This window comes from Triticum dicoccoides, chromosome 1B, assembly GCF_002162155.2.
Source record: "Triticum dicoccoides isolate Atlit2015 ecotype Zavitan chromosome 1B, WEW_v2.0, whole genome shotgun sequence".
In the NCBI taxonomy this organism is placed as follows: domain Eukaryota; kingdom Viridiplantae; phylum Streptophyta; class Magnoliopsida; order Poales; family Poaceae; genus Triticum; species Triticum dicoccoides.
Genome location: NC_041381.1, coordinates 535,556,381 through 535,628,469, shown reverse-complemented (window position 1 = coordinate 535,628,469; position 72,089 = coordinate 535,556,381).

Sequence of the window (72,089 nt, the reverse complement as noted above, 5' to 3'; positions counted from 1 at the left end):
TAGTAGCGCTGGTTTTGTGCTCACTAGTAGCGCGGGTAGGCGCACTACTAATAAGGCGCTACAGCTATTGCTTAGCAGTAGCGCGTGCCTGCCCGCGCTACTGCTAGGACAAATAGCTGTAGCTTTTGTTCAGTACCACGCTACTCCTAAGGTAACTACTTGCAGCGTGTTTTCTGTCCATCGCTACTAGTACTTTTTTTATTTTTTTTATTTTTAGTGTATTTATGCGCCATCGTACAAATATTGGTACAATACCAGTTATGAGGTTTACATCATTATGTCCATAACAGTGTGTCAAATGAAGGTGGATTAGGTTCAAGTGGATGCAATATGTGGTGCATGTCAAAAGTATACTACTAATCAAACTTGATCTAGTTTGGACTAGTAGTACTTTCGATGTGCACCACATGTTGCCTCCACTTGAATCTAATCCGCCAGCACAAGCTATTTAATCATCATCATAGTCATTACCACCAACAGTATTTATTTAATCACCACTAACACAAGCTAATAATAATCATCATAATCATTACCACCAACACTTGCTATTTTATCATCATAGTAATGTAGTGTAGCACATCATCATCCTCAAACTCATTTCTAGCTAGCTAATCACTCCTGCTGCTCTCTCTTAGGTAAAATAACATAAAACATGTATAGCTCTCCTCCTTGATCAAGCTGGAGCATGCAGATGAACCTGTCTCCTAATCGTGGGTAGCACATCTGTTTGCTGCCCCCTAGTACTTCTCTACGCTCCCCCATCACATATTTGGTCCAGTCTTGCACTATTAAGCATCCGTCGCTAATCTTGAATGCACTAAAGTAATCTGTAGGATATCTTGGCTGTAAGCTGATAATACTCATGGTACCTTTAGTCTCGATCCCATAAGGCACAACATTCATCGGGAGTCCCTGTTGAAGAACATCGTATGTTAACATACTTAGCAATGAAGTTTAGTTTCAAAAATAATGTATGGAAAAGATGCACTGATGACAAATAGTAAAAATCTTACCATCCTTCCTAAATAGATGTGACCGTAGTTCATTACGAACACTATTGGTCGCACATTTTCAGTACTAACATTTCTGAATGCAGGAAGAAAATTTGTCTTGATAGTATCAAGATCCTCAAGCCATGAAACATAATGACTGAGCTCCTCGCAGTTGACTTCAGCCCCAGGACAGTATACGGTCCTGTCTACCAAGCGTTGGACATGTTTGCTTGCACCGAAATAAGCTGACAATACAAATTAGTTGTCAACTATTTTTGAATAAACAATATCAAAGACATAAATATGGTTGAGAAACTTACATAATGGTATAACTGGAGGCGTCTGCACATCGACCCAGATGTCGGTATTACCTTCAATATCATCTTCCGGACGAATATCAAAGGTGATAACCATATAAGGCTCAAATGCATAAGTCTTGCATAGTGCTCGCCATGTTTTGCATCCAAAATAGGTGTAGTCGTCTAAATTGTACAATGCATGGAAAATATAACCATGCTCGGTCTTCAAGTAAACTTTCTTTTCCTCCATACTATGACTGAAACCTATCTTATCCAATACAAAAACTCTTGCATGGAAGGGGATACACTAGTAGAATAGTAAAAAAATATAAGTTGAAGCAAATGAAGCAGATGTCATGCTTAATTACGAAAAAAGACTTTTCGTTGTGACTTACTGTATCCACTTCGAAGTTCTCGTCCAGTTTGATGCTGAAGCGCCTATCATCATCTAGGAAGATTCCGTCGCACAGGCCGCGCTCGTCTTCGCAGTATTTGCAAATACCGAAATCCTTTTCGTCGTCAGACATTTCCTATGTTCATAGTTAAAACATTAATTGAAAATCGATCGAAGACAACTACCAAGATACTCAACACATAAATCCGGGGCACTCGATATTTCCTACATATTCTGGCACAAGTCATGCCAAAATTCACGGAAAAATCCGGCATGACCTTTGCTAAAATAGGACATATCGAGCGCCTGAAATTTGCCGGAACGGAAATGAATCAACACTCCGGCAAAACATAGGCCACTCGGAGGTGTAACCTGCAAACATGACGGGCCACTTGGATATTGAGAAACACAAGATATACATTTCAAAATATCTTATAGGACTCAAATTATCATGCATTCAATAAGCAAAAGTAAATCATCTCATACATCCGTACATCATCGAATATTATCACTAATACATCACAAATAATGTCATACATATAACATCACTAATAAAACTAAAACCCTAGCACACGACGGGTATCGGCGCGGGCGGTGGACACCCATAGAGAAGGAACCATCACGGGATCATAGCTCCAGTGAGATCCCCGAAGAACCTACCAGGTATTGGAGAACGGCCTGTGCTCCAACGCAAACAAGTAGCGACGGATGTGCGCGTCCTCCTCACTGACACGGTGACGCACCACCTCCGCGGAGTCCTCGAGCCTCTGGATCATCACTGGCCCATGCGACCGCCACCAAAGAAGGTTCGGGTCAACGATAGGCTGGCTCCTCACCAACCTACGCCCTTCGGTAGGTAGCGCCTCCCAGTATCACCCCGGCGGAGCCCAGTCTCGGACATGGCCGATCTGGTCAAGCAGGTGTCGTCCTCCACCGACTCGACAACGAGGATGCGGGATAGGCATCATCCACGTCGAGGCGGGAAAAATTGCTTTAACTAAAAAATAGAAACAAGTTCTTACTAACTAGTTCTATTAATTCAACTAGTTCTTACTAAAAATAAACTTGCTATAAATAAAAATTTTCTAGTACCTAATTAGTACCTAGTTCTTAATATGCAACTAAAATAAACTTACTATAAATAAAAATAAACTTAATATGCAACTAAGATATAAAGAAACCCTAGGCAGAGGTAGGGAAGAGGGAGGAGCGGGCGTGCTCACCTCGGGTGCCTACGACAAGGGAGGGGCAGGGCGGCGTCGAGGTCGGGGTCGGGGCGGCGTCCGAGGCGGCGTTGAATCTAGAGTCGGGGCGGCGTCCGGGGCGGCGTTGAGGTCGGGGGCGAGGGCAGCGTTGAATCTAGGGTCGGGGCGGCGTAGAGGGTGCAGAGAGCGCGCGGCGGCCGACGGGCGACGGAGGCGGCGAGAGTGGAGAGAGTTGGATTTGGGGGAAGTGGCGTGGGGAAGGACGAACCCCGTGGTTAAGTCAGAAGTAGTAGTAGCGCGTTCCAGGAAAAGCGCCGCTGCTATCTTAGCTACAGCGCGTTCTCTGATATACGCTACTGCTACTCCTTTCTCTTTTTTCCCCTTTTTCATTTAGTTTTCTTCACATTTTATTTGTTTCCTTTCACCTTATTCTATTTCTTTCATTTTCAATTACCTTTCCATTTTCTTTCCATTTAATTTTATAACCTTTAGCACCAGCGAGTTTATATTAAAATGCGCTGCTACAAACAACGTAGCGGTAGCGCGGTTCGTCATAGATCGCTACTACTATGTGTAGCCTATGGGATAAGCCGTGGGAATTTTAGTAGTAACGTGTGTACAGCAAGACGCGCTACTGCTAGATCTTTATCTGCAACACGGTTTCCTCAGGCGCCCTACTGCTAATTAGCACCAGTGTGCTTTTTTGACCCACGCTACTGCTAAAGTTCTGTGTATAAGGTTTTCCCTAGTAGTGTCATGGTGGATTATATCCTACTCATGTTTGTACTCGGTGTGAATTAGCTTTAATGCATGTTTATGACTGTTGTCGCTCTCTCAGTTGGTCGCTTCCCAGTCTTTTGCTAGCCTTCACCTGTACTAAGCGGGAATACTGCTTGTGCATCCAAACTCCTTAAATCCCAAAGTACTTCCATATGAGTCCACTATACCTTCCTATATGCGGTATTTACCTGCCGTTCCAAGTAAATTTGTATGTGCCAAACTCTAAACCTTCAAATGAAATTCTGTTTTGTATGCTCGAGCAACTCATGTTACAACTAGGGCTGCCTATATCTTCCATGCTAGGTGGGTTATTCTCAGAGGAGTGGACTCTGCTCCTCATTCACGAGAAAGGGCCGGTAACCGGGATGCCCAGTCCCATGATCCAAAAAGATCAAAGAAAATCAAAATTATTAAACAAAACTCCCCCAGGGCTGTTATTTGTTGGAGGCACTCGTTGTTTCGAGCAAGCCATGGATTGATGCTTGTTGGTGGTTGGGGAGTATAAACTTTTACCATTCTGCATGGGAACTGCCTATAATGCATTTAGTATGGAAGATACAGCCATCTCAAAGTTGTTGCATTGACAGTGAAAGTATGCCACTCAAAATGTTATTCAATCTCTATTTTAAAATCGAGCTCTGACACCTCTACAAATCCCTGCTTCCCTCTGCGAAGGGCCTATCTATTTATTTTTATGTTGAGTCATCACCTTCTTATTAAAAAGCACCGCTGGAGAGCACACTATCATTTGCGTGTATTACTATTGGTTTATATTGGGTATGACTTGATTGGATCTCTTTTACCATGAATTACAATGTTTAGTCAGTCCTTGATCTTTAAAGGTGCTCTGCATTTATGTTTTGCGGTCTTAGAAAGGGCTGCAAGATACCATTTTGTTATATCATGTTATGATTGTTTTGAGAAATTGTTGTCATCCGAGTTTTATTATTATGGCTCGCTAGCTGATTATGTTATTGATATGAGTAATTGTGAGACCTAAGCGTTATTGTGAGTATGGTTAGTTTATAATATTGTTGAAACCTGAATGATGGCTTTGCATGTTTACATCAACAAGAGCAAACAGAGTTTGTAAAAGTTTTTCTTTATCACTTTCAGTTTATCAACTGAATTGCTTGAGGACAAACAAAGGTTTAAGCTTGGGGGAGTTGATACGTCTCCAACGTATCTACTTTTCCAAACACTTTTGCCCTTGTTTTGGACTCTAACTTGCATGATTTGAATGAAACTAACCCGGACTTACGATGTTTTCAGCAGAACTGCCATGATGTTGTTTTATGTGTAGAAAAGAAAAGTTCTTGGAATTTCCTGAAAATCCACGGAGGCACTTTTTGGAATTAATAAGAATTTCTGGGCGAAAGAAATACACCAGGGGGGCCCAGGGCCTGTCCACGAGACAGGGGGGCGCCCCCCATGTAGGGCGCGCCCCCTATCTCGTGGGCCCCCTGGACCTCCACCGACCTCAACTCAAACTCTATATCTTCCATCTCGCGGAGAAAAAATCAGAAAAAAAAAGTTTCATCGCGTTTTACGACACGGAGCCGCCGCCAAGCCCTAATCTCTCGGGAGGGCTGGTCTGGAGTCCATTCGGGGCTCCAAAGAGGGGGATTCGTCGTCTTCATCATCATCAACCATCCTCCATCACCAATTTCATGATGCTCACCGCCGTGCATGAGTAATTGCATCGTAGGCTTGCTGGACGGTGATGGGTTGGATGAGATTTATCATGTAATCAAGTTAGTTTTGTTAGGGTTTGATCCCTAGTATCCACTATGTTCTGAGATTGATGTTGCTATGACTTTGCTATGCTTAATGCTTGTCACTAGGGCTCGAGTGCCATGATTTCAGATCTGAACCTATTATGTTTTCATGAATATATGTGCGTTCTTGATCCTATCTTGCAAGTCTATAGTCACCTATTATGTGTTATGATCCAACAACCCCGAAGTGACAATAATCGGGATACTCCTCGGTGATGACCGTAGTTTGAGGAGTTCATGTATTCATTATGTGTTAATGCTTTGGTCCGGTTCTCTATTCAAAGGAGGCCTTAATATTTTTTAGTTTCCGCCAGGACCTCGCTGCCACGGAAGGGTAAGACAAAAGATGTCATGCAAGTTCTTTTCCATAAGCACGTATGACTATTTACGGAATACATGCCTACATTACATTGATGAATTGGAGCTAGTTCTGTGTCACCCTATGTTATAGCTATTACATGAGGAATTGCATCCGGCATAATTATTCATCACTGATCCATTGCCTACGAGCTTTTCACATCTTGTGCTTCACTTATTTACTTTCCCGCTGCTACTGTTACAATCACTACAAAACACCAAAATATTGCTATTACTATCTTTACCTTTTACCACTATTACCATTACTATCATACTGCTTTGCTACTAAATACCTTGTTGTAGACACTAAGTTATCCAGGTGTGGTTGAATTGACAACTCAACTATTAATACTCAAGAATATTCTTTGGCTCCCCTTGTGTCGAATCAATAAATTTGGGTTGAATACTTTACCCTCGAAAGCCATTGCGATCCCCTACACTTGTGGGTTATCAGCTGCCTGGCCCCCATCACTACAAAAAAAGACACATCCGTGACACTTTGGGCCAAACGAAATTTTTTTCTGTCATACATATGACACTTCAACTCCGCCTATGTTGTCTCAACATAGCCGGTCCCAAGCCCGGGTAAAGGAGGAGGGTTGTGATAGGCTTGGCGAGCCAACGTAAAACTCAGCCACTCTTATGGAGATGAAACCCAAAAGATTTTCGTTGGGGCGTAACCCTCTTAGCGACGCGCCACATCGGAACCCGGGTGTGGTGGAAAATGGGCAAGGGCCGGGCCGTCACCCCCCAAGTGGCGTGCCGTATCTTGATCCGGATACGGTGGCAAGTGAGCGAGGATCGGGTCATCGCATCCTTAGTGGCGCGCTACATCGGCGCCCGGATGTAGTGGAAAATGAGCAAGGGTCTTCGCATTTGACTCGACGAGTGCGAAGGGTAAGGAAGCTAGCCGAGCCTAGGAGGATTCGCTTAGGTAGCTGGAACGTAGGGTCTCTGACAGGGAAGCTTCGGGAGCTAGTTGATGCAGCAGTGAGGAGAGGTGTTGATATCCTTTGCGTCCAAGAAACCAAATGGAGAGGACAGAAGGCGAAGGAGGTGGAGGATACCGGCTTCAAGCTGTGGTACACGGGGACGGCTGCAAACAGAAATGGCGTAGGCATCTTGATCAACAAGAGCCTCAAGTATGGAGTGGTAGACGTCAGGAGACGTGGGGACCGGATTATCCTGGTCAAGCTGGTAGCTGAGGACTTGGTTCTCAATGTTATCAGCGCATATGCCCCACAAGTAGGCCACAATGAGAACACCAAGAGGGAGTTCTGGGAAGGCTTGGAAGACATGGTTAGGAGTGTACCGATTGGTGAGAAGCTCTTCATAGGAGGAGACCTCAATGGCCACGTGGGTACATCTAACACAGGTTTTGTAGGGGCGCATGGAGGCTTTGGCTATGGCATCAGGAATCAAGAAGGAGAAGATGTCTTAAGCTTTGCTCTAGCCTACAACATGATTGTAGCTAACACCCTCTTTAGAAAGAGAGAATCACATCTGGTGACTTTTAGTAGTGGCCAACACTCTGGCCAGATTGATTTCATCCTCTTGAGAAGAGAAGATAGGCATGCGTGCCTAGACTGTAAGGTGATACCTGGGGAGAGTGTTGTACCCCAACATAAGCTGGTGGTTGCTGACTTCCGCTTTCGGATTCGTGTCCAGCGGGATAAGCGTGCCAAGGTCGCTAGAACGAAGTGGTGGAAGCTCAAGGGGGAGGTAGCTCAGGTGTTCAAGGAGAGGGTATTTAAGGAGGGCCCTTGGGAGGAAGGAGGGGATGCGGACAATGTGTGGATGAAGATGGCGACCTGCATTCGTAAGGTGGCCTCGGAGGAGTTTGGAGTGTCCAGGGGAAGGAGAAGCGAAGATAAGGATACCTAGTGGTGGAATGATGATGTACAGAAGGCGCTTAAAGAGAAGAAAGATTGCTTCAGACGCCTATACCTGGATAGGAGTGCAGACAACATAGAGAAGTACAAGATGGTGAAGAAGGCCACAAAGCGAGCTGTTGGTGAAGCAAGGGGTCGGGCATATGAGGACCTCTACCAACGGTTAGGCACGAAGGAAGGTGAAAGGGACATCTATAAGATGGCTAAGATCCGGGAGAGGAAGACGAGGGATATTGGCCAAGTCAAATGCATCAAGGACAGAGCAGGCCAACTCTTGGTGAAGGACGAAGAGATTAAGCATAGATGGCGGGAGTACTTCGACAAGCTGTTCAATGGGGAGAATGAGAGTTCTACCATTGAACTGAATGACTCCTTTGATGAGACCAGCATGCGTTTTGTGCGGCGCATCCAGGAGTCTGAGGTGAAGGAGGCTTTAAAAAGGATGAAAGGAGGCAAGGCGATGGGCCCTGATTGTATCCCCATTGAGGTGTGGAAAGGTCTCGGGGACATAGCGATAGTATGGCTAACCAAGCTTTTCAACCTCATTTTTCGGGCAAACAAGATGCCTGAAGAATGGAGACGGAGTATATTAGTACCAATCTTCAAGAACAAGGGGGATGTTCAGAGTTGTACTAATTACCGTGGAATTAAGCTGATGAGCCATACAATGAAGCTATGGGAGAGAGTCATTGAGCACCGCTTAAGAAGAATGACAAGCGTGACCAAAAATCAGTTTGGTTTCATGCCTGGGAGGTCGACCATGGAAGCCATTTTCTTGGTACGACAACTTATGGAGAGATATAGGGAGCATAAGAAGGACTTGCATATGGTGTTCATTGACTTGGAGAAGGCCTATGATAAGATACCGCGGAATGTCATGTGGTGGGCCTTGGAGAAACACAAAGTCCCAGCAAAGTACATTACCCTCATCAAGGACATGTACAATAATGTTGTGACAAGTGTTCAAACAAGTGATGTCGACACCGATGACTTCCCGATTAAGATATGACTGCATCAGGGGTCAGCTTTGAGCCCTTATCTTTTTGCATTGGTGATGGATGAGGTCACAAGGGGTATACAAGGAGATATCCCATGGTGTATGCTCTTTGCGGATGATGTGGTGCTAGTTGACGATAGTCGGACGGGGGTAAATAGGAAGTTAGAGTTATGGAGACAAACCTTGGAATTGAAAGGGTTTAGGCTTAGTAGAACTAAAACCGAGTACATGATGTGCAGTTTCAGTACTACTAGCTGTGACGAGGAGGAGGTTAGCCTTGATGGCCAGGTGGTACCTCGGAAGGACGCCTTTCGGTATTTGGGGTCAATGTTGCAGGAGGATGGGGGTATTGATGAAGATGTGAACCATCGAATCAAAGCCGGATGGATGAAGTGGCGCCAAGCTTCTGGCATTCTCTGTGACAAGAGAGTGCCACAAAAGCTAAAAGGCAAGTTCTACAGGACGGCGGTTCGACCCGCAATGTTGTATGGCGCAGAGTGTTGGCTGACTAAAAGGCGACATGTTCAACAGTTAGGTGTGGCGGAGATGCGTATGTTGAGATGGATGTGTGGCCACACGAGGAAGGATCGAGTCCGGAATGATGATATACGAGATAGAGTTGGGGTAGCACCAATTGAGGAGAAGCTTGTCCAACATCGTTTGAGATGGTTTGGGCATATTCAGTGCAGGCCTCCAGAAGCTCCAGTGCATAGCGGACGGCTAAAGCGTGTGGAGAATGTCAAGAGAGGGCGGGGTCGATCGATTTTGACATGGGAGGAGTCTGTTAAGAGAGACCTGAAGGATTGGAGTATCGACAAAGAGCTAGCTATGGACAGGGGTGCGTGGAAGCTTGCTATCCATGTGCCAGAGCCATGAGTTGGTTGCGAGATCTTATGGGTTTCACCTCTAGCCTACCCCAACTTGTTTGGGACTAAAGGCTTTGTTGTTGTTGTTTTTTGTATACATATGACACTTCTATGACGGTAATGTGACAAAACTCGGTATCATCATAGATGTGGTAGGCTCCTACTTCTATGACAAAAAATCATGACAGAAAATGGGCTTTTTGTCCTGGGCGGGCCGGAGACGCAGCTGCATGACATTCTTTGGGCCGTCCATGATGAAAAAAACTATGGTAGAAGCGAGGGCGAGTAAAATTTCAGGGAGTTCCCGGTTACGGTGGGTGGTCGGGGGTCGAGCGATGCGCATTTCTCTCATACACGTACGTGCGTGTGTGCGAGGCGTTGGCTCTAACTGAACCCGAGCGATTGCACTGCAGGCTACGCGTTACTGAAGCCGAGCGATCGATCGATGGCTGTTAACTGAACCCCATCGAGCGATTCCTTCGCTACTGCTGCTAACTGAAACCGATCGATTGGATGAACAGTGAGCATTGTGGGGGGGTTTGGATGAACAGTGAACGGTGGGGGTGGATGAACAGGACCCCGTGGTGTTGCCTCTAGATGAACAGGATCCCGATCGATTGAGCCGGTTGGGGCCGGATGAACAAGACCCCGTGCAGGGCTGGATGAATAGGACGACCCCGTGGAGGGCTGGATGAACAGTAGACGGTGGAGGGGTGCCCGTGGAGGGGTGGTTGAACAGTAGCCGGTGAAGTAGCGCGCGGTGGAGGCTGGATGAACAGGAGCCTGTGGAGGCTGGAGGAGGTCAACGGTAGCCCGTGGAGGCTGGAGGAGGTCGACGATGGAGATGAACAATATCTCGTGGAGTCCCATTTTTGCGGTACACCACACCCCTCTCGATGAACAGGACCCCCGTTTCGACCGTAGCGCTCCAACACAAGTCTGTTTCGTCCGTTTTGCGGTACGCCACACCCCTCCCGATCAACAGGACCCCCGTTTCTACCGTAGCGCTCCAACACAAGTCCGTTTTGTCCGTTTTGCGGTACGCCACACCCCTCCTGATCAACAGGACACCCGCTTCGACCGTAGGAGGTCCGTTTCCTCTGTTTTGTGGTACGCCAGACCCCTCTCGATGAACAGGATCCCATTTCGAACATGGCCTATCGAACACAAGGTCGATTCCTCCGTTCTGCGGTACGCCAGGCCTCGTTTCCATCACATGTTCCGTCCAAGCCCTCCCGATGAACACGATGACACATTCCGTTCCGACCTAGCCGGTTGGCTCCCCATGAACACGACGACAACGCTGTTTCTCTGTTCCGACCCAGCCATGTACACGAGCCCTGGCCGTACGTATGCGCGAGTAGGCGTTCAAGACCTCGCCCGTATGTACACATATGTGGCCGTATTTTCTTTCTTGCACACTGGCCGCTGTACGTACCTGTACATGCTACGTGCGCTCCTCTACTACGACACCTACGCGCCTCTACTACGACACATGCGCGCCTCTACATCGACCAGTATATATGTACATACACGTTCGCGACCAGAATGACAATGCTACGTACGCTTCGGCCAGGTGGGTCCCGACTGTCAGGCACTTCCTTGCATGCAAAGATGTAACTGGTGGGTCCCAGCAGTCAGGAGGGCGAATCATTTTTTTCGGACGCACTTCCTTGTGTGCGAAGATGTAGCTGGTGGGTCCCAGCAGTCAGGGGGGTGAATCATTTTTTTCGGATGCACTTCCTTGCGTGCGAAGATGTAGCTGGTGGGTCCTAGTAGTCAGCGGGCGAATCATTTTTTCGTGAAATACGGTGGCCCATCCGGTGAGTCCCCGCTCTCAGGTGGAGGAATAATTATTTTGCGCGTAATAAGGAGGCACTTCCTTGCAGCTGTCGTGGACCCAGTTGTCAGCCTCTCCACGTACAGTACTCTTCCGATGGAAGTCGGTCGTTGACCACATTGACCACGTCGCACCGATAGCACCACAGCGATGGACGACGGTGAGGCCTAGGAAGGGGACGACGCGGAGCCGGGGAAGACACAGCAGTGGATGCCCACGCGAAGAAGAGTACGAGGGTTCACTGGTTCGGCTGCGGTGTGAGGCTGCCATCGCCGCATAATAACAGGGGGTGTGGGTGAGTAGAGGGATGGCCTGGCCAGCGGTGGGAGTAGTAGGGGGCGGTGAGGCCTCCGCGGCATCACAGCCGGCCACGGGAGGCAGGAGCATGCGGCACGACCGGCGCTGCTTTGGGCGTCTGGAGCACGAAGACCAGAGGTTGAAGAAGCACTACGGCCATTGGATGGACATCATACGGTCACTGGAGCTAGAATCGCTCATATTGACTAAGTTGACAAAGCCCTCCGTCCCCGTCAACTTAGTAGGCCCACAAGTCAGCCTCCCACCAAGGTGGGTCCCAGCTAGCCGGGGGAGTATTCATTTTTTGGTGCGTAATAAGGAGGCACTTCAGGTGGGTCCGAGCTGACAGCGGGGGGAACGTTTTTTCCGTGAAATACGGTGGCCCATCCGGTGGGTCCCAGCAGTCAGGGGGAAACGTTTTTTTCGCAAAATACTGGTGGCCCGTCCGGTGGGTCCCTACTGTCAGGTGGAGGAATAATTATTTTGCGCGTAATAAGGAGGCACTTCCTTGCGGCTGCCGTGGACCCAGCTGTCAGCCTCTCCACGTACAGTACTCTTCCGATGGAAGTCGTTCCTTGACCACGTTGACCATGCTGCACTGAGAGCACCATGGCGGTGGATGACGGCGAGGCCTAGGAAGGAAGGGGATGACGCGGAGCCGGGGAAGACGCGGCAGTGGATGCCCATGCGTAGAGTAGGAGGGTTCACTGGTTCGGCTATGGTGTGAGGCTGTCGTCGCCGCAGGGCCTGGCTAGCGGTGGGAGTAGTAGGGGGCGGTGAGGCCTCAACGGCAGCACAGCCGGCCACTGGAGGCAGGAGCAGGCGGTCTCGTCGACGCTGGTTTGGGCGGCTGGTGCAAGAAGAGCAACATTTGAAGAAGCAGCAGGACCGTTCATTTCAAATCCAACGGTTACTGCTACTACAATCGTTTGTTGACTAAGTTGACAAGCCCTGCGTACGCGTCAACTTAGTAGGCCCATAGGTCAGCCTCCCAACCGGTGCGCCCTAGATGTCAGTGGGAGGAATCATTTTTTCCGCGTAATAAGGAGGCAGTTGATTGCGTGCAGCCACGCAGCGGAGGGAGTAGGGTGGGCCGGGGAAACCTGCGCTGCATCACAGCGAGCCATAAGAGGAGGGAGCAGGCAGTCCCACCGGCGCTAGTTTAGGCGGCTAGAGCAGGAAGATCAGAGATTGAAGAAGAACGTCGGTCGTTGGATGGACATCCAACAGTCACTGCTGCTAGAATCGTGTGTTCACTCACAAAGCCTTGCGTAAACAAGTCAGCCTCGAAATCTGTGTCATGTATAGCCCATTTGCTATTATTTTTATAATTTTTACTCATTTTATAATTCATATGGAAATTATTGCAGCCCGTTTACCATTTTTAGAATTGCTGCCCATTTTGTGGTCAGTACCAGGGTTAAAAAAATAAACTAAATATGTGCGAAATTTTGAAAATTTGCAAATTTTGGCTGGGGAACAAAATATTCTTAATCCAAAAATTAGTAGCCATACTAAAACAAATTTAAAAATAAATTAGTACTATGTCATGTTAAATCCAATGAAATACTATAAAATATCAGTGAAGAACAAAAACAAAAAAAGAAACTAATATGACATTTGCTATAATTTTTTTGGAATTTTCAACCCCTTTGATATTACTTTTAACAGACACTGACCATACTCTTTGGCTAGGCCGGAATGCATCCCTCCTCGTCTTGAAAGATTTGCAGCCCAGTAAGTCGAAGAAAACAAATAGGCCTAGCTTGGGTATTCTTCAAAAACAAATATTGGGCTACCTATTTTCCCAAAGAAAAACCTGCTGGGCTGGTCATGTCGTTATACGGGCCACAGAGACCGCACAACCCAGTTTATAGCCTGCTCCTCCGAATTACTACTCAAAAAAAAGTTGTGCAATTCTTTCGTTAATTGACTATACGTTAAAAATGATGTGGGTCCCAGATATTAGCAGGGTGGATTAGAGTAAAAAAACAAGGGGTGCATCTGAGTAGTAAAAGAGGCGCTTGCTTGTGTTCGGGAGTGGAGTTGGTGGGTTTGTACTATCATACTCAAAACTACAGTTCTCTCCTGATTCACTATGTTGACAGGGACCGTTTCGGAAAAAAACTATGTTGACAGGGCCGGACGACGGCGCCGCGGCGAGCGCACCAAGGCGGAGGATAAAGTGTTGTCGCCAATGTGCTGGGCTGGGTTGGACATTCTTATTGAAAAATAAAAATGGACCGAAACTAGTTACGACATTGACTATGATTTGCATGGGTCCGCTGGTTGCAGGAAGAAAATGATGGGAGAAAGAAGACTGGTCGCTATCTTTGCCTAAGAATAATATCGACTGAATGTAACAACACTATTATAGGAAATAATATCCTCCTGTTAAATCATGAATTTAAAGAACTGGTGCATGAGCATTTAGCTTTATTTATTTATTTACTTATTCATGTTTGGGGGACCATGAGCATGTACCTGGGTCGGATTCATGTGAGAGCCTCCTTTCCAGTTAATTATGGGCTCCTCTATTGGGCCTTCATCAGTGGGCTGCATGTTATCAACAATTAGAAAATGTGTTCCATACGAAAAATAGTATGCGTTACGTACGGTACGGGGCACTAAGGATCAAACCGTGCAAGGACTTCCAAAACATTGTGTTTGTCGTTCTAACAACACATTTATTCAACCAATAGACGAAATATACTACTGATTGTACATTGAAAACAGCAGCAGCAGCAACCAGGGCTGGGGGTGCAACAGAAGCAGTAAGCAGGCCAGAAGAGTGAAGACGCAGCTCTCTCTTCCAAACCAAACATCAGCCATTATTACAAAAGGGCTACCTAGAAAGAACAAGTGTATGCATAAACTAAATAAAGATCCTACTACACCAAGTGTACGCATCTAACTAACTGGCTCAGTTAGATGTTACTATTTATTAAGCTGTGGAGATTGGCTGGCGGCTTGAACCAGATGGGTGCCTGATGGGGGAAACTCCAGCCAGCAGGTCAAAGTCTAATACTTGCGACCCTCTCTCCTACTTTGGGCTGCAGAGCGTGATGGCACATATCAGGGTATGGTGCATGCAGAGACGAATGGTACGCTGTGTACACACAGTTTTGCCTGATGAACGAAACCGCGCTGGCATCATGATCCTTGCTATCGGTTATCTCCTGGTTAATCAGATAATTCAGTCCGACAAACAAAGAGCATGTACCAAGGCTACTTACCAGCCTCCAGTCAAAAATTCCTGAAGGCCCGGAGAAGCTGGGATCCTACTCAAAGACCTTGCAGTGAGTGTGATTGTATTCCACGAAACAACACGTCCGGTACGTGCGAACGATCATCAATCGTTCGCCGTTGTCTGATCGAGCCAGGAACCACCTGCAACTGCCATGCCGCTTTTCTTTGAAAGGTTCTGGGATTAGGAAGGGTAGGGACACCAGGCGGCCTACAACATCATATCAAGTTGGAGTCAAATAGAAAAGGGCTCTTGATTTAGTCAATCTTAAGAACATCATGTTATGAGCATGAATATTTTTTTTAGTAAATGTTGACAGTAATATAAGCAAGCCATCATGATATCATATGAAAGTAACATACTGCTATAACAGCCGATTGTAGCGATGACTGGAGTAGGCCAACAATACGTCCAGCCATAGAAGGAGTCGACAACGTAAGTGAAGCCCTTGTGTTCAATGGCATCACAGAACCATGGAGTATGTATGATCCTGCGATGGACGTGCAGATCTATCCACTTACCGCAGTGACATGTCAGATAGGCGAGACCGCGGTTGAAGAACGCAATTAGCCTGAAGTCTTCATAATTCGCAGATCTTGTGGGCACTTGGCAGATTACAACCTTGAGCAAATCAAACTTGGTATCATGTTGGCTACTGTAAGATTCCGAGTATTCTGGGCCGCGGTGCCAAAGCAGTGCAGTGTTAATCAAAGGAAGGGGGATCAATCGCCGGGTGTAGACCTCCACCAGCATCCAGCTGCCGCGACCGTCGACGAGCACCATCCAAGACGTGTTCATGCCGACCCAATACATATCGTTAATGTAGTTGAGGGTGATGGGGATCAGATCGCAGTCAAGGGGGTTGATGCTCGCCACCCTACGATCGTTATGCTGCATGACACGTTGTTTCTGAAGATCAGGCGGCATCAGCAAGCAAGGAGCTGGCTTAAAAATCTCTGATCCGAGGGCTTTGATTAAACGGTACAGCCCCGACGAGCACACGGCGAGCGGCATGGTACTGAGATTGTCCACACGCGAAACAATGAGCTTGATTACCTCTGTGGGGAGCGAATTCCAACCACTCTTTCGGCGGACGCTGCTCGATTCTACCATTGTTAGTGCTTGGGTTTCGGACGAGGGGGGAGGCGCCTTAGCGGGGATGGAAGATTGGACGAGATTATGTGCGGACAAAGATGGGGAAGTGAATATGTGCTGCGGGAAGTGGACAGGTGATGGTAACTACAGCACGCCGCTTGACTTACGAGACACATACCAGCAGCGTAGGGTCATATCGATGCCAGACAACTTGCTTGAGTGATCACAGTACTGGTACTCCCTATAGTACCTACTACAATACTATGCCCTAACTTGCTTGAGTATAGTAGTAGAGTAGGACTCTGCTCTACTACTAGGACCAGAGGAGTAGTATATTCTAATCTAAAATAGTTACAAACTTCAATGCCCAAGCATGGAATGACTACGAACCGTGCTCAAAGACCGTGTCTACGTGGTGTTTGGAATTATATGCAAAAAAAATAGCAAGATACTCGTGCATTGAACGGCACACCATCATCACCAACTCGGTTTTTTCTCTACTCCTACTCCTATAAAAGACTCAGTTGGTGATGATGGAGGCGAGGAGGCGTGTTCAGCCGGGCGTGCAGCGAGCGGCACAGTACTATTCGATTTGTTATAAAAAAGAAAGAAGAGTAGTAGAGATAGAGACTTAGGGAGGAGCACGTGGTTGTGGGAGATAAGGATGAACGAGGCAAGGCCTTATCTGTAAATGTGGAGAGAGGTGCGGGTATCTTTTGTAAAATTGTCATAGTTGGCTTTCTATCCGTCAGATATAGATCGGACGGTCTATATTACAAGATGGCTGGCATACCATCATCACCAACTCGGTTTTCTATAAGATAGATAGAGAGTAGGGAGTACTAGTAAGGACACCATCTACTGCTTCGTGTGCTACTCCTGCGCTCCATTCGGCGGTCACAACGTCCCCTACAGCCACTCCCTCCTGCGCTCCATTCGGCAGGCGCTGTTGAAATTAGGGGAGCGCACTCTCGCAACCGCTGGCAGCCACGACTTCACCGACGATGACTTCTTCCCCGACCTCTGCAACCTCTTCCTCAATGACATGGGCGACAACCTCAACGCCAACGGTGCTGCTCCCGTTGCATCGTATGTGTTTCTATCCTTCCTGTTCGAAATCGTGGTAGAATTCATGTTTCTACTCGGTATCCTACTACTATGCTAGTCCACATGATTACTTTCATCTGTGTTATAGCCGTCATGATTCATTTTGTGCTTATTCGGATTAAATCTCGTAGTAACTTGCTCATATATTCAACTAGCGTAACATCCCCTATAGCCACTCCCGTTTCATGGACGGCCTGGTCAATGCCTCCAAGGAGCCCTTCGTCTACTGCTATGAGTGCCCGATGTCGTTTTGGGACTCGCCGGTGGACATGGTGCATCACCTCACGGATGTGTGCAGCGGTCACTATTTGCCCTTGGTGGAGAACATCAAGTACGAGACGTGCTACCCGTTCACCATGCCGGAGTCGCTGGAGGATCACCGCCGCTTGCTAGTCTCGGAGGAGGACGACACCGTCTTCCTCTTGATCGTGGGCACCGGCAAGGCCCGCGCAAGCCGCCACCCCGTCTCTATAGTGTGTGTCAGGGGCGACGCCGCTGACACTGACACTGATACGAGGCCGATGTACGGGTCTGTGGTCAGTGTTACTACCCCTCCGGGTCACGTGGGCGGCGACACCGGCCTCATCGAACGGACTTGGACTCTGCGGAGCTGGGACTTTCCCGCTGATGTAGACTTGGAAAATCTATGGCATCCTTTACCCGCCGACGCGGTGCATGGGGACTCCAAGGAGGTTCACCTGGACATACGCATTATCAAGTTAAATGTTGATCATTAGTCTTCGCTCAATGTAATCTGCTGTTTAAGCATGTGGAGACTTCCATGCATGATCTTGCTCTATTGGAGTATCACACATGAATAAAAGTGTATCCGTTTATGGTTTAGTCTAGAATCTTCCATGTATGAACTTTTACTACAGTACTGGTGAAAGACTTACTATGAACCATTTCTTACATCTCCTCTGCCCCCTTCCAAGTCATCCTGATTTAATCCCTCCGTCTAGGTGTATAAGGGCATGGTTAATATTACTTATAGTATAGCCAACTGTTGACTATAAGAAAGTGCCATGTATCTGTAGCCAACATGTATAACAATCGATACTCAAAAAATAATTCTTAAAGATCATTTCTTGCAAAGTACAATAAGTGTTATTTCTTCACAAGTTTTGGATGCACGTTGAACAGTTGAATGCTTTTGTTTGCAAAAGATACCTTTTTATCTATTTCACCTGGATGTTTGTGAGCTCTAGAGATGAAATAATATCCAAAGAAACCTATCGATACCCGTTACACATGAGATGACCCCCACATCCTTTGTCAAAATAAACAACTACCAGATCAATGCATTTCACTCTTCGGTGCAACGCACGGGCACCTTACTACTATAGATTAGTACGACCAAAAATTGAACCAACATTATATATAGTACGATAAATGCTGATGCGTGTTAGCTAAAATTATGTCATTCAAAACTATGTTCAAATACAAATCCAATGATATAGTTTTTGTTGACATGCACTAACATTTTGTCAGTTAAATCTTCAGTCAAATTCAATGGGGACTAATAAACCACGGCCGATGTAGTACGGCAGTCTCATCCCGCTTGTGGCGCGGCAGTAAAGCCGTCATATCACAAAACCCAATCACTGCCAGTAATAAGTGGCCTGGTAAAATAAACGGACAAGCAACCATCACATCCATCCGTCTTTTTTGCATTTCATCTCTCTGTATTTACTTTCTCCAGTTCATCTCGCACATTCGATCCCTGGCTACTACTCCTAGTATCCCTAGCTACTACTCCTAGGGCCAGTTCTTTTTGCGGCTTAAAAAATAAGCCGTCTCTTCCCCAGCTTTCCCATAAGACTAGTCACAGTGCAGAGTAACATTAAGACGCCTCACTTATTTATTTGGGCTTCTAAACCGTGGAGTGGCCGTGAGAGAGGAAGTACTAGATGAGTTTGTCATTATCATCCACTACATGCATGCTAGTAATTAAGCCATGGGTTACTAGTACGAGGAAACATCATTAATATTTGTCTCGATTACTGTTGGTGGCCTTGTAAAGATGCTAAATGTATTTTTTATAGTGGCCTTGTATACAAAAATGGAGGGAGTACATCCATCCTAGTTTATTTGTCACCATTGTAATTTGTGGTAAATTTTGACAAAAGATTTAACTGATGAAATGTTAGTGCATGTGAGCAAGTCATCTTAGGTTGTGCACCGTGACCAAGGAGGAGGGGAAAACAAGAGACCTTAATGTTTATTTGCTAATTAATAGCATTGCCTGCAATGAACTAACCACTGCATGTCATGTTTGGTACTCTCAAGTCATTAGAAGCATGCACACCCTTCATCTCTTTATTGGTTTATATGTCAAGAAACAAGAAATGAGGTAGAAGTTAATGCATCACACCTAAATATTTTGGGATTATTTGGTTTTCGTAAGATGACTTACACACCTAGAGAGAGGGAGTACTACTAAAGCCTAAATGAACTGGCCCCTGGTACTCCTACTAGCAGTACTAGTACTCAAGTTGGAATTCCAATTGCACCGCACAACTTGTTAGGCAAAAAATTCGATACAGGGTGTAGGAAGCGGTTTGGGAATTTGCATGCCTTTCCGACCTGTGAGATACTCCGTATAAAGTACGACGGAGAAATAACCACGGAGAAGGAAGCCAAAAGTAAACAATCAAACGAGCATTATTCTATTTGTTTTGCATTGAATCATTTGACAAGCTTGACTAGTGTTGTTTTCTACTTTTACAAAAACTGCATCGTAATGTTAAAACGTGCATTTGCCCGTACATAAGTAATAGTAGTACTCCCTCCGTCTAGGTGTATAAAGTCTTCCCTCCTACTTGGTCACGGTGCACAACCAAAGATGACTTATTCACCTGGACGGAGGGAGTAGCACAGTCTGCAAGCATATATAGAGAGAGACATGCAGTGCGATAGTATATAGTACTAAAGTTTGTGCTGTATTAACCTACTTACAAAATGTGTACGGATACACAAGGTTTCCAAACTTTCCCTCTTACATACTTAATTAAGGATGCTAATAATTCCTGAATGTTCAGGATTTATCATTTGCGTCCCAAAACTAATGAGATCACCTTACGAAACTAAATTATACTCCCTACTAAAAGCCACGGTGCTCGCAGGAGCATTTGCAGCGCGCCACGAGTGCCCTGGTGCGTGGCCGTTTCCCAGCGCACCGACACAACGCCTCTTCCTCAGCCACGCAACTCACAAGGTGTTGATTGTCGGCTTGCCGGCGGGCGAGCGCGATCTCACCGGTGTGGTGATCCGGCGCCAGCAGGTACTCCTCCTCGCTGGAAGCGTGCACCCGGTCCATGTACCGCCAAGCGTAGATGAGGCGCTTGGGCCCGACTACACACAGGGCTTTGGCATGGGCGTCCTCCGCCACCCTCACGGCCCTTGCACGAGGCTTTTGCCAAAGAGCCAATTGCCTGACACTCTCGGACGTGACATAGAGCTGCCAGGCAGCTTGCCCCGCGGCGCGCTTCTGTTCCTCGGCCTTCTTCTCCGCCTCTATTTTAGCCTGCTCTGCCGGCGGCAAAGCCTCCTGAGGGAGTCCTGGATAAGGGGGTATCCGGACAGCCGGACTGTATACATCATCCGGACTATAGAATCGTCAAGATATAAGACTCAAGACTTCGGCTCGTGTCCGGATGGGACTCTCCTTTGCGTGGAAGACAAGCTTGGCGATCCGGATATTATGTTTCCTTCCTTGTAACTGACTCCATGTAAACCCTAGCTCTCCGGTGTCTATATAAACCGGAGAGGATGGTCCTTAGAAGGCCGATCACAATTACAATCATACCATCATAGGCTAGCTCTTAGGGTTTATCCTCTACGATCTCGTGGTAGATCTACTCTTGTACTACACATATCTTCAATATTAATCAAGCAGGAAGTAGCGTTTTACCTCCATCGAGAGGGCCCGAACCTGGGTAAACATTGTGCCCTTGCTTCCTGTTACCATCAGCCTAAGACGCACAGATCGGGACCCCCTACCCGAGATCCGCCGGTTTTGACACCGACATTGGTTCTTTCATTGAGACTTCCTCTGTGTCGTTGCTTCGAGGCTTGATGGCGTCTTCAATCGTCAACAACACAGTCCAGGGTGAGACTTTTCTCCCCGGACAGATCTTTGTGTTCGGCGGCTTCGCACTGCGGGCCAATTCGCTTGGCCAGTTGGAGCAGATCGATAGCTTCGCCCCTGGCCACCAGATCAGGTTCGGGAACTTGAACTACACGACAGATATTCGTGGAGACTTAATCTTCGACGGATTCGAGCCTACGCCAGGAACACCGGACAGTCACAACGGGCACGGCCTAGACCTGCTGTCAGAAATGCTCGGGACATCATCCCCACAGCAGCCCCGGATCTAAATCCAAGGCAAGTTGTGTTGCCTATGGACAGACGGCTGGACCCAGCCCCGCAGGCCGCACATTCATCAGCGGTGGAGCCGAACACAGGTCTCACCTCTGTGGAGGCCTGTAACCCTGGGCCCCCGGACTCATATCCGGCTGTTGGTCCTGGTCCGCACACTCTCGAGCCAGCCGAGCCAGGTTGGACTCCGATAATGGAGTTTACCGCTGCGGACATCTTTCAGCACTCACCTTTTGGCGACATGCTGAATTCATTAAAGTCTCTCTCTCTGTCAGGAGGCTCTGAGCCGAACTATGTCCGGCTTGAGTGGGAAGCAGCCGACGAAGGAATTCGCTGCCCACCCACCACCCACGTTGTCCCCACGATCGATGATTTAAACGACGTGCTCGACTTCGACTTCGAAAACATCGACGGTATGGACGACAATGTCGGAGACGTACTGGAGCCACCGCACACAGGGCGGTGGATAGCCACCTCTTCAAATGATATATACATGGTGGACAATCCGAAAGAAACCAATGGCGACGAGGCAGTGGAGGACAACCCCTCGGGAGGAAAAGCAAAACATGGGCGTCTTCGGCGCCACTCCAAACCCCGCCACATCAATACCGGCCCCGGAGATGATCCGGATAGTGCCGAAGAGGAATACAGTCCTGATCAGCCTAACTTCAAGCAGGCCGGACAGGCCACAGTGGGATACTTGGAGAGGGACAACTATACACCCCCCCTCCAAAGATGAGGTAAGCCTCGACAACGACGAATTCGGCGTGCCTGAAGACCCAGTGGAACAAGTTTGCTTTAAGCGACGACTCATAGCCACGGCAAAGAGTTTGCAAAGGAAGCAATAGCAGCTTAAAGCCGACCAGGATTTGCTAATGGATAGGTGGACCAAGATCCTGGCCACCGAAAAGTACGAACTTGACTGCCCTAACAAAGGGCACACGCGGCACACCTGGCGACCTCAACCTAAGCAGGATAACCAAGCATACAACCCGACGTCCGCACACCACCACGGTCCAAGAAGGCAAGAAAGATACACGAAGAAGCAGCCTCAAGCCCTGGCACAACGGTCATAAATGGCAAATCACGGAAGTTGGTATCAAGTACAGCAAATCCCAGTCCGATCAACGGACAAAGAACAGCTCAAGCCTATTCGACCCAAGCCACAAACTCGATCAGCCGTGTGAAATTCGCGGTACTCCCAAAAGAACGGCAAAACATACTAATAGAGAATGTCGGATCTCCAAAGCAAAGCGACCGGGCGTGTGCCGAAAACAATGAGGGGAGGCGTCTAGTCAAAAGCCCCCCCCCCCCAAGAGCACAACAGTACGGCTGATCGCCCCCTACCATACAAACCACGACAATTCAATTGGTTACCCCCAGACCTAACAGTCCAGGGGCTCCTTAACACATAAAGCCCCCATGGGTATGAACGTACAAATAGCACCTTCTACAAGGTGTCAGGCACAAAGGCCAGGTTCATTGGCCCGCCGCTCTAAACGGTTGTTTTCAGATAACCAAATAAGGCCGCGACATCGGCGCATTCCCCCATACGGTATCACACCGTACGCTAACAGGATGAACCATGTTGGCTAGATTCTACGTGGTAAATCATCGTGCCAGCACCGGTGATATACTCATGCCTGCGTGCAGAGCCAAACCCCGCCCTTAGAAGCGGAAATCATATAGCTGCCAGAGCAGCAAGTTGTGCATGCCTATCAATATTTTGATATGACAGCCAACTCCCCGGACACCAGCTAAGGAGTCCACGCTGCTTCCTGGTATAGTGGATGAGGTCACCAGAGTCCGATAAGGAACCTTTAGACCAACCACAGGAGGGCGTTCGGCGGCCTCCGCGCAGTTATCTTCACAAACTAACCTTTATGCAGAACAGGTTTGGCGGCGTAGAGTCGGCCCGGACACACAAGGACAGGACCATGCAGGTAGAAGGCAGTTTGCATTCACTTTCAATCCATTCACAGCCCCCTCCAAGTCCGGCCATCGCAGGTTTCGCCAAGAAACCATCTCCTTTTCATCCTCATAAATCGCATTCATATGCATAGACATATCATATTACTGCAATGCGTAGACTTAAATAAACATGCACCGGCCGTCGTTTATCATCGATGCCTCTTTGCCATAAAGACGGCAGCCATGCTTTGTGTTACGCCCGGTTATGCCAGGGGCTCCACAGTACGGCAATAAAGTCCGACCACCTTCTCGGTCGCTCGGCACCCCGAACTTATAGCACTATATGCATCAGCTCTGAATCATGTCTTGGGTCATTGGTTGGGTTTGCCCGGCTCCCATGTTTTGGTACCTTACATTCCGTTCCATCGGCTAAGGTAGCGCTGGGAGAACTACTGCGATTGTGTCCCGGTTCTGTCGGACGAGTACCTCAGTAGAGAAAGCCGAAAACCGACTGTCATGATGCAGCGAGAGTTGGTCAGCTGTTCGAGAGGTTGCAAAATCCTTAAATATTTATTCCGCATAACGCACTATAAAATGCAGATTGCGATGGATCGGTCTACCGATCAGGCGCCTATAGAGCCCCTAGTCCGGCCTTCCGGACACTAGGGGTTGCGCCGACCATACTCGAATTCCTATGGCTAAGTGAGAGTAGTAAAGCCCTATAGTCCGATTGCCTGGTTCGTGGTGAGAAACACCTCCTTATAAGGACCCAACCATGGGATAAAGAGTGTTCAGAAATACCCCGAACACCCTCGTACTTCTCACGTGGGGGCTGAAGCCGACGACTGGCCAACTCTCAGAATTTACATACAATAAACAGCCGCAAAGGAAGAACATATGTTCAAACAAAACAGGCAACATATAATAAAAGTGCCATTATCCCATATTACAAACGTTGGCAAAATTGCCCTCAGGGAAATATAATGTCTTTGGTGCACTTATCCGCTGCCAGGCGGGCACCCTTCATTACACCTTCATAATATGGTTCGGGCTTGTGATGCTCCTTACCCTCTGGTGGCCCCTCAGTTATCAACTTCTCCGCATCAAGCTTACCCCAATGCACTTTTGCATGGGCAAGCGCCATTCACGCACCTTCTATACAGACTGATCGCTAGATAGTATCAAGCTGAGGACAGGCACCCACAATCCGTTTCACGAGACCGAAGTAACTTCTAGGAATTGGCTCTGCAGGCCGCAGCCGAATAATCAAGTCCCTCATGGCTAGTTCGGCCGCCTGGTGCACTTCGACCAGCTGCTTCAGCTGATCGGTAAAAGGCACCGGATAGTTCAGCGCCAGATACTGCGACCACAAGTCCCTCCCCGCAGACTCCCTCTCCTTGGTCCGGTAAAATTGGGCAGCATCTGATATGCTGTGAGGCATACCCGCAAACGCCCCTATAAAAACAAGAATTCAGCTTGCCGCTTAGAGTTCTCCGTGCTATAACGCAATAATGGCCATAGATACAACAGGCCTTACCAGCCGCAACTTTCCGGGCCTCCTGAATGTCCCGTACAGCACCTCGGGCTTCTTCCCGAGCATCTTCCGTGGCCTGGAGAGCTTGGGCGAGTTCAGATTCTTTCCCTACTAGACTCTGCTCCAAGCTCTCTCTTTTCGTCACAACATCCTGGAGCTCCCGCTCAGCCGTGACGACCCGGGCCTCGTGTTTTTCACGTAGCGCCTGTTTGGCGGTAGCCCTCTCTTGGGCCTCAGCCACTACCTTCCTCAGTGCCTCATATTCAGCACTCGCTCCTAGGGCGCATAATACAAATACTTTTTGATAAGAACACTTTTCACTTGTGCCCAATGCAAAACAATGTTTAACATACCTTGTTTCTCTTCTAATTGCTTCTTCACACGGCCAAGTTCTTCTTCGGCCCGTTCCAGGCTCTGCTTTAGTTCGGACACTTCCGCATCATGAGCGGCAGTCCTCTCTGCAGCCTCCTGTTTTCAAAGCAAATGGGTATGCATCATTAAACAAAGGTTCCCATTGCAATAGAGGGTTTGATCTCCTGCCCGGCTCTCTTTTGCCAGACAGTGTATCAGGGGCTACTCCTCATATCATACTAATTCTTCAAAGGTTCCTTAGAAACCATACCTCAACGGCCTTTATAAGACCAAGACAGGACTCATTCAGCCCGCTTTCGGCAGCCTGAATCTTTCCAACCACCGTACCCATAAGGGTCCGATGTTCATCGATGACGGATGCGTTCTTCAACGCTGTCAATAGGCCACCCGGCAGCTCTGCATAGACAGAGGTTGCCGGCGGGGTGGTCAAACCTCCCTTCATGGAAGGTGGCCGCTCGCTCGATCCTGGAGCCTTAGAGGCCTCCAGAACCTTATCCGGCTCTAAGTCTCTTTGAGACGACACCTCGGTGTCGCGCCCAGACTTCGGAAAAGGAGTCCCCGGAGGCGTCTCGCTCGCCACAGCATTCGAGCTCAACGAATCCTCCGATGAGGACTGTCCGGCAGGAGACCCCACCGGGTTGTATGAAATGTGGTGACAGTTAAAACTATTATGCCCAGACGACCCTGGATACATAGGTGTATTCGGATTTCGGTTACTTACGATTTTCCCAGGGGCTGGGCCTCGGGATCCCACTCCGGGCTGTTATCGGCGGCTGGGGTGGATGCCTCTGGAGGGGAACCTCGCCCTCTCTTGGGCGATTCGGCCTCTAGGGACGGGGAAGCCGCACGCTTCTTCCAGCCTGCAGAGCGAGGCTCGTCCTCCTCTGCCTCCTCCTCTTCGTCTTCGAAAGAAGGAGCGTCCCTGGAGCCTTCAGATTTAGCATCCGAAGCCCGGCGGCAACGGAGGCCACTCCGGGTCTTCTTGACCTTCTTGGAGGCCTCCTTCTTTGGCGCCTTGTAAGGCGCAGGGACCAACATCTTCGTCAGAAGAGGTCCGGCCGGCTCCTCCGGCAGCGGGGCCGGACATTGTATCCGCTCCACCCTTTTTATCCATCCCTAAAGCCACAATGAAGCACGATTAAAACGTCCCCCTCATGATATGCCAGCTGAAGCCTGGAGGGATAGGGCGTGGCTATAACTTACCGCGCTTGCGGAATGGGATAATTGATACCCCCGGTCCTCGGAAGAGTCCGGCCATGATTTGCTGGACCTAAAGAGAACCTTCCAGATATCCTCGTGGGAGGAATCATGGAGCTCCCGGAGGGTTTGGTGCTCGGTTGGATCGAATTCCCATAAAGTATAGCTCGACGCTGACAAGGGAGAGCCAGGCGAACTAGCATCACCTCGACCACGTCAACAAGCTTGACGTCCTTGTCGACCATATTCCGAACATGCGTCTGGAGCAGTGATAGCTCATCAGACGAGCACCAGTTCGGGCCCTTCTTGGGCCAGGACGTAAGCCGCAGTGGAGCTTCGGATCTGAACTCAGGAGCTGCTGCCCATTTTTCGCCGCGTGGTTTGGCGATATTAAACCACTGCTGCTGCCACTCCTTGACGGAGTCGTTAAAAGTGCCCTTCGGCCAAACAACCTTGGGCATCTTCGTCACCATGGCGCTGCCACACTCGGCGTGTTCGCCACTCACCACCTTGGGCTTCACATTGAAAATCTTCAGCCATAGGCCAAAGTGAGGCGGAATCCGGAGGAAGGCCTCGTACACGATGATGAACGTCGAGATATTGAGAAAAGAGTTGGGGGAAAGATCGTGAAAGTCAATCTCGTAGTAATACATGACTCCTCGAACAAATGGGTGGAGGGGAAACCCGAGCCCGCGGACAAAATGGGGAAGGAACACGATTCTCTCGTGGGGCTCCGGAGTAGGGACAACCTGTCCCGCCGGTGGGAGACGGTGGCCAGTCTTCTTGGCCAGATACCCGGCTTCTCGGAGCCTCTTGATATCCTTCTCCCGGATGGTAGAGGCCATCCATTTGCCTCCTGCTCCAGATCCGGACATCTTATAAAAACCTCTCTTCGATGGAGAAGAAGAGCGCTTGGGCGTTGGGGCTCGAGCAGAGGGGAATGAGCTAGCGGAAGGAGAAGGCGTTGGTAAAAGAGGAAGATGCCGTATCTCTTTATAAGAGAAGGTAAGAGCTTTTTGCGCCTCCCCACTTGCCTAGTGGAAACCGCTCGTCTCCCACTCACCGTGATTAGCGGTACGGTTGGATTACCCGTACCTATATTGATGAGAATCCTGTGATAAGGTGTCACATCCCTAGCTTCTGGTGCTGCCTAGTGTTTGCATCATGTTTAAATTTCTGAAACTTGAACTGGGGAAATTTGGAAGCCTCAAAACCCTAAATAAAAGAAGGGCAAAAACCCTAAAATCTCATTCATTGTTCCAAAATGCTCTTCTTAAATGTTTGATAATTTTTGGAAAGGGTTCTGGTCCCAACCAAAATATTGAACATTTTTAAGGACTTAATCTTGGGACTTTGAATTTAAATCATTAGCTATTTGAATTTGAATTATATTCATATAATTAGAATATAATTTCAAATACCCCTGAAATATTTTATGAGCTTTTGGAAAAGTCCATCTAGCAAAATAAAAATATTCAGAGGAGTTTTTGGCATTGTTTGGATTATTTTAAATTCAAAACAGTGGCAAAAGATTAAATAAAAGAAAACAGAACAGAAATATAAAAAAAGAGCAGAAGCCTACCTGGGCCACCTACCTGCAGCCCACCTAGCGCCCCACCTGGCGCCAGCAACCGGCCCAGCTCCTGTGCTGGCAGCCCACCGGTGCGGCCCAGCCCACCAGGCGCCTCCCCCTGTCGCCTTCCTCCTCGTGCCAGTAGGCAGAGGAGGGACACCGCGACGCCGCCGCGCGCGCCACCTCCACCCTGCTCTGGCCACCTCCTGCTTCACGCTGGAGGCTCGTCCTCCTCCCTGACCCCGTGCCTGGATGACGCCACGCTGCCCCGACTCCCTCTCGCACTCTCCCTCGCCTCATCCCCTCCTCTATCTCTCTCTCACACGCACGGCCGTCGCCACCGACGCCGTTCGCCGCGGCCACAGCCACCGTCTCGCCTCTCCGACACGCCCACGGGCTCCGCCTCGTCTCTCTCTTCCTCCTCACCGAGCCGTCCAACGCCGGAAGCCCCTGGACGTCGCAAGCACCGCCGTTCCCCTCGTCGGCCACCGGAGATCGCCGCCGTCAATTCTCCGTCGCAGAAGCTTCCCCGAGCCCATTGAACTGCTCTGCGAGTCCGCCGTGAGCCCCTCTTCCTTTCCCTCACCTCTCTCTCTCGCGCGTGCCCTGTAGCCACCGCCCCACGAGCACCCGAGGCCGCCGTCCGCCATGGCCGGTGAGCTTCGTGCTCCCGAGCTCCTCCACCTGCGCTCGTTGCCTCCGAGTGCTCCTGATGACCCCAGTGACCCGTAGAGCCCCTCCAGCGCCTCAGCTCCCTCGTTTGCGAGCAGCAGCACCGAACCCGACCACACCCGAACTCCGGCCGCCGCTCACGAGCTCGCCGTCGTCGGTACCGGCCACCACAGGCACGGCCACCACCACCGTTCGATGCGCACCAGCAAGGGCTCTCCAACGAGCCCAAGCATGGCCTCGCCCGTGCCCTGTAGCGCGTTTTCGGTCCGCACCACCGTCTCGGGCCTCGCCGGCGTCATGTCGCCGGTGGGTTTGACCCACTTTGACCACGGCGGGACCCCCCCCCCCTGTGTCCATGACATGTGGGGCCGGCCTTTGACTGAATTAGTGTAGGATTTTAATTAGTGCTAATTGCTCTGTTAGTTAATTAGGATTAGTACTAATTGAATTAGTTAAACTAATTACCCCTGCTGACACTGACAGTGGGCCCCGTGGCTATTAATTTGATTAGTTAGAATTAATTAACTTTGTTAGTCACCTGAGTCATTGACCAGTGGGCCCCACTGGTCAGGTTTGACCGGACCAGCCCCTGTTGACCTGCTGACGCCATGCTGACGCCATAAATCATTTTCTGGATTAATTATTATTCAGGAAATTTCAGAAAATACCCCAAACTTCTAAAAATCATAGAAAATTAACCGTAACTCCAAATTAAATAATTTATATATGAAAAATGATCAGAAAAATCCAATCTATCCATCTATACCATTTTCATGCATGTTAGAACAACTTATCGCTGCTTTTTACCACAAATCATATTAATGGCATTTAAATATCCACATATGGAGTTTGAGTTTGAATCTTGGATTCAAACCAACTTCATTTAATCTGGTTTTAGTTGCATTAGCACAAACCACGGCATATTGCCATGTCACATTCATGCATCATATTGTGCATTGCATTGATTGTGTTTTTCCTCAGTTGCCGGTGATCGCCCCCTTTCGATAGATGTGATACTGACGATGTGATCGATGACACCGATGAAGAGCTATATTATCTTCAGAAGTGCCAGGCAAGCAAAACCCCCTTGTTCATTCCGATACAATCCTACTCTCTCGCCCTGCTCTCTTTTACTGCATTAGGACAACAACAAGTAATTTGTTACTTGCTGCGGTAGCTGAACCCCTTTATCCTCTGCATGACCTGTCATTGCCACAGTAAATAGATGAAACCCACTAGTATGAGTAGGAGTTGCTTGAGCCCTGTTGTGCCTACTCATTCATGTTTGTTTGTCATGCCTGCTACTGCTTAGAGTTGAGTCTGGTCTGATTCATCGGGAATGAATCAGAGGTGTGTGAACATGTCCTACTATGTGTAAGCTAAGTGCGTGAACACGATTTGGTAAAAGGTATCGGTGAGTGGCCATGTAGGAGTACATGGTGGGTTGTCTCATTGCAGCCGTCCTCAGGAACTGAGTTCTGTGTTTGTGATCCATGATTCAGCTACTACCACGCATTGGGCCCGAAACCAATGGACCCTCTCAGCTTCTTGACCACCCTTGTCCTCTGTCCAGGAGTTGCAAGTAGTTTCTGGTGTTTGTAGTATGCTGGAGGCCGTGGGCAGCGCTGACCGGAGGGGTGGGCTGTGATGCGGTAGGCACGTGGCCCGGTGTACCGAGCGCCCGTTTGGTGTCTCGGGAACCCTGCACACATCGTTTGGGGCTGTGAGCGAAACTCCGGCCGGATCTCCTCATGGATGGAACCCGAATAGGCGATAAACCTGGACTAGAGACTTGAGTGTTTAGGTAGGCCGTGGCCGACACCCACGTTGGGCTTCCGCTTGAAGGTTGCCGAGTACATGTCGTGTAAACGGCGGTAAGTGGTGAGAGTGTGTGTGAAGAAGTACACCCCTGCAGGGTTAACATCATCTATTCGAATAGCCGTGTCCGCGGAAAAGGACTTCTGGGTTGCCTGTACAGTTCATAGACAAGTGAAAGTGGATACTCTAAAATACGCAAGATAAGCGTGAGTGCTATGGATGGCGCTCTCGTAGGGAGACAGGAGTGGATCCCTAGTGGTGTATTGATATGGTGAGTATGTGGACTCGTGTGCGCCACCTCAAAAGAGTTACTTGCAGTCGTATTTTAGGATAGCCACCGAGTCAAAGCTGGCTTGCTGCAGTTAAACCCCACCATTCCCCTTTGTTGAAAATGATGCATATGTAGTTAGTTCTGATGTAAGTCTTGCTGGGTACATTTGTACTCACGTTTGCCTATTTTATGTTTTTGCAGAGAGACCTCAGTCTCACTAATAGTTCCGCATGGTCTTCGATGTTTAGCTTGTTACCTCAGCTACGATCTTGTGCCCTCGGCAGGATCTGGTAGTTAGTCAGGCTTCTCAGCCTTTTTCATTTGTAGATGTCTGTACTCAGACATGATAGTTTCCGCCTGTGCTTTGATCTGTATGCTCTGAATGTTGGGTCATGAGACCCATGTTTGTAATATCTCGCTCCTCGGAGCCTATTGAATAAATACTTGAGTTGTAGAGTCATGTTGTGATGCCATGTTGTATTTGCACATATCGAGCATATTGTGTGTATGTTATTGAAATGCTTGGTATGTGTGGGATCTGACTATCTAGTTGTTTATCTTTAGTAGCCTCTCTTACCGGGAAATGTCTCCTAGTGTTTCCACCGAGCCATGGTAGCTTGCTACTGCTCTGGAACACTTATGCTGGCCGGCATGTGTCCTTCTTTGTTCCTGTGTCTGTCCCTTCGGGGAAATGTCACGCGATGAATACCGGAGTCCTGTTAGCCCGCTATAGCCCGGTTCACCGGAGTCCTGCTAGCCCAGTGCTACAGCCTGGATTCACTCGCTGATGACCGACACGTTCGATGCTGGGTCATGGATGCCTGTCCCTGTAAGTTTGTGCCACTTTGGGTTTACGACTAGCCATGTCAGCCCGGGCTCCTTATCATATGGATGCTAGTGACACTATCATATACATGTGCCAAAAGGCGCAAACGGTCCCGGGCAAAGGTAAGGCGACACCCGTGGGAATACCGTGCGTGAGGCCGCAAAGTGATATGAGGTGTTACATGCTAGATCGATGTGGCATTGAGTCGGGGTCCTGACAGCGTTGGTATCAGAGCTTGACTGCCTGTAGGATTACCAAGCCAAACTAGTCGAAGTTGAGTCTAGAAATTCTTTAGTTATATAAGGGAATTGATTGTGGGATGGAACGTAAGGCTCTTTTTATTCCTTATACCTTATGCCCTTCTGATCTGAGTCATCTTATCTTTCCTACAGGGATTAAGAACTAGGCCTTCTCTTCTTTCTATCAGGATCACGTGTTACTAATCCATAGACTTATAGAATTGTTGGATTTAAGCCTCGGTCAGTTCCTACTACTTCCGTATGTTAATTGTTGATCTCCAAACCTTGATATTGTGCTTCTGAGTGGTTATGCCACCATTTTTGTGAATGTCTCAAATCTTTCTGAGCATTTACAGCCGTTATGTTGTCCGAGTCATCCCAGGTTTCTAAATAGTCTGAAGCATTTGCAAAATCCTTTCCCTCTGTTTTGGTGTCTGTTTGGTCAGAATAAGCACCCTAATCGCCGGTTGAGGTACTCTGTTGCCTCGACATATATGTTGGAGTTAATAATTATGACCCTAGGTGTTTTAGGGAGTCACCTAGTAATCTAGCAATGTTTTGTGTTCCCAATGTGAAGATTCTGGCCATCATTCTCGAAAGCATCTCGTGGTGCTACTTAGGAGTAGGTATTTTATTCCTGGGTTCTTGAACCCGAGATTCACTCTACTTACTTCATGTTGATAGTGTTTGCTAGTTCCTTTAGGTTATTAGTAACCTTTGCGATAGTCCTCGAGGTTCATGGTACATCCTTCTTCCAATTACCATGAACCATTCTTGGCAGGAGTTCTTCTGAACCAAAAGATGACAACAAGAGTGCTCTCAATGAGTTCTCCATGCTATATTGTGACTCTGCCAGCTCAACCTTTCTGCATGGGTTATCCGGAAGAATTATGTTGAACCTGGTTCGACATACTAATCTATGCATCCACAACTCAGAAAGTTATATGTTCCTTTGAGTTGTCCCTCTTTAGTTGTCTACTGACCTTCGTCTATCAATTGATAGTCAAGAGTATGCATGCATTCGTTTATCGATGCCTATTACTCTTGTGGTCCGTCAAGCCATTCTATCGCGGAATGACTAGGAGAAACAAACTCCAGTACCTCTTCCATATCCAGGATTGGGTCAAAGAAGTTGTGCTCCGCAGAACAAATTGCTAATCCAGCTTTTGCTCTGTTCTACCTTGGAGTATTACCATCTTTTATATCGGGATTGTTATAGGAATTGCACACCATCCTATGAACTCTTGGTACAGTGATACTTCTTGCCATCATTGTTCATTCCTCGGTTCCTGTGTTATTGTAACCGGAATGCCGACAAATGAATCATGGCGTGTGAAATCAATACTGCTAGCAACTCTGTTGCTTGGTAGTTAAATGGACGATAACCTCATTCTTAGCGTGTTGATTATTGAATCGTCACCCTAAGACTGATTGTGCTACCTAGTCCCTATTCTGGTGCACTCCTCGCCCAATGAGTTAGGAATTATTTCAAGTCCTCACTCATTTGATCATGTCGTATTGCCCTCAAAAGCAAGATTATTCTCGAGCTTAGTAACATACCGGTGGTTCGTGACTTTCCAAATATCTTCTTGGAAGTGTTACCAGGTTGTTTCCTGACTGTTATGTTGAGCTCGTGATCAAGTTGGTTTCTTGTGAACCACCCTTTCTCCAAGAATCTGTGTTGGATATCCCTGAGCTAGTTGGTTAAGCTAGACAACAACTTGGAGAATTGGAAGATAAAAGCTTGCCTAACTTAGTTCGTTCCAAAGGGATATCCTTTTGTATGTGTGTGTTGAAGAAAGTTGATATTTCATCGACTGACCCTCGTGATCAGTTGCTGGACCTATTGTCTTATCAATCCTTTGATTTGAGTGTGGACTATCGTCAAATCAAATCAGTACCAACGATGCTCGTAATGTTGTCTTACTCGTGGTTGATCCCTCGAGCATACACCATTACATCTTTGGTCTGACCAATGCTATCACCGTGTTCACATGATGGTGGAAGTCCAGTGATATGGAAATTCCGATGAGTTGTTGTTGAGCCCATCAGTAGCATTTTGTCTCCCCCCATGAATCATGTTGAACATCAACCTAGTGTTGGAAACTTGTGTAAGCATTTCTTCGTGTTTCGTTCATGAAGCATATGTTTGGATGAAGGTAGTGACTTCCTTTAATTCATGTGCATCTGGTGCAAGTTGCCGCCATGAATTCGAGGAAGATTGTTTTGTTTCCTTTGGAATCATCCCAAATCAGTCATGCACACGTGCGAAGTATTCTGTAGTCTGGAGGCTTGCAACCTTCATTCTATATGTGTCCCTAGCACACTAAGCCACTGATTGACTTGTTCAAGGAAAAGAAGTCTATGCTTGGGATCTAATCCATGGACTTGCGTAAAGACTTCGATATCCTCGATGATGGTTCTCCACCTGAACTCGATAGTGTTTAATTATAAGACTACTACGTGGCCATGCTTGTCTGGGACAACGTGTTCACATGTTTGTAGCAGAACCAGCTCATGTTTTGGAGCTTACTATCGTAGTTCATTCCCCGAGAATCTCGCAACTTCATCTCGTCGATTTGTGTTGCAAACTTTCGTTTTTCTTCCTAGACTCAATGAGTCTGGAATATCCTGACACCAACCAGATCTGAATCTCAGGCAGATATGATGGTTGGAACATTTCCCAAGAACTATAATACTGGTCCCTCGATAACCGGTAAAGTGGATGTCATGGCCAACACACCCAACCGGAAGACCTATTATTGTAGTATCTTGATTGAAGAAGTTGGCCACCTCCCCATAGGGATTTCATAGGATTTACTCCCTAGTTGCCCCTATGGATTTTTGACATCCCAAAGTCCGACCTTTTACTTGATGTTCTAGATATCAAACCATATCTATGGGTGGATTACGCTAGCACATCAAGGAGAACATTAGAAGCGGAGTGCTAAATGTCTCTCGGTCGATCATCCAGATTTCGTCCCCTTGGCCTCGTTAAGGTGAAATCTGAGAAAGTGTTATCTTCCTTTGCATCTACATCTTCCACCGGTATTCATCATGGTAGTATGATGTGTTGCCAGGATCCTTGACACGGATATTGGTAAAATCTTGATGATTACGAAAATGCTCAAGTTCTTGAGAGCACGCGCAAGTGCTAGGTTTGATCGTCGGCATTATCTGTATAGTGCTCTCAGTTTCCTCGGCAATGCTACGACCTTTTCAAACAGTGAATTCACTCTCTTTTGTTGGGTTCTTCCCCAGTTACCAGAATCATTCCCATCATTTGCATTATGTTCCCAGCTTGCACCGCCATTGTGCCATTCTACCATGGGTCTCTTCCATTTCCGGTGGTAAGCAAAATCATCCATTACGTTGTCTTCAACAAGGTAATCCACATCATCCAAGTCCGAGTATGCCATTCTACCGACCCCCTCCAAACGATCGCTCGAGAATTGCCTTAGGCTGGTTTAAAGAGTCTCAATGATCTCTGAATCAAAGGTAATTCTTTTTGCCACTTAAGGGGATAATCTACGAATCACCCTCCTCCAGGATGTTTCGTCGTGGTATCATGGCAACTCAACTCCTCGCTACGTTGACAATCGTTTACCACCTTCTTAGGTGTGGAATTGTTGTCTACCTAGTGAGCCCTCGTCATCTGTCTCACTCCATTTCCTCAGATGTATGCTTCGTGTCTCAGCTCGAGAGAAGTGACAATGTCTCATCCCATGAGTTGATTCTGAGTTGTTCGGTCTTCGAGAAGATAGATTCTTCTAGAGTTTTCCTTCCCTCTTCTCGTCATGATAGTTGGAGTTCTCAGAGCAAGACTTCGAGACAATGATGGTGAACGAATCAACGTTCAGTTGAAGTGCAACCTGGATCGTGAAGATTGTGCTAGTTTGCGTTTCCCCTTCATCTTACCCTACGCTTGAATCTCGGGACGAGATTCTTGTTTAGTGGGGGCGAGTTGTCACATCCCTAGCTTCTGGTGCTGCCTAGTGTTTGCATCATGTTTAAATTTCTGAAACTTGAACTGAGGAAATTTGGAAGCCTCAAAACCCTAAATAAAAGAAGGGCAAAAACCCTAAAATCTCATTCATTGTTCCAAAATGCTCTTCTTAAATGTTTGATAATTTTTGGAAAGGGTTCTGGTCCCAACCAAAATATTGAACATTTTTAAGGACTTAATCTTGGGACTTTGAATTTAAATCATTAGCTATTTGAATTTGAATTATATTCATATAATTAGAATATAATTTCAAATACCCCTGAAATATTTTATGAGCTTTTGGAAAAGTCCATCTAGCAAAATAAAAATATTCAGAGGAGTTTTTGGCATTGTTTGGATTATTTTAAATTCAAAACAGTGGCAAAAGATTAAATAAAAGAAAACAGAACAGAAATATAAAAAAAGAGCAGAAGCCTACCTGGGCCACCTACCTGCAGCCCACCTAGCGCCCCACCTGGCGCCAGCAACCGGCCCAGCTCCTGTGCTGGCAGCCCACCGGTGCGGCCCAGCCCACCAGGCGCCTCCCCCTGTCGCCTTCCTCCTCGTGCCAGTAGGCAGAGGAGGGACACCGCGACGCCGCCGCGCACGCCACCTCCACCCTGCTCTGGCCACCTCCTGCTTCACGCTGGAGGCTCGTCCTCCTCCCTGACCCCGTGCCTGGATGACGCCACGCTGCCCCGACTCCCTCTCGCACTCTCCCTCGCCTCATCCCCTCCTCTGTCTCTCTCTCACACGCACGGCCGTCGCCACCGACGCCGTTCGCCGCGGCCACAGCCACCGCCTCGCCTCTCCGACACACCCACGGGCTCCGCCTCGTCCCTCTCTTCCTCCTCACCGAGCCGTCCGACGCCAGAAGCCCCTGGAGGTCGCAAGCACCGCCGTTCCCCTCGTCGGCCACCGGAGATCGCCGCCGTCAATTCTCCGTCGCAGAAGCTTCCCCGAGCCCATTGAGCTGCTCTGCGAGTCCGCCGTGAGCCCCTCTTCCTTTCCCCTCACCTCTCTCTCGCGCGCGTGCCCTGTAGCCGCCGCCCCACGAGCACCCGAGGCCGCCGTCCGCCATGGCCGGTGAGCTTCGTGCTCCCGAGCTCCTCCACCTGCGCTCGTTGCCTCCGAGTGCTCCTGATGACCCCAGTGACCCGTAGAGCCCCTCCAGCACCTCAGCTCCCTCATTTGCGAGCAGCGGCGCCGAACCCGACCGCACCCGAACTCCGGCCGCTGCTCACGAGCTCGCCGTCGTCGGTACCGGCCACCACAGGCACGGCCACCACCACCGTTCGATGCGCACCAGCAAGGGCTCTCCAACGAGCCCAAGCACGGCCTCGCCCGTGCCCTGTAGCGCGTTTCCGGTCCGCGCCGCCGTCTCGGGCCTCGCCGGCGTCATGTCGCCGGTGGGTTTGACCCACTTTGACCACGGCGGGACCCCCCCCCTGTGTCCATGACATGTGGGGCCGGCCTTTGACTGAATTAGTGTAGGATTTTAATTAGTGCTAATTGCTCTGTTAGTTAATTAGGATTAGTACTAATTGAATTAGTTAAACTAATTACCCCTGCTGACACTGACAGTGGGCCCCGTGGCTATTAATTTGATTAGTTAGAATTAATTAACTCTGTTAGTCACCTGAGTCACTGACCAGTGGGCCCCACTGGTCAGGTTTGACCGGACCAGCCCCTGTTGACCTGCTGACGCCATGCTGACGCCATAAATCATTTTCTGGATTTATTATTATTCAGGAAATTTCAGAAAATACCCCAAACTTCTAAAAATCATAGAAAATTAACCGTAACTCCAAATTAAATAATTTATATATGAAAAATGATCAGAAAAATCCAATCTATCCATCTGTACCATTTTCATGCATGTTAGAACAACTTATAGCTGCTTTTTAGCACAAATCATATTAATGGCATTTAAATATCCACATATGGAGTTTGAGTTTGAATCTTGGATTCAAACCAACTTCATTTAATCTGGTTTTAGTTGCATTAGCACAAACCACAGCATATTGCCATGTCACATTCATGCATCATATTGTGCATTGCATTGATTGTGTTTTTCCTCAGTTGCCGGTGATCGCCCCCTTTCGATAGACGTGATACCGACGATGTGATCGATGACACCGATGAAGAGCTATATTATCTTCAGAAGTGCCAGGCAAGCAAAACCCCCTTGTTCATTCCGATATAATCCTACTCTCTCGCCCTGCTCTCTTTTACTGCATTAGGACAACAACGAGTCATTTGTTACTTGCTGCGGTAGCTGAACCCCTTTATCCTCTGCATGACCTGTCATTGCCACAGTAAATAGATGAAACCCACTAGTATGAGTAGGAGTTGCTTGAGCCCTGTTGTGCCTACTCATTCATGCTTGTTTGTCATGCCTGCTACTGCTTAGAGTTGAGTCAGGTCTGATTCATCGGGAATGAATCAGAGGTGTGTGAACATGTCCTACTGTGTGTAAGCTAAGTGTGTGAACACGATTTGGTAAAAGGTATCGGTGAGAGGCCATGTAGGAGTACATGGTGGGTTGTCTCATTGCAGCCGTCCTCAGGAACCGAGTTCTGTGTTTGTGATCCATGATTCAGCTACTATCACGCATTGGGCCCGAAACCAATGGACCCTCTCGGCTTCTTGACCACCCTTGTCCTCTGTCCAGGAGTTGCAAGTAGTTTCTGGTGTTTGTAGTATGCTGGAGGCCGTGGGCAGCGCTGACCGGAGGGGTGGGCTGTGATGCGGTAGGCACGTGGCCCGGTGTACCGAGCGCCCGTTTGGTGTCTCGGGAACCCTGCACACATCGTTTGGGGCTGTGAGCGAAACTCCGGCCGGATCTCCTCATGGATGGAACCCGAATAGGCGATAAACCTGGACTAGAGACTTGAGTGTTTAGGTAGGCCATGGCCGACACCCACGTTGGGCTTCCGCTTGAAGGTTGCCGAGTACATGTCGTGTAAACGGCGGTAAGTGGTGAGAGCGTGTGTGAAGAAGTACACCCCTGCAGGGTTAACATCATCTATTCGAATAGCCGTGTCCGCAGAAAAGGACTTCTGGGTTGCCTGTACAGTTCATAGACAAGTGAAAGTGGATACTCTAAAATACGCAAGATAAGCGTGAGTGCTATGGATGGCGCTCTCGTAGGGAGACGGGAGTGGATCCACAGTGGTGTATTGATATGGTGAGTATGTGGACTCGTGTGCGCCACCTCAAAAGAGTTACTTGCAGTCGTATTTTAGGATAGCCACCGAGTCAAAGCTGGCTTGCTGCAATTAAACCCCACCATTCCCCTTTGTTGAAAATGATGCATATGTAGTTAGTTCTGATGTAAGTCTTGCTGGGTACATTTGTACTCACGTTTGCCTATTTTATGTTTTTGCAGAGAGACCTCAGTCTCACTAATAGTTCCGCGTGGTCTTCGACGTTTAGCTTGTTACCTCAGCTACGATCTTGTGCCCTCGGCAGGATCTGGTAGTTAGTCAGGCTTCTCAGCCTTTTTCATTTGTAGATGTCTGTACTCAGACATGATAGTTTCCGCCTGTGCTTTGATCTGTATGCTCTGAATGTTGGGTCATGAGACCCATGTTTGTAATATCTCGCTCCTCGGAGCCTATTGAATAAATACTTGAGTTGTAGAGTCATGTTGTGATGCCATGTTGTATTTGCACATATCGAGCATATTGTGTGTATGTTATTGAAATGCTTGGTATGTGTGGGATCTGACTATCTAGTTGTTTATCTTTAGTAGCCTCTCTTACCGGGAAATGTCTCCTAGTGTTTCCACCGAGCCATGGTAGCTTGCTACTGCTCCGGAACACTTAGGCTGGCCGGCATGTGTCCTTCTTCATTCCTGTGTCTGTCCCTTCGGGGAAATGTCACGCGATGAATACCGGAGTCCTGTTAGCCCGCTACAGCCCGGTTCACCGGAGTCCTGCTAGCCCAATGCTACAGCCTGGATTCACTCGCTGATGACCGACACGTTCGATGCTGGGTCATGGATGCCTGTCCCTGTAAATTTGTGCCACTTTGGGTTTACGACTAGCCATGTCAGCCCGGGCTCCTTATCATATGGATGCTAGCGACACTATCATATACGTGTGCCAAAAGGCGCAAACGGTCCCGGGCAAAGGTAAGGCGACACCCGTGGGAATACCGTGCGTGAGGCCGCAAAGTGATATGAGGTGTTACATGCTAGATCGATGTGGCATTGAGTCGGGGTCCTGACATAAGGGGACATGATCTCTGCTTTGACAAGACGTGTCAAGGAAACCGCCTCACAATACGCGCTCTGGCTGGTTGTGAAAAGAAAAATGGTTCGATCTGATCGTAATGACATATCACGTCGTCTAAAAAGTTGCCAGCTGAAGTATCATTCTCTCTACGGTAGTATGTGAAGATCATCTTGCAGATCCGGACACGGTCTACGTGTTCGATAACCATCTTGGAGTATTCGGAGGAGGAACCCGCCTTGCAATGCCGAAGACAAGACTGCGCACCGGACTCATCGTCATTGAAGCCTGGTTCAGGGGCTACTGAGGGAGTCCTGGATAAGGGGGTATCCGGACAGATGGACTGTATACATCGTCCGGACTATAGAAGCATCAAGATACAAGACTCAAGACTTCGGCTCGTGTCCGGATGGGACTCTCCTTTGAGTGGAAGACAAGCTTGGCGATCCGGATATTATGTTTCCTTCCTTGTAACCGACTCCATGTAAACCCTAGCTCTCCGGTGTCTATATAAACCGGAGAGGATGGTCCTTAGAAGGCCGATCACAATTACAATCATACCATCATAGGCTAGCTCTTAGGGTTTAGCCTCTACAATCTCGCGGTAGATCTACTCTTGTACTACACATATCTTCAATATTAATCAAGCAGGAAGTAGGGTTTTACCTCCATCGAGAGGGCCCAAACCTGGGTAAACATTGTCTCCCTTGCTTCCTGTTACCATCAGCCTAAGACGCACAGATCGGGACCCCCTACCCGAGATCCACCGGTTTTGACACCGACACCTCCCACATGGCGACATCCATTTCTTTCCAAAGCTCCTCAAGGCTGGGGGGGGCTCGGCGGGCGGCGCGGTGTTCTCCTTGTAGCGGGAAGCCGACGCGCGTGCTGGCGAGATTGGGAACACCGACGTGTCGCAGCGAGGAGTGGAACGCCAATGCGTCCTCCTCGACTAGTGGCTGCGAGGAACGGAACGGCGACGCATGACCATCCGGGCGGTGCAGCGAGGGGCGCTTAGGGCTTGGGAGGGGCGATGCCATGGTGGTCGACGTGAGAGGGAGGGGGAGGAGATAGCGATGAACTTGAGCGTTCTTCCGAATGTCGTGGGAGGTGCAGTATTTATAGCGAGCAATGGCACACCTACGTAAGATATGGACTGAGCTACACTGACTTAACTGCAGGTCCAGTTGCATCACTGACATGTGGGCCAGACCCTTGTTGGGCCCATATGTCAGTGACCCAATGCACCTGCAGTTAAGTAACTGAAGCAGCGTCCCAGAAGATATGTTGCGTGATTAACGTAACAGCTATGTGGGCATATTTGTTGGAGTAAATTACGGGGGAGGGAAGGGGTGGAAATATTGCTGGTCACAACGGATTGGACGAGCGTGGGGGGAGGGGAGTCATGCATGCAGATTTTTTCACACGGGGTGGAGTGGTGGGACCGTCGGAGGGAGAAGGAGAGTTTGGCAGGCGTATTGTTTCCACACATGGAGAGGAAAAGATTTGGAGACGAACGGGCTTCCTGCAGGTATGGGGAACGATGCATAATAAGTCATCTTGCATGTCGGGCTAGGTATAGTCTCAAGTCATTAAAAACATACACGCCCCACACATGTTCATATTTCAAGGTGCACTAAATTATTGCATGCGATGATTAAGGCTGGCCATAATGGTGGTATCTTAGCTGGTATCATGCACACGGGAATAGCAAACATGCTGATGTGGCAAAGAATTAAAGAAGAGAGGGGGGTTAGAGTAACTACTCCCTCCGTCTAGGTGTGTAAGTCATCTTACGAAAACCAAATAATCCCAAAACACTTAGGCGCGGTGCATTAACTTCTACCTCGTCTCTTGTTTCTTGACATATCAACCAATAAGAAATGAGGGGTGTGCATGCTTTTAATGACTTGAGACTATCAAACACGACATGCAGTGGTTAGTTCATTGCATGCAATACTATTAATTAGCAAATAAACATTAATGTCTCTCATTTTCCCCTCCTCCTTGGTCACGGTGCAGAACCTAAGATGACTTAGGAGTACTCACCTAGACGTAGGGAGTAGTGTTCATGCATGCATTGGTAAACACATTTTTTGTGAAGAACGACAACATTAGTTGAGTACTTTTGCAGAATTCAAAAACTATTCCACCGCCTCTACTATCTTGCTAAGAGTAGGTAAATTTTTTGAATCGAGCCCTTTAAACTAGAAGGGAGGTAGTAGTACTCTAATAGCTAACCTTGTTGTGATGACAAGATAGGACATGGCACGCACCTGGACGGAGGAACTAGTCTGCATTGTGCATTTAAGTTTTATCTGAAGTCAATGTACCTCTAGTTTCACCAGACTTATAGAAAAATGTATCAACATTCACAATGTCAAATCAATATTTTTACACTCATTATAAAACGTAGTTCTTATAATCATTATAATCAATATTGTAGATATTGATATTTTTAGTATAAATTTGGTCAAACACTTTGCAAACGGTTGATGGGAGTAAAAAAGGACCAGAGGGAGTATCATGCATGCGGAGTAGGCAAACAAATTGCTCATTTATAGTCGGTCGAAGTCTCAAAGGGCGCGACCACGCGAGCGAGGCGAAGGTCGTGGGAGGTGCGAGGGTTGACAGAATTAAGTGAAGTTACATCCATGCGCCGGCATGGCGTGTGAACAGGCAGAAGCAATACCGTCAGGCCTATGATATGGGTCTAGTAGACATGACATCTAGTGGGTCCCGCATAGTTATCGAGAACTCTTTGGGGGGCTTGCAGCCGTTTATCCATCGGGCAAGCCAGCAACCCCACGCCGCTCGCACGCCCTACTCGTCCCCGTCTTCTACCTTACAACAGTTTGCTCCCAGTCATCCTGTCCTTTCACATTAGTTCTCTCCCAGTTTTTTTGCGGGGTACAACAGTTCAACTTCTCCTAACCCTCCTCCAAAATCCATGGCCTCCCAAATCTCCATGGGCATCGCTGAGTACCAGGTTAGAGCCATCACCGGTGATGAGCTCATCTTCATCTACACACGTGGATCCGCGACGGTGAAAGCATGGCTTGCTCGCTTCCTACGCATGTTCAACAGTTCAACAGATGAGTGGGTCGCTGGGCTAGATGTTGATTACACCACAGTCCTGGGATGAGAGAAGGATCTAAAGGACGAAGAGAGGAAGAAGCCCGCCATGATCCAGGTTTGCATACATAATGTTTGCTTGGTCTACCACATATGCCATGCCGATGTTGAGTGCCAGGATTTTAAGAACTTCCTCAAGGACAAAAGAGTGAAATTTGTTACTGTAGACTTTAAGAACGACAGGGATGTCCTGCGTCGGATAGGTCTTGTTGTAGGCTAGCCCTTCAATATCCAGAAGGCAAGCCTAGTGTCCTCCTCTCAACCTTCAATGCTGACCCTGGCAGCAGCCATGATTGATCCTTCGTACGCTAAACTGAAGAAACCTCATCACGAGTTTCATCATGCATGGGAGTTGAAGACATTAGATGAAGATCACATCCTGTACGCAGCAATGGATGCCTACCTTTGTTTAAATATCTACAAGGGTTGGATGAAGAAGCAGAGCCCAGTGTCCGGTTCAAGTAAAGAAGTGTCGGCAAAGAGGAAGAGGAAGAGGGACGAGGACAAAGTCGAGGACGTGGACTCAGACTCCCAGTAGGTGGCAGTGCCGTCGCTCATGCTAGTTCTACTACAGTGTCAAGCGGACTAGTTGCTTAGTTTATTTTCAAGGGTGTGTTGTGCTAAGGCCCCAGCAGAACTATGTTTATGTTCTTTCTCGTTATTTGAACTCATTAGTACGTACAGTAGTACTAGGACTATGTCTTACTATTGTTCTTCTTGCAGTTGGTACTACTGCTCGTATCTTCGTGTTCCTATGATACTTAATACGTTCGTACTAGTAGTATAATTTGGGTCAGTCGATTTGTGAAAGAAGTTTGACGGAGCGAAGGAAGAAGACGGCATAAGAGGTGGAAGAAGCCCTTCTAGCCATCCATGTTGCATCAAACGGCTCACAAGAGTCGACTGACCCAAATTGCTCCTTCAGATTGCAGGATCCACATGGTATTCAAGGTCTCGAAGGTAGATTCCGCGTCCGCACCCGGTTTGCGGGCTCGACGCATGTGCGACTAGCTTCCGCCACGACAGCCACCATCCGCGCCTCCTCCGCGCGGGCGGAGACGACATGACATGCTAGTTCCTTGCTACGTCTTGAGCTAGTGTTGGTTTTCCCCGAAGAGGAGAGGGTGATGCAGCAAGTGTAGCATAAGTATTTCCCTCAGTTTTTGAGAACCAAGGTATCAATCCAGTAGGAGGCTCCTCAAAACTCCCACGCACCTACACAAACAAACTAAGAACTCGCAACCAACGCAATAAAGGGGTTGTCAATCCCTTCACGGCCACTTGCGAAAGTGAGATCTAATAGAGATAGTATGATAAGATAAATATATTTTTGGTATTTTATGATATAGATGCAAGAAAGTAAAGATGCAAATAAAAGTAGATTGAAAGAAAATATGATAAGAGATAGACCCGGGGGCCATAGGTTTCACTAGAGGCTTCTCTTGAGAGCATAAGTATTACGGTGGGTGAACAAATTACTGTCAAGCAATTGATAGAAAAGCGAATAATTATGACGTTATCTAGGCATGATCATGGATATAGGCATCACATCCAAAACAAGTAGACCGACTCCTGCCTGCATCTACTACTATTACTCCACACATCGACCGCTATCCAGCATGCATCTAGAGTATTAAGTTCATAAGAACGGAGTAATGCATTAAGCAGGATGATATTATGTAGAGGGATAAACTCATGAAATATGATATAAACCCCATCTTCTTATCCTCGATGGCAACAATACAATATGTGTCTTGCAACCCTTTCTGTCACTGGGTAAGAACACCGCAAGATTGAACCCAAAGCTAAGCACTTCTCCATGGCAAGAAAGATCAATCTAGTAGGCCAAACCAAACCGATAATTCGAAGAGACTTGCAAACATAACTCAATCATACATAAAAGAATTCAGAGAAGATTCAATTAATAACCATAGATAAATCTGAACATAAACTCACAATTCATCGGATCTTGACAAACACACCGCAAAAAGAGATTACATCGAATAGATCTCCACAAGAGAGGGGGAGATCATTGTATTGAGATCCAAAAAGAGAGAGAAGAAGCCATCTAGCTAATAACTATGGACCCGTAGGTCTGAGGTAAACTACTCACAACTCATAGGAGGGGCAAGGATGTTGATGTGGAGGCCCTCCGTGGTCGATTCCCCCTCCGGCAGAGTGCTGGCGAAGGCTCCAAGATGGGATCTCGCGGATACAGAAGGTTACGGTGGTGGAAATTGTGTTTCGTGGTGCCCTTGGATGTTTTAGGGGTCTGTAGGTATATATAGGAGGAAGAAGTACATTGGTGGACGCCCGAGGGGCCCACGAGACAGGGGGCGCGCCCTATAGGGGGGGCGCCCTCCTATCTCATGGGGCCCTTGGAGCTTTCTTGACTTGCACTCTAGGCTCTCCGGATCAGATTTGTTCCAAAAATAACACTCCCGAAGGTTTCTTTCCGTTTGGACTCCATTTGATATTCCTTTTCTTTGAAATACTGAAATAGGCAAAAAAACAGCAATATGGGCTGGGCCTCCGGTTAGTAGGTTAGTCCCAAAAATGATATAAATATGTCGAATAAAGCCCATAAGCATCCAAAACAGGTAATATAATAGCATGGAACAATCAAAAATTATAGATACGTTGGAGACGTATCAAGCATCCCCAAGCTTAATTCCTGCTCGTCCTCGAGTAGGTAAATGATAAAAAGAGAATTTTTGATGTGGAATGCTACCTAGCATAATTCATAATGTAATTTTCTTTCATTGTGGCATGAATGTTCAGATCCAAGTAATACAAAATAAAAGTTCATATTGATATAAGAAATAGAAATACTTCAAGCATACTAAGCAAGTAATCATGTCTTCTCAAAATAGCATGGCCAAAAGAAAGTTATCCCTACAAAATCATATAGTCTGGCTAAGCTCTATCTTCATCACACAAAGTATTTAATCATGCACAACCCCGATGACGAGCCAAGCAATTGTTTCATACTTTAATAATCTCAAACTTTTTCAACTTTCACGCAATACATGAGCGTGAGCCATGGACATAGCACTATATGTGGAATAGAACAGAGGTTGTGGAAAAGACAGAAAGGAGAAGATAGTCTCACATCAACTAGGTGTATCAACGGGCTATGTAGATGTCCATTAATCGATATCAATGTGAGTGAGTAGGGATTGCCATACAACGGATGCACTAGAGCTATAAATATATGAAAGCTCAACAAAAGAAAACTAGTGGGGTGCATCCAACTTGCTTGCTCACGAAGACCTAGGGCATTTTGAGGAAGACCATCATTGGAATATACAAGCCAAGTTCTATAATGAAAAAATCCCACTAGTAAATGGAAGTGACAACATATGAGACTCTCTTTCATGAAGATCATGGTGCTACTTTGAAGCACAAGTGTGGTAAAAGGATAGTAGCATTGTCCCTTCTCTCTTTTTCTCTCATTTTTTTATTTGGGCCTTTTTTATGGCCTCTTTTTTTTATTTTTTTATTTCTTCCGGAGTCTCATCCCGACTTATGGGGGAATCATAGTCTCCATCATCCTTTCCTCGCTGGGACAATGCTCTAATAATGATGATCATCACACTTTTATTTTTTTACAGCTCAACAATTACAACTCAATACTTAGAACAAAATATGACTCTATATGAATGCCTCCGGCGGTATACTGGGATATGCAATGAATCAAGAGTGACATGTATGAAATAATTATGAACGGTGGCTTTGCCACAAATACAATGTCAACTACATGTTCATGCAAAAAAGCAATATGACAAAAGTAATGTGTGTCATATGAACGGAACGGTGGAAAGTTGCATGGCAATATATCTCGGAATGTCTATGGAAATGCCATAATAGGTAGGTATGGTGGCTGTTTTGAGGAAGGAGTATGGTGGGTGTATGGTACCGGCAAAAGTTGCACGATATAAGAAAGACTAGCAATAATGGAGGGGTGAAAGGAGTGCGTATAATCCATGGACTCAACATTAATCAAAAGAACTCATATACTTGTTGTAAACATTTAGAAGTCATCAAAAACCAAAGCACTACACGCATGCTCCTAGGGGGATAGATTGGTAGGAAAAGACCATCGCTCGTCCCCGACTGCCACTCATAAGGAAGACAATCAATAAATAAAATTGTGCTCCAACTTCATCACAAAGCGGTTCACCATAAGTGCATGCTACGGGAATCACAAACTTCAAATCAAGCATTCTTTAAATCCATAATCACCCAACTAGCATGACTTTAATATTACTACCTCCATATCTCAAAACAATTATCAAGCATCAAATTGATCATAGCATCCAATTCACTTTCTATGATAGTTTTTATTATACCCAACTTGGATGCTCATCATTCTAGGACCAAATTAAAACCATAGTAAATACCATGCTGTTCTAAGAGACTCTCAAAATAATATAAGTGAAGCAGGAGAGACTAGCAATTTCTATAAAATTAATCCACCACCATGCTCTAAAAGATATAAGTGAAGCACTAGAGCAAAAACTATCAAGCTCAAAAGATATAAGTGAAGCACATAGAGTATTCTAGCAAATTATAATCAAATAGGCTTCTCCAAAAAGCTGTGTTACAGCAAGGATGATCGTATTAAACTAACAAGCAAAGACCAATATAATACACGACGCTCCAAGCAAAACACATATCATGTAGCGAATAAAAATATAGCTCCAGGTAAAGTTACCAATGAACGAAGACGAAAGAGGGGATGCCTTCCCGGGGCATCCCCAAGCTTAGGATTTTGGCTATTCTTGAATATCTTGGGGTGCCATAAGCATCCGCAAGCTTAGGCTCTTGCCACTCTTTATTCCATAGTCCATAAAAGCTTTACCCAAAACTTGAAAACTTCACAACACAAAACTCAACAGGAAATCTTATAAGCTCCGTTAGTGAAAGAAAACAAAACCACCACATAAGGTACTGCAATGAACTCATTATTTATTTATTTTGGTGTTAAACCTACTGTATTCCAACTTCCTTATGGTTTATAAACTAATTTATTAGCCATAGATGCATTGAAATAAGCAAACAACACACGAAAAACAAAATCTGTTAAAAACAGAACAGTCTGTAGAAATCTGTAACTAACACAAACTTATGGAACTCTAAAAATCCTACCAAAATAGTACATACTGTAAAATTTGTTTATTGATCAGCAGAAAAAAGAATCAATGCAAAATATCTTTTCTGTGATTTATTGATTTTTTTCTCGTGAGCACAAAGTTTCTGTTTTTCAGCAGAATCAAATCAACCATCATCATAGTTTATCCTATAGGTTCTACTTGGCACAAACACTAAACAAAAGATAAAAACACATCTAAACAGAAAGTAGAAACAAAATTTAACACTAAATAGGAAAAAACAAAAAACATAAAGAAAATTGGGTTGCCTCCCAACTAGCGCTATCGTTTAACGCCCATAGCTAGGCATAATAATTTCATTGATGCTCACATAAAAGATAAGAATTGAAACATAACGAGAGCATCATGAAGCACGTAACAAACACATCTAAGTTTAACATAATTCCAATGCATAGGCATGTTATATGCAAACAAATTATCATATCAAGCAAAAACTAGCATATGCAAGGAAGCGAAAAGAAATAATAGCAATCTCAACATGGCGAGAGGTAATTTAGTAACATGAAAATTTCTACAACCATATTTTCCTCTCTCATAATAATTACATGTGGGATCATAAGAAAATTCAACAAAATAGCTATCACATAACATATTCTCAACATGATCCACATGCATGCAAAGTTGACACTCTTCCAAAATAGTGGGATTGACATTAACTAAAGTCATGACCTTTCCGAACCCACTTTTATCAAAAATATCATAAGATTGAACATACTCCAAATATGTGGGATCTAAAGTTGACACTCTTCCAAACCCACTTCCAATATTATTGCAAACACTATTATCAATCTTATATTCATCATGGGGGTTAAATAAGTTTTCGAAATCAAAAGAAGAATCACCCCAATCATGATCATTGCAACAAGTAGTAGACATAGCAAAACTAGCATCCCCAAGCTTAGGGTTTTGCATATTATTAGCACGACTGAAATCAAGAGAATTTATAGTAAAATCATTGCAATCATGCCTTTCATTAAAGGAAATACCAAGTATGGGTGCAATGGCAACGATCTCATGTTTAACATAAGGAACTATAGCAAACTCATCTTCATAAATATTGGCATCATGGCCACAAGGATAGCAAGCATCATGTTCATCAAGGGGTTCAATCAAATCATCGGGATCATCAGTATCTATCAATTCATTCATATCATTATTTTCTTCCAAAGCAATGGTCATTCTTTCAATAAATTCTTGGACATGGACATTATGAGCAAAGTTTTCATTGCAATATTTAAGTATGACGGAATTTTCAGACTTGTTAAGAGTAAAATCATACTTTTCAATCAAAGAAGCAACTTCATGAGCACCCTTAAAAACGATAAATTCTTCAATTTGTTCGATATCATAGTAACTATAAACACCCTTTGCATAAGAAGATAAGATTTCATTATCATTGAACTCACAAAGGTAGGGAAGGTGTTTTTTAGGGTTCTTAGAGCAACAAGTAAAATCACAACTTTCACAAAGATTCCAAGCATAGCATAGCAAACTATTTATATGATACCATAAGACCTTCCCCTTTTCAGACAAATGATGATGCAAAAAATGAGCATGCTCATCTAAAGATTCCCATCAACTAGGCTAGTTGGGGTTTCAGCACGAGCGCATAAGGATCAAAGATGATCCAAGTAGAACACTTTAAGTGGATCCATATCAATAGATTTTTAGCAAGCAAAGATGCAAGCACATAGAAGGCACATGGAGACACAAGCAAACAAAAAATGGCAAACGGAAAGGAGAGGAGATGATTGGGAAAGACAGGGCGAATAAAACGGCAAGGGTGAAGTGGGGGAGAGGAAAACGAGAGGCAAATGGCAAATAATGTAAATGCGAGGGAGATGAGTTTGTGATGGGTACTTGGTATGTCTTGACTTGAGCGAAGACCTCCCCGGCAACGGCGCCAGAAATCCTTCTTGCTACGTATTGAGCTAGCGTTGGTTTTCCCCGAAGAGGAGAGGGTGATGCAGCAAGTGTAGCGTAAGTATTTCCCTCAGTTTTTGAGAACCAAGGTATCAATCCAGTAGGAGGCTCCTCAAAAGTCCCACGCACCTACACAAACAAACTGAGAACTCGCAACCAACGCAATAAAGGGGTTGTCAATCCCTTCACGGCCACTTGCGAAAGTGAGATCTAATAGAGATAGTATGATAAGATAAATATATTTTTGGTATTTTATGATATAGATGCAAGAAAGTAAAGATGCAAATAAAAGTAGATTGAAAGAAAATATGATAAGAGATAGACCCGGGGGCCATAGGTTTCACTAGAGGCTTCTCTTGAGAGCATAAGTATTACGGTGGGTGAACAAATTACTGTCAAGCAATTGATAGAAAAGCGAATAATTATGACGTTATCTAGGCATGATCATGGATATAGGCATCACATCCAAAACAAGTAGACCGACTCCTGCCTGCATCTACTACTATTACTCCACACATCGACCGCTATCCAGCATGCATCTAGAGTATTAAGTTCATAAGAATGGAGTAACGCATTAAGCAGTATGATATGATGTAGAGGGATAAACTCATGCAATATGATATAAACCCCATCTTGTTATCCTCGATGGCAACAATACAATACGTGTCTTGCAACCCTTTCTGTCACTGGGTAAGAACACCGCAAGATTGAACCCAAAGCTAAGCACTTCTCCCATGGCAAGAAAGATCAATCTAGTAGGCCAAACCAAACCGATAATTCGAAGAGACTTGCAAACATAACTCAATCATACATAAAAGAATTCAGAGAAGATTCAATTAATAACCATAGATAAATCTGAACGTAAACTCACAATTCATCGGATCTTGACAAACACACCACAAAAAGAGATTACATCGAATAGATCTCCACAAGAGAGGGGGAGATCATTGTATTGAGATCCAAAAAGAGAGAAGAAGCCATCTAGCTAATAACTATGGACCCGTAGGTCTAAGGTAAACTACTGACAACTCATAGGAGGGGCAAGGATGTTGATGTGGAGGCCCTCCGTGGTCGATTCCCCCTCCGGCAGAGTGCCGGCGAAGGCTCCAAGATGGGATCTTACGGATACAGAAGGTTACGGTGGTGGAAATTGTGTTTCGTGGTGCCCCTGGATGTTTTCGGGGTCCGTAGGTATACATAGGAGGAAGAAGTACGTCGGTGGACGCCCGAGGGGCCCACGAGACAGGGGGCGCGCCCTATAGGGGGGCGCGCCCTCCTATCTCGTGGGGCCCTCGGAGCTTTCTTGACTTGCACTCCAGGCTCTCCGTATCAGATTTGTTCCAAAAATAACGCTCCCAAAGGTTTCATTCCGTTTGGACTCCGTTTGATATTCCTTTTCTTCGAAATACTAAAATAGGAAAAAAACAGCAATATGGGCTGGGCCTCCGGTTAGTAGGTTAGTCCCAAAAATGATATAAATATGTAGAATAAAGCCCATAAGCATCCAAAACAGGTAATATAATAGCATGGAACAATCAAAAATTATAGATACGTTGGAGACGTATCATTCCTCCTCGCCGGCGTGCTGGAGCACGCGCTCGTCCTCCTCTTCATATGTTGCGTGCATAGACGCGGCTCCACCAGCTTCTCACGTGCTTGGCAGCACGACGGCATCGCGAGGAGGGACTGCAGACGACATGAGCGGGCGAGCCTTCAGCTTCATGGCACAGGGATGGCGGCGACACGGTGGTGATGGGCGAGAAATTGTTGGCCGGAGCAGGCGGGCGCCGGCATGCGCAACAGCGGCGGCGGCATATTGACGAGTGCGCGTGTGGGGGCTTACTTTAGTTTTATATAAGGTTGGTCAAACTTAAAAGAAAACCGTTCTAGTACACGTAAACATTAGTCTTAGGCAGCACTTTTATTAGTTAGTACCACAGCCATGATACGGAATCATGTGCAAGCATGTGAACCGCGGCCGCGCGGTCGATCGAACGATGCGTCACCGTGTTGCGCTCAAAGGACATCCACCAAACCTTTTTGTGTGTGTGAAAACAATCCCCGAATATTACTCAACTTTTTTTCGTGGAAAAGTTCTTGATGTTGCAATATTTCCATATATTTGAATTTAGCTCCAGTTCGTGTTTATTTGGATTTGGAAGTTTTATGTGCGCCCTAGTTTTTTTTAATATTGATTTTGTGTGTGTGACTAAGAGAGAATGTCTGTATGTGTCCATATGTGTGTTGTGGCGGAAGGGCAATGTGGAGACGGTGTGCGTGTGATACAGACATAGAGAGGTGTGAATGTGCAAATGATCATGCATGAGTGAGACATAAACAGATGCCAATACGTTGTGTATACATGAGAGAACGGTCTTCTAGTTTACTTGTGTGTGTGTGTGTGTGACAGAGAGAGAGGAGCATCCGTAACACGACAACCATCTCTCTCGATTCGTCCGTCCCTCGCACGCTCGCATGCAACACATGCATCAACGCGCACATTTTGACACCGTCACCCGGCCCCTGCCCACCTCAAGGCCCGCACAATCTCTTCGTGAATACCCATTTCTCTCCTTAGGTTTGTTTTCTCTCAATATCTGACACACACACACACACAGAGAGAGAGAGAGAGAGACACACACAGCACAACACACACACACACACACACTCCCCCGAGCACACAATTCATCCCCATCCAAGGTTATATGGCGCGACCACTCTCGCTTATGCTTCTTTGCACCCCAACATGCACAACACCTCAATCTTCAAAGAGGGCATCGAGCAGATCGAAGACGGCGACCACGCCACGCTAGCGAATGCGGCGCCATTTGGAAGCAGGGTGATGTGACGACGATTGACTGACTCCTCCCCCCACCCTCTCTCTCTCACACACACAAAATTACCAATCCCTCTCTCCCCCGCACAAAATTATTAATCCCTCAACCCACGAGATCCTTCCCCTCTCGTCCATGTTTTTCCAGCTCTCTCATCAAACATGTTGTCTCTTCTCCTTCCACGTATACAGAATCTGGATGCACACGCATCTCACGTATATTACATGTCTCCATCTTTCTCACAGACCTAACTTCTTCCTCTCTCTTTCTCTCTCTATCTCTCTCTCTCTCTCTGTCTCATTAGGTTTGTCTCCTACTCTTTCGTCCACATACATGCAATCTTTCCCGCCCTATCTGCTCCATCTTCAAAAGCTCTCTCTGCACGTTTCATTCACACATTGGGATATGTCAACATGTTGCTTCTATAATGGCTGATGTAGAGTTATGGTTGGTTTTGTTGCATCCTACAAAGTAATAACTATGAAATGCATTTAGATTCTCATTTGACTGGGATTATGTGAATTTGAGCATGTTGTGAAGTACTATAGACCTTGTATACATCTTGGGATTCGACAATGATTGTAACTATTGAATTGTATAGACCATTACATTCGAAGTCAATAGCCTAATATATTTAGTTCACAATTTCAACAAAAGATTAGTTCACTACAAACTAAGAAAACAAATGTGTACTCTCTCCGTTTTTATTTAAGTCCGCGTATTAGCATTGGTCAAAGTCAAGTTTTGTAAACTCTCAGAAAGCTTACAAAAAAAGTATTAACATATACAATAACAAATAAATACCATTAGATTCATTATTGAATGTACTTTCACATCATACATATTTGTTATGGTAAATGTTTATATTTTTCTATAAACTTGGTCAAACTGTAAGAAGTTCGACTTCGGTCAAACCTAATATGCAGAGTTTACTACTACTACTCGCTAGTTGCTTAGCCGAATCACTCAACACGCCACACGGGGAGTTCAGTGTCACAAAATTTTGAGGTCGGCGGGAAAATCTCCCGCGACCCTGATTCGAGCAGTGGGAAGTTACCATCATAGCCTTCGGAACAGGCCTACGGATGACGCTTGGTAGGGGGCTGTTTCCGTAACTTCAGGTTCACCCTACCCAACCAACCTCACCCCGGCACCCAGAGTAGTACACCTGAATACTCCCCATTTTCTATCCCCACCGCAAAATAGACTTCTCCACGGCACCGCAGCCTTCGTGCTCCTCCCCTTTACATCAGCGCACTCGTCCACCGCAGCGCATTTGCCTCATCGACGACCTCGTACGCCACACTGGAGCCGGTCCACCGTCGTCGTCGTACACGGAGCTTCTTCCCCGGCATCGTCTTCCACGGTCTCGGATCTGCTTCCCAAAAGCCGACGCCAAGTGCAGAAGTACCACTGTCGTGGACAATGAACTGACTCCCGTTGTCGACCATGACTCACAGAGGCCGCCACGACCATCGTTCTCCTCCTCGATTGGTAATGTGTGTATTGAATCACTTAGCAGTACATGTGCAATTCCAATTTTGTTCATACCTACCCTTCAAATTTCCTGGGTGTTATTGTTCCCGTAAAAGTAATTGGTTATAGCCTCCATTGTCCAACAGAATATCAACTTGTAATTGTGCTTTGCTCCTGTATCGCATTGTGCTTGGGTAGGTTTTTCATCTGCAACCAGTAGTGTGGCAAATGATGGAAAGTTTTTTAGAACTAGCAAGATGCACATGCGTTGCACGCATCAAGATGCATTTGTATGAGTAGTTTATCTTGTGGGAGAAAAGGATGAACGACGGAAGGCCTTATTTGCAAATCTGGAGAGGGGTATGGGTATCTTTTTGCAAAATTCCCATTTATTTCCTTTCTATCTGTCAGATATAAATCGGACGGCCTATATTGCAGGATGGCAAGCACACCATCATCACCAACTCTGTTTTCTTTATAAGAGAAAAAAAGTATAGAGAAAAAAAGTAGACAGTAGATAAGTAGAGATAAATATTAAATATTAAATAAATATACCAGTAGAGAAGAGAGTAGAGATAGCAGAGACGTCGGGAAAGGATCACGCGCGCGCGGGAAAAAGCGGCCAGGCGTGCGCTAGTTTTGGCGCGCGGCGTTCGGCGCGCTTTATAAAATCCAACACCCTCCCACCGCTCTTTGCCTTGCCACCTCTCTCTCCCCACTTTGTGCCTCTCCACCGCTCTCTCCCCGATCTTTCTCGCCTCGTCGCCACCGCGCCACCATGCCGCCGCGTCGCCGGGAAACTTGGGGATACCGCGGCTTCCACGCGCGCCCCTCCCGCGGCTTCTCCTCCGAGATCCGGTTCCACAGGATGCGCCTCAGCCTCGGCAATTTCGACACCGCCAACGAGGCCGCCCGCGCGTACGATGCGACGGCGTGGCGCCTCTGGTGGCCTCATAGAACATTGAAATTCCCCAACGTGCCGACACGGGAGCGGGCGCAGAAGCTCGCGCCTCTGCCGCGGCTTAGCACCGACGAGGATCGTCGCGACAACCGGAGGCGGGAGCACCGTCTCGGCATCGCCGAGATGGACGAGGAAGCCATGGCGCTGTGGCGCCAACACTTCCCGCAGGACATAATCAACGAGCGCGAGTTCTACGCGCAAAGGAGGGCGGAGAGGGATAAGAGGAGGGCGGAGCGAGCCGCCTATCGAGAGGACAATCGTAGGCGAAAAGTGGACGCTCAATTCAACATGATGCTAGGAGCAGCGTCACCCTGGGAATCCGACGACGATTGGTATCTTCACGCCTACAGTTAGACATCGGAGGAGGACATCACCGAGGAGGAGTCGGACGACGAGGAGTAGTTGAATTATCTTTTTTTATCTATCTATGCTGAGAACTATCCTCTACTCTCTAGTCTCTACTTCTCGATCTCAACACTGTAAATGCTTTTTTAAAGCGTCACGCATTGCAATTCTGTTGGGGATGCTCTAACATGGCAGACGAGTGCTTTAATGTTGCCCACAAGATGCGCGAGTATTACTAGTAGTATATTTTTCTTGCCATGTTGATATTTTAAAACCACGAGTGCGAACATGTAGAGGAGCAATGAAGACCAAACACGGGATATTGGGGACATCTTCAAGGAGTGTGGCAAGTTAAAGAGGAGATGCACCGAACCTGTAAAATGAGCTTTGGTAAGTAACACCCTTTCAATTACTTTCATTTAGCCTCGTGTTCTTCCATGTGTATATGTTGTAGTTTCTGTTTCTCTTAAGCATGGTGTTCTTCAATGTGTAATAAGAAGAGTCTTAATCGTCCTAATGCTTTCGTTTTTAGCTTGATGTAGGAAGTGGGTGTTCTCACCTTGTAGTCTGTTTTTATATATATATTTCCTTTTGAATTCACTTCTCCGAGTTCTATTTATCTGGCTTATACTAAATGGATCTAGGTTACTCTGAGTATTGATCTAAAAAAGAAGTAACTTCGTGTCAGGATGCAGTTCCTGCGAGGAGGGAAGTATGGTCAACCTCGAGATCATGTTTCCAAAATGAGGCTGGATTACACACAAGGTGCCAGTTCCCTAATGATGCTGGATTAGACACAAGGTGCAAATTCCCAGATGATGCTGCATTACACACAATCCAGGTGGAGTCGTCAGCTGTTCGTGTCCTCATGGCATTAGTAAAGGCTGAAACAGAGCGTGCAACAGCCCTTGAGAATGTAGCTGAGTTCCTGAAGAAGCGAAAAGAGCAATCAGATGCTCTCTTTACCCAAGCCAAAGAAGAGATGGAAGAAGCCAGAAATAAGCTAGCAGAGGTAGAGCAGGCTAGGCGTCTCCTGCTATCTAAAACTATTGTCAATACAAAAAATTTCCTTCATAATAGCTAGGTTCAAATGTTATCCAATCAGCATGCCTGTTGTGATGTCCGTGCATCTACTGATGTGGCACAAAATATATTTTTGGGTCATGTAATAACAACAATTACTTTCCAAACAATAACAGACGAAGCATTGGACATTGTATAGTTCACGTGCAAGCTCGACATTCCAAGTTCAACTTCCACATCAAACTCATGTTCACAGATATCTGCACATTCATACATAATGTCCACAACCATGATTCACTTCAAAGCCAAAAAAATGTGAGGAGAGTTATAAATAAATAAAAACCTCTGCTAGTTCCTGGTACCAAAGCAAGCACAACAAGTCAAGACCATGCGTAAATTAATTATATTTTTAGTCATTTTTTGTGTTCTAAAATGCCTGCCGGCTCGCGGAAGGATGTGTTGCCAGCACACGCGTGGATTCAATGAAGGCATGCAGGGCAGTCTTAAGCTGGTTGCACGCGGCGAGGAGGCGTGCTCAGTCGGGCCTCCAGTGAGTGCGGCCCTCTTGGTCGGCGTGCCGGTTCAATGCATGTGCTATGAGAGGTCGCGTCCGTGTCTGAGCAATCACTCCCTCCAGTCCTTTTTTGTTTGGGTATAACAAAATCTCGTTTTCCATTCACATTTTATAAGTAAAATTCATGGACAAACTTTGACTCAAAGTACGATGGGGACTAGTAAACCAAAATGGAGGTAGTAGTTTTTTTAATCAAAGAAGGGTTTCCCCTTCCAATTTTCATTACTGAAAACCAACATCTAAATCTAAACCATAGTATTTGCCCTAGAACTACCAGGTTCAACATCTCGCAACATAAACCCATACAACCATACGCCAAGGAGGTACGTAGTACTATGAATTCCATTTTCGCTCAATACCAATCGTTCTAAAAACTACTTACTACTTATAACGCGCCATTGAAAATCAGAACTCTTAACCCAACTAAAAAAACAATATTTTAAATGTGGCTACTCGATCTGTGGCAACTGGTGAGCCACCGCGCTCCAAGTCGTTCACCTGTGGTCCCGACCATCAACTCCTACGGATCAAATTATCACGCGAGCTGACTATTCCTACAAAGGTGCTCCACCACGTACCCGGTACCCGCGAATGTAGCAATCGTGCACCTAGGGTTTGAAGGTTTATTTGTTAACGTCGCCTTTAGTAACACTCATGTGTGTGAGACAGCGAGAGGCCGACTGCGTGCGTGATCCTCTTCTCTTCGTATATGTACTCCACCGTTTGTCTGGTGTCCAAAAAATTATAATAACTACTAGCAATGTGCCAGTGTGTTGCCACACGATCAAAGTAGATTAATACATATTCACCGATTTGATAGAAAAAAGTCTAGTTTTGAAATATGTATATCACTAAAAATATGTTATGTTTCACTCACAATGTATTCCTTTGGCGGTTTTGATGGGATAAGGGAGGAATGTTGTTGGTTTCAAGATTCGAGAAGTGGTATATGTCTAATTTCTACTCTTACTAGCAAGATGCCCGTGCGTTGCACGAAACATCAAGATCTTGTGGGAGAAAAGGATGAACGAGGGAAGGCCTTATCTGCAAATGTGGTGAAGAGTGCGGGTAAATTGCCATATTTTCCTTCCTATCCGTCGGATATAAATCGGACGACCTACATTGCAGGATGACAGGCCCACCATCATCACCAACTCTATTTTTTATCCCTACTCTTATAAAAAGCATTGTCGGTGATGATCATGTACCTGCCATCCTGCAATATAGGCCGTCCGATCTATATCTGACGGATAGGATGGAAACTATGGCAATTTTGCAAAAAGATACCCACACCCCTATCCACATTTGCAAATAAGGCCTTCCCACGTTCATCCTTTTCCCCCACAAGATAAACTACTCATACAAATGCATCTTGATGTCCCGTGCAACGCATGGGCATCTTGCTAGTTGTTGCAAAAAGCCCATATGTGTGTGTGAGAGAGGGAGAGTGGAGGAGGACGGAGTGCATGTGTGACAAAGACACAAGGAGTGTGTGTGCGATAGGTATCAGCTTAAAATGAGGTGATAGTGTGTGTGTGTGTGTATGATCGAGAGGGCGTGTCTCAAGAAGGGAAGAAAAATCTACATAGATACAAGGAGCGGGAGAGAGACATGTATGTGATAGTGGAAGCACGAGTGTGCGGGTGTATAAACATATCTAGAGGATAGCTAGTCGATAAATGTTTGTGAGAGAAATACGAGTCAGGGTGCGAAAGAGAGAGTTTTGTGAGAGAGAGAGAGAGAGAGAGAGAGAGAGACGGTAGTTGGGAAGGGCAGTGGAAGCAGGAGTTGTGTGTGTGTGTGTGTTTGTGTGAGAGAGAGGGGGGTTTTCTGATCAGTAAACAAATGAATAATGTGAGTCTGGGATGGAGACGAAAAGGAGACCGCAACAAATGTTGTGTCTACAGAAGAGAGAGAGAGAGAGAAAGAGTAATTTTAGTGGTATGAGTCATATGTAGAGACATATAGGGTGTGTGAGAGAATCCCATAGAGAGAAAGACAAAGTGAAAGATGAGTGGAGACTGTGTGTGTGGCGGTGAAAAAGAAAGCTTAGGTACCTAGTGATACCAGAGAACAGTGGAGACCTGAGAGATAATGAAAAATGTGCAATGTATAATGATAGGGAGAGTGTGACACTTCTCAAGGGAGACGTCAAGAGACCATGTTTGCAAGGATAGGAGAAACATGAAGTGAGCATGCGGGTGAGCTAGAGAAAAGAGAGTGATAGCTACCTGAAGGAGCATGCATGCGAGAGAGATGGGCGTGAAAGGAGTGAACAAAAAAGGGATTCAAATATTTGAATTCAAGATGATGATACATGTAACCCATTCTCGAACCGAAATTGATCTATCAAACATGCATACTCATATGAATTCACGCACATCTATGTTATTTAATATGTAGATATTACTGATCCATACATTTTAGTAGAACATTATTTGGTTAAATTTTTTCGAATTCAACCTTAAGATTTTGAGATCATTGTATTTGTAAATCATATTATACATATAAAGGAGCAGAATTCTTTGTTGTACTTTTGAAAGTATATATAAAAAATGATGTATATAGAATGTAATTCCAATTGAAAATGGATACCGCCCGAAAAAATAGAATACAAACGGGATTTGAATTGAGTTGGCACGGTAAACATGCACTCTGCAAAATTTGAACGAAGCGGGGAAAGTCGCAGTAACCGCCCAAAACCAAAATCTGTGAGATGGAAATTACTATTGCCTATCCCTGCCACGCAAAGCCTATCTGCTGGATTTCTATAGGTTTCGATAGGGGTAGGTTTGTAATTTCACCCAAACGTGACGTAACTGCCTCTCACCCGGATTCATACACGGTGGGCGCCAAAACACAGTGTGTCCTCGGCCGAAATCGACTCCCTCCCCGATTCATATTCATACACGGTGGGCGCCAAAAACAAACTCTCGTCGGCAAATATTCAGTGTATGCGAGATTACCGTCCTATCCCCAACCGACTAATATTGCTGTGATGTAGTAGAAATTTTAAACGGGAGCTAAGTTTGTAAATTTCCTCGCATTTGAGACAAGCGCGCCATGAATACATGGTTCCCCCCTTCTTTCTACCTCCCTTTTCTCCATTCGTACTCCGTGGGCACCAAAACACCCTCTCCACCCCACCCTCCTCCGTCCACCGCCGTCCGCCACCCCATCCACCACCGTCCTCCTCCACCATGCCAGAGCTGATACCCCGACGCCACCGTCCATTACAAGAGATTGACCTCTCTCATCCACGGCTTCGGACCGGGATCCTTGCATCCCGTCCTCTCGCTTCATCCCCGCCGTCGTCCACCTTGCCAGCACTGCTCCTACGACCATCTCGTCCACCGCGCCCCGCCGCCATCGTCTACCCTCCTAAATCTGCTTCCACGCTGCCGATAGCCATCGCTACCGCATCACCGTCAAATTCTCAGCAGATGCGTACATGGCGCCGCACCAGAGGCGGTACTCTTCTGTATCTGCTCAACTTATTTATCACAGCAAGAAAATAGATTGCCACTGCTTTACTCTGATTTCTTGTCTTGGTTGTCAAGTTGCCTTTGTCCGGTTTGCACCTTCAGATCTGCCATGGCACACTCAACACTATACTCCCAATGCTTATGGTTTTCCCATTTTATATTCCACACTAGTTAAATCACAGTAGACTAAATTTCAAAATTGGGTCAGTCAATTTTTCATAGCTCACCAGAGTTCACCGGTGCGAACGAAGGGGCTCGGGTGGTTGTGGGGCCTCGTCGAACGAAGAAAACTCGACACCGGTGGGGGTTGGGGCGGGGGTGGGGGTGGGGGTGGGGGTGGCGGAGGAACACAGGCGGTGGGGGCCGGTGGTCTGGCCGGCGGCCCGTGCGGTGTTCTGTATGGGAAGAATCGGAGACGAGGAAGAAGGAGGGTTAGGAGACGTAGGATCTTCATCCAACCGCCTGAAATGGTCGAGAGACAGCTGGGAGTTGCATTCTTAATGCGCTCTGGTTCATCATGTGTGGGCACTGCGCAACCAACATTTTATTATCCAAAATATGCTTGCTCTTCTTTACCATGTTCCTCTTCCGTTCTTCTTTAATATGTACTCTCTCCGTTCCTAAATACAAGTCTTTGTATAGATTCCACCATGGACTACATATGGAGCAAAATGAGTGAATCTACACTCTAAAATGTATCTTGATACATCTGCATGTGATCCATAGTGGAAATCTCTACCAAGACTTATATTTTGGAACAGAGGGAGTATGATAGTAGTATAGTATGTTCCTTCTACTGAAGATGAGCAGGGACATTTGCAGTGTAGAGGTCTATACGGTCGGTTGTGATGGACACTTTGAGCCTCTTTGATTCGTAGGATTTTGTAAACATAGGAATAGGATTTGTAGTGAACTGTCCACTTAAATCCTATAAGAATAGCAAGGAAATGCAGGGAGCTGTGTCGCCTTTGAGATTTACACTGGTATTAACAGTATCGCACCTTCACTTGAAGAGAGCTGGTATCCGGAGCCTTTCTAGCCGTACCGGCAATACTAGCACATATATTCCAGCAAGTTCCACTTTGCTGATTTTACTCTGATGCTTAAGGTTTTCCCATTATATCTACACTATGATCTGTGTAGCTGCTTTGTGTCGCACTAGCAGCAGTCCACTCTTGAAGCTAAACACTGCAATGACTTACAAAATTGGCACCAAGGCATTGAGTGCCATTCTGGATGCAATGAAACTCATACGCTCCCCACCTGTTGACTCTTGTTCAGAATATGATCCTAATGACTCTTGTTCAAAATTGCCACATATAGAGAGACAGCATGGAATTGCATTTCTTGGGGCGCTGTGATTCATCATGAGAGGGCAACCAACATTGTATGCAATGAAGCGGAACCTCAAGAATATGCTTCCTCTTCTGTTCTTTAACATGTTCCTCTTTGTTTATTCTGTATTTAGTATGTACGGTATGTTCCTTGTCAGGAAGGGGCGCAGGGACATCTGCAGTCAACAGCTGATAGAGCTGGCCTGTACGTGATCGATAGGCTTTCAATTACTAGCGGCAATACAACACCGTATTTTCAAGCTAGTTCCACTTTCCCGATTTATATGGGCACTCCCTTTGGCAATTGCCAAGCTTAGGGGAGGTGCCCTGGAATCGTATCACCATCACAACTCATATCTTTACAGTTTTTCTTAGTTCGATCCTATTAGTATTATCTTGATTTAGTAGAATAAAGTCGTGGCATGATCTAGTTTTGAGTTTTGCTTTATGATCTTTCCTTGTAATCGAGTCCGTGAGCTTTATAATAAAGATTAGTGTTGAGTCAAGGGCTTGAGTATTTTGCCATGATCTTGGGAAGTAGAAGAAAAGAATAAAAAGAATCAAGAGTTCATATTGATCTTATTGAAAGTAGTGACTTCACATAGAAAGAGTATGATGATTTAAAGTTGTTGGGAGTTGGCAAATATAGCTTTGGTCATTGTTGCAATTAATAGGAAGTAATAAGGAAAGAGAGGTTTCACATATAGGTATATTATCATTGACATCTTTTATGATTGGGAGCACTCATTAAAATATGACATGCTAAAGAGTTAAGGTTGGACAAGGAAGACAACATAATGAGTTATGTTTTCTTTATTTCGAGATAAAGTATGTTGTCATGGATCCTCTACCATGTTGAGCTTGCCTTTCCCCCTCATGCTAGCCAAATTCTTAGCACCAAGTAGAAATACTACTTGTGCTTCCAAACACCACTAAACCAGTTTTGCCATGAGAGTCCACCATATCTACCTATGGATTGAGTAAGATCCTTCAAGTAAGTTCTCATCGGTGCAAGCAATAAAAAATTTCTCTCTAAATATGCATGACTTATTAATGTAGAGAAATAAGCTTTGTACGAACTTGTTATGGATGCAATAAAAGCGACGGACTGCATAATAAAGGTTCACATACAAGGGGCAATATAAAGTGACGTTCTTTTGCATTAAGATTTTGTGCATCAACCCTAAAGGCGCATGACAACCTCTACTTCCCTATGCGAAGGGCCTATCTTTTATTATTATCCTCTACCTTACAAGAGTCTCGGTGATCCTCACCATTCCTTTTTCATTTTATCCTTTGGCAAGTTCAGCATGTTGGAAAGAGTATGATATACATATCTAATTGGATGTGGGGGAGCATGAATTGTTATTGTTGACATTACCCTTGAGGTAAAAGGTTGTGGGGCAAAACTATAAGCCCCTATCTTTCTCTGTGTCCAATTAAAACTCCGTAACCACAAGTATCGTGTGAGTGCTAGCAATTATGGACTAAATGATAGTTGAGTATGTGGACTTGCTTTTAAGCTCTGACATAGACTCTTTCCGATGTTATGATAAATTGCAATTGCTTCAATGACTTAGATTATAATTGTTAGTGCCCAATAATGTTTCTGATTCATGCTTTGGCTTTGTGAATAGGTCATTACTTGAACATGAGTAATCATATGACAAAATCTATTTATGTTGTTGTTATTAAATAATCATGATGCCTTCATGTCCGTATTTTATTTTTATCGACGCCTCTACCTCTAAACATGAGGACATATTTATTGTTATCGGCTTTTTGCTTGAGGACAAGCGAGGTCTAAGCTTGGGGGAGTTGATACGTCCATTTTGCATCATGCTTTTATGATCATATTTATTGCATTATGGGCTGTTATTTCACGTTATGTCACGATACTTATGGCTATTCTCTCTTATTTTACAAGGTTTACATGAAGAGGGAGAATGCCGGCAGCTGGAATTCTGGGCTGGAAAAGGAGCAAATATTGAAGGACTATTCTGCGCAACTCCAAAAGTCCTGAAACTCCACGGAATACCTTAGAATAAATAAAGAAAAATCATCGCCAAAGATGAAGACCAGGGGGCCCACACGCTGCTCACAAGGGTGGGGGGCGCCCCCCTGGGCGCGCCCCCCTACCTCGTGGGCCCCCTAGTGGCTCTCCGACGCCCATCTTCTCCTATATAAAGTCTTTCGATGAGCAAAAAAATCAGGGAGAACTTTTTGGGACGAGACCCCGCCGCCACGAGGCGGAACCTTGGCGGAACCAATCTAGGGCTCTGGCGGAGCTTTTCTGCCAGGGACACTTCCCTCCGGGAGGGGGAAATCATCACCATTGTCATCACCAACGCTCCTCTCATCGGGAGAGGACAATCTCCATCAACATCTTCACCAGCACCATCTCATCTCCAAACCCTAGTTCATCTCTTGTATCCAATTCTTGTTTCCAAGTCCGGGATTGGTGCTAGTAGTTTGCTAGTAGTGTTTATTACTCTTTGTAGTTGATGCTAGTTGGTTTATTTGGTGGAAGATCATATGTTTAGAACCTATATGCACATTATTACCCATCTGGTTATGAACATGAATATGCTTTGTGAGTAGTTACGTTTGTTCCTGAGGACAAGGGAGAAGTCTTGCTATTAGTAGTCATGTGAATTTGCTATTCGTTCGATATTTTGATAAGATGTATGTTGTCTAACCTCTAGTAGTGTTATGTGAACGTCGACTACATAACACTTCACCATTATTTGGGCCTAGAGGAAGGCATTGGGAAGTAATAAGTAGATGATGGGTTGCTAGAGTGACAGAAGCTTAAACCCTAGTTTATGTGTTGCTTCATAAGGGGCTGATTTGGATCCACATGTTTCATGCTATGGTTAGGTTTACCTTAATACTTTTGTTGTAGTTGTGGATGCTTGCAATAGAGGTTAATCATAAGTGGGATGCTTGTCCAAGTAAGGGCAGTACCGAAGCACCGGTCCACCCACATATCAAATTATCAAAGTACCGAACGCGGATCATATGAGCGTGATGAAAACTAGCTTGACGATATTCCCATGTGTCCTCGGGAGCGCTTTTCCTATTATAAGAGTTTGTCCGGGCTTGTCCTTTGCTACAAAAAGGATTGGTCTAACTTGCTGCACTTTATTTACTTTTGTTACTTGTTGCTCGTTACAATTTATCTTATCACAAAACTATCTGTTACCACTTATTTCAGTACTTGCAGAGAATACTTTGCTGAAAACCGCTTATCATTTCCTTCTGCTCCTCGTTGGGTTCGACACTCTTACTTATCGAAAGGACTACAATAGATCCCCTATACTTGTGGGTCATCAGTGCTATTATTCATGGTTATTATTTTCCTGTTTTCTGCTGATTGAACACATCAATGATTTACATTACATTGTTGTAACTAGGCGAGGGTCAATCTGGATAGTCATGACGAGCAAAGCTTGCTTGTGCTTTTCAAGGAAGCATTGCAGCAATATCGATGTTACCTGAGGAAATCACACTTTGATGGCAAGTCTATGAACGAATTTCCGGTGAAGTCTCCTGTGCTAAATTTAGAAGACATTGAATGGAAAAACCTTGTTATGCACTGGTCTCGTTCCTAGGATGAGGTACTTTCTATGAAATCGCATGACAATTTGAACTTCTACTTTTCCGCATGTGCCTTACAGATCTTTTTTGCAGGAAATCTGCTCGAAGAAGAATTCCAGTTTGAAAAGAACGACAGGATATCGCAAATATGCTGCCCGCTGCTTTGCTCTTGTTAGTACCTGTTGTCCTGTATCATTGTACTTGCATACATACCTGGTTCATTATGTGATAGCAGTATGCATGATAGCTTGCTTATCAATTGTTTGCTCCAAATTATCTGATCTGTATGAATGGTTACATTAGTGTAGAATATATCCAATGTTAATGATTTTTTAGCTCTACATTGTTCTTGTAAGTACATGATGTCCTTTATCAGTGTACTTATAATGATAGGTAGTTGTTCATGTACCATCACTCTGCAGCTTATTTTCCTTTGCCCTTTATTTTCTACACATCAGATCTATATTTACTCTTACCATAAGGTTGGTACTGAAGAAGTTTAGCTGTGCATTGCTCTTGGATGTACCTTTTGCCTGTATTGCTGCACTTACATTTATAGCTACTTGGTTATGTAGCATCACTCTTCATCTTATCTTAAATATTCTCCATTTTTTCGTATATTATCACATCTATATTTACTCTTAACAAAATGTAGAATAAAGGCAATGCTTATGAAGAAGATTTTGTGGTAAACTTCTTGAATTGCCCCCCCCCCCCAATCAGCATGGACAAGGCCTTTATAGAGCCTGTCTTCACCAATAATGTAAGTTTGTCCTTCTCAAGCCTTCAAACTTTGTTGTATATATTTTGTTAGGCATGACTGCAACAGCTGTTTATTTTTGGTGTTTGCATCAAATTGCATGTTTAAAGTCTATTATGTAGTTCATAAACAAAAGTTTGTCCTTCTTAATTTAAGTTTTTAGTTGTACAACCAAGTTCCTTCTTCATACCATGTAAATTAAACTACATAGAGCAAGTGATGTTCTTTTGCACTGCATGTATGCTTCTGTTCTTCATCCATAATCCAGTGGTGTGGTGAACCTACCCACTACAGCACAATGTCATATTCTGCAATGTCTTAACTATGAACAATGTCATATCATTCTACTATTATTTAAACTGTCTCTTTATTTTCCAATTTAAAATGGGATAAATTGATAGCACACTAACCATTGTTACTTATGAGTTCTTGATCTGTAATCCAGTGGTGTCGTGAAGCTGCCAACTCCTTCACAATGTCATTTCATGCCATGTCTTGACGTGAACAATACCATATTGTGTTAATGCAATTTTAAAATGTGTCACTTTATTCGTTAGTAAGAAATGTGATGAATTGTTAGCACTAATACTTTTATGTGCAAAACCTGTCATCTGTATGCTTGTTTATCTTTCAGAGTGAGGAAGATATAAGTGTTGAACAAGCGCAGTCTCATCATCTTGCTCAGCTGCTTGTGCTACAGCTCCCCAGCAGGGCTAACCTTTCTTGAACTCTATTGAAGTGCTGTCGGTTTTGTATATTATTTTGTCAGCATGTTTATTTGCACTGGTGGCGATCTTTGATCCCCAGTGTATGTAATCTGATGTCTGCTTGTGCTTTATTATCATAGTGGCGAACTTTGATGCCCAGTGGATGTAATATGCCATAATTTCTTTATTGTATAGTCTAGGTTTTTTCTTATTCACGATGTTGCAGTTATTTTACTGTATATATATCCTGTCTTCGCGGTAAATTGGCCAAACCATAAAATTACGGTACATAATCAGGCCGTCATGCAATCACGATGTATGATCCGCATCATGGGCCCCGTCATCTTGGTCCATTAAAAGGCCAAAAGTAAACTGGCCCACTAGTAGATTCGGGCCTTTAATAGGCCGAGTAACCCCCAGCCCTCTTTTCGCAAGAAAACTCAATGGGCTTTTAGGAGGCTGAGAAGTAGGTTGGGCCTGAAACGTGCCGAACAGCTCATGAGCCGGCAGCAACCCGAAATGGACCCCGATCCATGATTGTGCGAATCAAATCACGAGCTTTTAACAGGCCAAAATTGTCTCGATTCTTGTTTGGCCCAATCAGATATCGGTTGCGAGCAGGGCGGATGCAAATCGGGCCGTATTTAGGCCCAACTATATGACGGGCTTTTAATAGGCCGAAATTAATATAGGGCCGACATGTTAAACGGGCCCTTAACAGGCCGAAACTAATATCATGTCGAATTACTAAATGGGCCTTTAGTAAGTGGGCCCAAAAGCATAGCGTCCAGTTGATGGGCCATAATTTAGCCCAAAGCCTCTTAATGGGCCGGACCTGATCTGGGCCGTAATTTGGCCTAGAACATGGTAGGCTTTTAACGGACCAGATCTCATATGTGCCATTATTAGGCTCGGAACGTGGCAGGCCATTAATGGACCGGATTAAATATGGGCCGACAGTTGGCCCAAAACATGGTAGCCAGTTAATGGGCCGGCCTACTAGGGTCCTCAAAATCTTGTGGGCCTACAGCTGGGTCGGCCCATAAATCGGCGAAATCTCGTGGGCCTTGAGCAGGGCCGGCCCATTATGATCCCCAAGAATCTTGTGGGCCTTTACCTGGGCTGGCCCATTATGGCACACAAAAATCTTGTGGACCTTTACCTGGGCCGGCCCATTATGGCCCGCAAAATTTTGTGGGCCTTTAGCTGGGCCAGCCCATTATGGTCCGCAAAATCTCGTAGGCCTTTAGCTGGGCCGGCCCATTATGGTCCGCAAAATCTTGTGGGCCTTTAGTTGGGCCAGCCCATTTAAACTTGATGGGTCGGTCCACGTATCAACATATCATAGGCGCGTCTCGCCCATTAGATGAGTGACACATGTGCCAACGCGGACCTAACACGTGTCTCCTCCAGCCAATGATGATTTTACACGTGAAAAATCCCCATTGGTCGGGGCTGTTAAAGGGTTATCGGATCCAAAACCCGACCCGATAGCTTAACGGCGTTCCGTTACTGTGGATGCCACATGTCGGTCACCCTTGACGAAAGCACTTCTGTGATGCGCGATTTATCGTCATGGAAGTGGACACTTCCGTGATGATAATTTTGGTAATGTCATGGAACACTTCTATGACAGCACAGGTATGACTATCTTGATTCTGTCATAAAATCGCCATGGATGTACATGCATGACAAAAGATGCGACCTACTGTGACAAACACGTATCATCACGGAAGGACGGCGGCCGGAGCAACGCGGCAACCACAGGAGACGGCGGCAACGCGCGGGATTCGCCCACAGACCACCAAAATGAAAGTGATCGGCCGCGTTCGAATGCGGAGACAAAGCCACGTCGAATGGCATCGGCGGGAGTGGCTGAGGCGACCGGGAACGTCGACGGCGACCACCGCGGGCGGCGTCGGACTTCGGGCGAAGGTGGTTTCGGCACTACGGGGCACCAAAACGCACGCGCTTTGCGGCTACAGCTATCTGGCGATGCGGCGCATCCGATGGATCAAGCAGCGGGGGCGGGGATGTCCAGAGTGGCGCCAACGACAAGCTGTGGCGGCGGTGGTGTTCGGTCCCTCAACGAGCTAGAGGCTAAGGGCCACGGGGAAGCGCGTGCGCGGGTGCGTTGCGTTCCTGGAAGCGCCAGGAGCACGGTGGCGTGCTCAGGCGAGCGTGACAGCGGCTATGGCGACGGCCACGAGCTCGTCGGCGGTGGACAGAAAATGGGTGCGGTGGCAAACTAGCTACGATGCGCAAGGAAGCTACCGGAGGAAAACAGGAGGTGGAGGAGCTCACCGAGTGGCACACCGATGGCCCTTGGAAGATTAGGAGCAGTAGAGTCGTCGGAGACGGAGGAGGATCGCTGGCGGCCGACGCAAAGGGAACGGCTCGATCCCAGTGTAGCAGAGCTCTCCTGCTCGCGCTCGTGGTTGAGGACGATGTAGTCGAGACCAGCGGAGATGATGAACAGGACGACGAAGCGATGCAGTGGTTGTGGCCGCGTGGACAACGGAGAACGGCGGCGACCGCGTCGGTCCCCTCTCCAGAAGGAAGGAGAGGGAGAGGGGAGAGGTGAATCTGGTGGAGGAGACGGACTAGTCATCATCGGTGAACATCTTCATGTTGATCGTATCTACTATACGACTCATGCTCGACCTTTCGGTCTCCGTGTTCCGAGGTCATGTCTGCACATGCTAGGCTCGTCAAGTTAACCCTAAGTGTTTTCGCTGTGTAAAACTGTCTTACACCCGTTGTATGTGAACGTAAGAATCCATCACACCCGATCATCACGTGGTGCTTAGAAGCGACGAACTGTAGCAACGGTGCACAGTTAGGGGAGAACACTTCTTGAAATTTTGTAAGGGATCATCTTATTTACTACCGTCGTCCTAAGTAAACAAGATGCATAAACATAATAAACATCACATGCAATTATATAGTTGTGATATGATATGGCCAATATCATATAGCTCCATTGATCTCCATCTTCGGGGCTCCATGATCATCTTGTCACCGGCATGACACCATGATCTCCATCATCATGATCTCCATCATCGTGTCTTCATGAAGTTGTCACGCCAATGACTACTTCTACTTCTATGGCTAACGCGTTTAGCAATAAAGTAAAGTAATTTACATGGCGTTGTTCAATGACACGCAGGTCATACAATAAATAAAGACAACTCCTATGGCTCCTGCCGGTTGTCATACTCATCGACATGCAAGTCGTGATTCCTATTACAAGAACATGATCAATCTCATACATCACATATCATTCATCACATTCCTCTTGGCCATATCACATCACATAGCATACCCTGCAAAAACAAGTTAGACGTCCTCTAATTGTTGTTGCATGTTTTACGTGGCTGCTATGGGTTTCTAGCAAGAACGTTTCTTACCTACGCAAGACCACAACGTGATATGCCAATTGCTATTTACCCTTCATAAGGACCCTTTTCATCGAATCCGTTCCGACTAAAGTGGGAGAGACTGGCACCCGCTAGCTACCTTATGCACCAAGTGCATGTCAATCGGTGGAACCTGTCTCACGTAAGAGTACGTGTAAGGTCGGTCCGGGCCGCTTCATCCCACAATACTGTCGAAACAAGATTGGACTAGTAACGGTAAGCATATTGAACAAAATCAACGCCCACAACTACTTTGTGTTCTACTCGTGCAAAGAATCTACGCAATAAACCTGGCTCTGATACCACTGTTGGGGAACGTAGCAGAAATTCAAAATTTTCTACGCATCACCAAGATCAATCTATGGAGAGACTAGCAACGAGGGGAAGGAGAGTGCATCTACATACCCTTGTAGATCGCTAAGCGGAAGCGTTCAAGTGAACGAGGTTGATGAAGTCGTACTCGTCGTGATTCAAATCACCGATGATCAAGTGCCGAACGCACGACACCTCCGCGTTCAACACACGTACAGCCCGGTGACGTCTCCCACGCCTTGATCCAGCAAGGAGAGAGGGAGAGGTTGAGGAAGACTCCATCCAACAGCAGCACAACGGCGTGGTGGTGGTGGAGGAGCGTGGCAATCCAGCAGGGCTTCGCCAAGCACCACGGGAGAGGAGGAGGAGGGAGAGAGGCAGGGCTGCACCAAGAGGGAGATCGAATTGCGTGTTATGGGCAGCCCCATGCCTCAATATATATAGGGGAAGGGGATGGCTGCGCCCCCTCTAGGGTTCCCACCCCCTAGGGGCGGCGGCCAGCCCTAGATGGGTTTTGGGGTGCGGCCAAGAGAGGAGGGGAGAGGGAGGCGCACCAATATGGGCCCTAAGGCCCATATCCCCTTAGGGTTTGCCCCTTCTCCCCCTCTAGCCGCATGGGCCATGGTGGGAGGCGCCCTAGCCCACCTAGGGGCTGGTTCTCTCTCATACTTGGCCCATGTATGCCTCTGGAGCATGTGGCCCCACTTGGTGGACCCCCGGGACCCTCCCGGTGGTCCCGGTACATTACCGATATCGCCCGAAACTTTTCCGGTGACCAAAACAGGACTTCCCATATATAAATCTTTACCTCCGGACCATTCTGGAACTCCTCGTGATGTCCGGGATCTCATCCGGGACTCCGAA